General features: G+C 47.4%; 1 protein-coding gene across 1 annotated transcript; it reads right to left on the bottom strand.

The window, feature by feature from the left end:
• Positions 1–40706: 40706 nt before the first annotated feature.
• On the bottom strand, positions 40707–70167 carry LOC310923469 (uncharacterized protein; the record flags this gene model as incomplete). Its single annotated transcript, XM_083885461.1, has 7 exons — positions 40707–40748; positions 63602–63719; positions 64373–64482; positions 68424–68849; positions 69095–69262; positions 69700–69737; positions 70089–70167. The coding sequence occupies 7 exons, from the start codon at positions 70165–70167 to the stop codon at positions 40707–40709; spliced, it is 981 nt and encodes a 326-aa protein (XP_083741587.1).
• Positions 70168–71511: the final 1344 nt, after the last annotated feature.

The raw sequence follows: 71511 nt of genomic DNA, 5'->3' as shown, positions 1-71511 counted from the left end.
TCAGACACTACTTGTTTGTAATCCTTTCTGTGTGAGAGAGACCAGAAGCTGTCTTATGTAACTTATTTCTTACATTTAATCAAAATCTTTCTTTCATTTATGAAGCTGGATAGAGAGAAATGTGTAAAGATTTATATAAAGATTTAATATTTTAATAAAATTCTGTCATGCTTAGTTGAACCAGTGGAAGAATCACAAGGAAATAGCAGCCTAATTTGTTATAAGAGCTATATTTTCATCTGAGTTTTTTTAAAGAGTGTTACTATATAATTCTGGCTTTAGCAAGGTCTATACATCACCATGTTGTGCCTGTAAACAGGATATGAAGTGGTTGTGCTTCATTAGATGAAGACAGTAATTCACTGGGCACTCAGACCTGCACTGAGCTCTCTTTTGGGATGCAGCCTGGGTGCTGCTGATGTTCCAGTCAGGGGAAGCAGAAGGCGTTTGGTACACAGACAAGTGTATGCTGCCATGTGGCACGTGTGCAGTGCTCTTCCTAAAAAAAAAAAAAAAAAAAAAAAAAAAAAAAAAAAAAAAGAAGAAAATTGAGCTGTTATATATGCTAATTTGTTTAAGTGTATGTGGCTTCTCTTCACATACTGCATTCTATGGTATTTTTAATTTTCATCATGATCTTTGTAAGCTACATGCTCAGCAGATGCTCCATCCTCCTGAAAAGTATAAACTTCAGTGGTTAATTAGCTGTTAAAGGTTTATTTCTGAGAACTTCTGTAATATGCTGGAGTCTTGCAAAATATATATACACTTTTTTAAAAAAAGAGAATCACTTCCCATTTAAAACCATTTTAACTTCTCAAGCTCTCTATTTTAGTGTAACTTTGCTTCAGGCTGGACATGGCTGATAGGGGATACAACTTTGGCTGGCAGGGGTCTGAACACTCAGTTTTTACTGAAGTAACCTTTCTAATCTGAGGCACCTTAAAAAAAATGATGTTCTCCTTATTTAATCCTGTTTCCAGGAGTTGTCTTCTTTCAACCTGCAATCTCTTCCCTTTGTGTTTCTTAGGGGAAGAAGAGGGAAGTGGCTTGTGGTTTTCTTTTTAGTGGGAGTACTAAATTGAGGGATACCATTCCTAAACCATCACAGGTGAGTGTAAAAAACCCACACAATGTTCCCTGTACTCTTATAACTTTAAAGTCTTATTTAATACACAGAAAAACCATGCACTAAGACTTCATAAAGATAGAATGGAGTCTTATGTTTTGACATAGAAGGATTTCTTTTCAAAATGAGAATGCTGTAGTACTTAATTTTAAAACTCTCCAGGCTAGTGAAATAGTTATTTTTGGAAATCAAAAGCACGCATTATAATTACCATATTTCTATGCTTAAAAGAGTTGAGATGCTTTTTTAACAGGTTTTTTTTCCCCTGAATAAAAACCCACCAGGTATTTCTTCTGGCAGGACTGATTCTCCTTTTAGGAAGAACCTGAAATAATGACATAATGAAAAACACGCAGTGTGTATTTGTTTTGGTTCTTATATGTGTATACTATGCCTGTTGTGGAAGTTTTCATACCCTTTCCTAATCCAAAACTTAATTTTATTCTACATCCATCTCTCTTTTTTATTTTTGTTGCAAAATGTTTACCTTCTTTGTTGTTTGTTTTAGGGTGAATCACATGATGTGTTTTTAATGTTACTCCTATGCTGCATTCCTCAGTTAACTGAGCTCCTAGGTTGAGTTTACATGCCTGGCACATGATCTTTTCTATTTTAAGTCAAGAGGGAAAAAAATAGTGTTATTATCATCTTCTTTATTAAAGTTATAGACATTTCTTGTTTTGCATTAAAAAAAGTCCACAGTTTATTAACTTTTTGATTACATCAGTGTGAAAAACTTGAAAACAACTTTAAGTGGAGGGAGATGTTGCCATCTTGCCTAGGGTGTACCCTGTTACTGTTCTGTTCTTTATGTAACAGACCTCAGCAGTGATTGTTTGGTGAGACTGTAAGCAAAGGTCACTGTGTGGGTCAGTAGCCATCATTTCATTGGATCTTACTCCCTGCTGTTAAACTGCAGTTCACGCATGGCTTTTTTTTTTTTTTTTTTAATGTGAATTTATGAATTTTTCTAAAAGAGAATGTGTAAATTTGCACACAACCTATAATTTCACCCTGTATAAATTATCAACCTTAGATTAAAGGTCTTCTCTTTATTTCTGTCAGATGTAGAGGATTAATGATAGCCATTCAAAAAATGTTATTGAGCAGAAATCTGCTGGTTTATATTGAACACTTGAATACCTTGCATCTTCAAATTTCAAGAATATTGCTAACTTTATTTAAATACCATTCATTATTAGTGTGTACAGGTTTTAACCTCTACCTGAAAAAAGGCCTTTCTCTTGAAAAGTCTCCAGAGCACGTTCTGAACAGTACACAAGTGTGACTAGACTCCCTTGAAGTCAAAAGCAATACTTTTAATTGACATAAATGGGACCAGATTGACAAATGTATGTACGAGGATTGTTTCTCCCACCAGTGAACTGAAAGCCCTTCAGGGGGTGAGGGCCAGTCTCTGTTTCACCAATTTTCTGGCTGTATAACTTCATTGATTTCCACTGCACAGCCATGACATGTGAAATGGAGTGGACAATCAGGCCCTAGGGATGGTGGCTGCACAGTCAGCTCTGCCTCCTGCTTTGGGGCAAGAAGCATAAAAGGAACTCCGTGCTCTCTTCACAAACACCTCTGCAGGCTGGGCACCTCTGTCTCCTCTCCTCCTGTGTGCAAAGTATAGGCAGCTGGTATTCACTTCGAAAAGGGTTACAGGAGAGATTCTGGGGCAGAGAGATACCAGGGCACCTGGTACAGAAATCCAACAAAAATATGAGGCTGGGCTGGATCTAGTCAGTAGTATTAGCATTCCTGTGCTCAAGAAACCCATCTTGCTTCTGTAATTGGAAAAATCCAGTATCCTTTACTAAAACTTCACTCAGCTAGGAGTGTATCATCTCACAGAGGGTGTTCTGTGCATCCTACCTTATGTTCATAGATGCATCCCACCTTATGTTCATAGATGCATCCCACCTTATGTTCATAGTAATGATGAAAAAATGTCTTTACTAACGTAGCTTAGGAGGTACCAATCAAGTAAATTTGCAAATGTTTGTCTTTGTAACTAAGTTAAATCAGCATAAAATAATGTCTTTTGAAAACATTTTGTTCTAGAAAAGAGCCATCTATATTTTCACTGCCCATTTAATTTTCTACATGATGTATTTAATCAACATGCTCTATAATATAGGCAGAAAATTTTTGCCAAGAAAAAAATTAGTTTTACTGATGACAGCAACAAGGAATGATGGGTACATCCTCAATATATCTTGAAATACATGGTAGCTTGTAGCAGGAAATCATACTTGAAAAATTCAAATTCGCTTGAATAGCACAGTAGCATCACATGGGTTGAAGTCTATGTCATATCTTCTATAAAAAGATACTGAAATCCAGGAAAGATTTCTAGGTTGAAAGAGGAAGTCCCTTCTGCAGATGTATGCCAGAATGATTACTAACTGCAGTCTTCCTGGTTCTCCTCTTTGGCAAGAGGTGAAAGGGGGCTTATTGTTTATGGAGTTAGAATACACTTGTAGATCTAATCCAGCCATAGCTTGCTTAGGGATGACAAGCAAACAGCAGATCTGTGCCATGCTTGTCTGGCTGGCTGCAGCCATGGGAAGTTACCACTGTAAATAACTCTGTGTCACAGGCTGGGGTGCCTTTCCCTCTGGTATTAAAAACGCCTTAGGGCTGGTGGAGCAAGCAGAGATCAGCTGTGTGTGACAATGCTCTCTCCTTCCTCCTCCAGGGAGGAGGGCTGTCCCTGCTCCCATTGGGATGTGCTGGTGCCACGCAAGGCTTCCTTATGTGCTACAAACCCCCAGCCAGAGCAGCTGTCAGCCTGGTGGCAGTGCCAAAATGCCTCTGAAGGAACCGAGCTGGGGTGAGCATTTGTTCTGCAGCCTGTGCTGACAGATTTGAGTCACTGCTGTTAAGCTGCAACTGTTGTGGAACATTTTGTAACGGTGTAAATAACTTGTCATGTTTTGCAGCTGTAGGATGCACTTAGCAAGGTCTTGGGGTACCCTACAAGTAAGTTGAATGTTGGAAGGTGCAGTGTTGTTTCCAACTGTAAATACTCTCAGGGTTTGGAGACAAGTGATTTTTCTATAGGTATTCATTTAGTTCAGAATGAGACCTTTCCTTGTCCCTCCTATAAAGTATAGCCTTCCTAGAACATATTAATCTTCTGTTTAGAGATATATACTTTTCCCCCCGAATGGACTATTTATACCCATATGGAAAGTGAAGAAATGAGTGCATTTGCTCTCCGTGTGCTGTCGTGATAGCAGCAGGTGTGCTAATACACCTTTAACTTTTCCACATGTTAGTATTTCTCATCTCATGGCATCCCTGTGCTCCCACGGGTACTGGCTGAATAACAGGGGAAATTGCTAAAAGGAAATCTTGATTTATAGCAGCTGGATGCAGCATCTCAAGCCAGCTCCTAAACATCCAAATCTTCATAAGTGGGAGAGAAAAATCTGTTTCCTGAGCTGAGGATGCTAAGGTGTTTCTGCTTGTTTGCACATTTAGTTCTGTGAAAGAAGACAAATGGAGAGGCCTGGAAATTAAAAGGAGTGTGAAGGAAGTCTGAGCTGATTCAGCATGTACTGGGTTCAGCTGAGAGTGGAAACTTTGGCCGATTTTCTTCATGGCAGTCCACACAGTGCTGTATTTTAGGCTGGTGACCAAACCAATGTTGGTAACAAATCACTGTTTTTGCTATTGATGAACAGTCCTTGCACAGCATCAAGGCTTTCTCTCTTTCTCACTTTGCCACCTCAGTGAGAACTCTGGGCGTGGGCAAGATGCTAGGAGGGGATGGAGCTGGGACAGCTGACCCCAGCTGACCAAATGGATGTCTCATGGCATATGATGTTATGCTTAGCAATAAAATGTGTGAGTTTGGGTGAGGGGTGTAGGAAGAGGGGGAGAGTTTTTTCCAGGATAGCTGTTTCTGGGGCATCACTCTGGCTGGGCATGAATCCACTAGTGAGAAGTTGCTTTTCTTCCTTTCTTTTTCATCACTTATTCAACTGTCTGTATCTTGACCCTTTATGTACTTTTTGCCCTTCCAATTCTCTCCCCCTTTTCTCTTGGGGGTTAAGTGATTTACCTGGCAGCTGTGGTCAACCTACCACAAGCACTGTGATTTGAGAATGAGACTATTGAGGGCTCTTTTACATTTAGTGGTCAGTATCACTTTATGAATCCTTCATTTTTCTTTCTTGTAACTGTATTATTAGCTGTAGTATTACACACTCAGCTTATATTTTTGACTGTTAAGATCAAGCTTAGTTAGCTCTTGACCTCATACAGACCTAAGTAAGATCTAGTATATGTTGACAGCACACTGCTGTCATATGCTTGCTCATTTGAATGAGATTCTGCAGAAAATCTGGGTGAAGAGGTTGAGGTATTTTCCCAAGAGGACACCTTTATCCCCAGGGGGAGAGGGTTACAGTCATGCCATGAATCAGTTCTGTTTCTGGTCCAGTAAATGACAAATCATGGTTTGCTCAGTGGTGTGGCTTTAGCAGGAAGGTGAATTATGTCACACTAGACACTCTGTGTATGCCAGGGATGTACTTTCAGCAGGGAAATTTGTATATTTCAGCCTCCTCAGGCTGAAGAGACAACATTGTTCAGTGCTTTCCCAAAAAAGTGATTTAGCCACTGGGCTATTGGATAAAAGAAGTACTCCAGCCACTGGGAAACAGAAGCATTTGTGTCTGAAAAGTTTTAAAATGCTTAATTCTTGAAGTGTGCATGAAACATCCATTGTGCATGCCTCTCAGATTAAATCCTTCTAGAAAGAAGGAAATGCGAAGAGCATTTAGTCCTGCATGACCACTGGAATGGTGTTGCTCCAAAGTCCAGCCCATATTCCTGTTTCTCAGCTGACAAGGATTAAGCCCAGGATGATATGTATTAATTTACATGGCAACAAAATTTACAGAGTTCTTCTAATAGATTTCTGTAAAGTGTGGGATTAATTCACCTAATGAGTTACTATTACTTGATTCACCTATTTGTTAGAAACTTATTACAGAAGTAAGGATCCAGCTCCCCAGTTCCAGACCACTGGCTTAGGAAATTGGACAGAACATAACCAGTAAGGTCAAGGATGTTGGTTTATATATGAGGGTGAAAAATGAAAGAATAAACTGGTGGAGAGAGCTTTGTGCAAAAAATTTGTCTTAAATTGAACTAGAAAATGGGAAACACCTGTCAACCTTTCACAGATACATACTTGTGTTTTTTGCTTGTAGTTCTCTAGCTGGGGAAATGTGAACCAGTCCTTATTTTGTCTTGCATTTTTGTAACCAAATGAATGTTTATGTCCTTATATTTTTAAAAGGAAGGTATTTTTAAACATGTCAGGTTATTTTATTGAAAAATGTACATCTCAAATTGTGATTTTTAAATTTCCATTTTTATGAAATTTGGCTGTAGTGGAATAGTTTTCTATTTGGCATAAATAATTTTGGGAACAGGCTTGCTTCCTGGACTCTTTGCAATAATAAGGGTTTGAAATTCTGTTTTTGTCTAGAAGAAATGACTGCTGTTAGTGATGTTGTTCTTTAAGTCAATACTCTTTCCCCCACCATCAGTAGATAATTTATTTATTAGCAAATAAATCTGTTTGCTGCTTCCTTCACACAGCTGTTAAAAAAAAAAAAAAAAAAAAAAAAAAAAAAAAAGCGCCAATTTTTGTTATATCTTTTTCAGCTTACCGAATTGGTATCTTGTGTGTCTCATAACTTCAATGTACAAGGTACAATTCTACTGTAGTCCTTGTAACCAAGTATATCATAATTGAATATTGTGTCATATATTTAAATTTATTGCAGAAAAAGAAAACTCTCAACAAACTTCCACATGCAAAGATAAATATGTATATGTACAATTAGCCAGCGCTCCTGTTTGTGCTTATGTGTGGAAACCTAGGCATATTTTATATTGCTAGTTTTTAAAATGGCTTTTGTATGTGATTCAGACAAGGCAATTTTGCATATTAGATAGCTTTTAACTTTGCTTACTAAATAATTTGTTCTTGCTTCCGTAAGCATGCTCAAATGCGTTTTTTTGTATTGCTGTCACCAGGGATAAATGTACATGTATGGAAGAGAAGGAACATTTGTTCTCAAGATTGCATTTGCTAGGAGTGAGCTGGATGTATTCAATTTTATCTTTGTGTTGATGGTGGCTAAAAATGTGAGGTATGTTTCTTCACTGACAAGTTTAAGAGAAACAAAAGGAGATTCAAATATCCATGGTGAATTTTCCTTTGAGTCTCTGATGATAAACATCAAATAATGGTTACTAAACTGGTTATTCCATACCATTGCCAACAACTGGCAAAGTTGGCTTGTTTTTGATGGCAGTTTGGGTTGCAATGATCTTACCCTTTCCCCCTGCCCTCAAACCCTCCTTTTTGGCTTAAGTTTTTGGTTTTGTTTTTTTTTTTTCTCCAGTGTTTCCTCTATCCCATTGCCGTTTCAGGAACTTAAAATAAGCCAAAATATTTACTTTTGTCTTTAATTACCATTAACTATAACTAATAATAACTAATAATAACTAATTACCAGTAGTTACACATGTCTTTGAAATGTGTAACTAATGGTAATTAATACATAATTTTCTCAATTAGAAATCTTGCTAGCCTGTTTATGTGATAACTGGGAAATACTGATGAATGAAAAATTTAAAAGTTCATAGAAATAGTTGCTTTTTCCTAATACTGAATAGGAATTCTATTATGCAAAAGAGCATGTTCTTCCATTCCTAAATGCTTTTACAGATTATACAGTGCTTCTTCTTTACCTTTCACAACTTCACTACCTTTTGAAACAGGCTTTAAAGAATTGTATTTCTGTTTCCTCAATAAAACAGGAATTATCATATTAGTGACAGAAACGGGTGTCAGCGTTTTAACCAGTTATCACACCAAACAAGTTATCTGAATTCTTGAAGACGCTTTTGTATACCTATTTTATTTTGACAAATGTAAAAATGAAGAAGACTTAATGGGTGAAAGAGGGTCATTCCAAGTTCATAATGGGCCAGGCAGGGATTAGTCTGTTCATACCTAATAAAAATAGTCTTTTTGTTTTAGAAAAAATATTTAGGAATCTGGATATGAATGCAAATGCACATGGATTGTTGAACCAGATGCTTTCTCTGCAGCACATTGGTCTCCTTCATGTGGAAGCCCTGGATGACAAAAGGAGGGATAAATGTTTTAAGAGCAATGGCTGAAAGACTTGGAACCAAGCTGATGGAGCAAAAAGCAAAATTTGTCTTCAGCTCTCCCAAGGAGACTGGAAGAGAAGTGGTGATGGAAGATACAGTTGATGTATCTAGGGAAGAGGAGGAGATGCAGTGAAAGGATTGGCAAAAGGCCTGAAACGTTACTGCATTGCTCAAGATGCAGTGACATATTTAAGATGCGTTTCTAGCAAAAAGAAAAATGAAAAACTGTAGGCCACTCATCTAAATGTGGAAAGGAAACAGTCTAGAAAAGAAAGAAGAAATTCAGATGGGACTCTGCAAGGTTTGGACAAGCTTTGGATGCAAGGCATAACTGATGGAAGCTGCTAATGGCAATGGTGGCGTGAGGATGGCTTGCAAAAAATTATGGGCAAGTGGCTGAGGTGAGTTGCATCAACAGATCAATTCTGCTGAAGTCAGACCTTGCTATCTCTAGAACACTTTTGTGTCAAACTTTGAATGGTGGTTACTGGGGTGAAGGGAAAGCAACGAGCTGGATGAACATTTGCTTCTCCAGAGGGAAAGACTCTGAAATGTTATGGGTTTAGTTATATTCTAGGAATTAATTCTTGTTATTCTGTTCACTTGCCTTGTTTACTCTTTTTTTCATTAAAAATGGAAATATTTGACTGTTTTACCTAAAGTTGAAGATGGGCAGAAGTGATTGCTGTGAGTGCAATTAGCATAATTTCCCCAGTTCTCTGCATAGGTCTTCAAGCAAGCATTTACCTAGGATGTCCCTTAAATTTGAATGCAGCTGTGTTCTTGTCAGCTGAATCATGGCAGGAAGGGTTCATTGAAAAGTGATCTGGATGTTTGATTGGCTGAAGGAGTGACATATTGATTCCCAGAGATAGCAAGTATAAATAATGCATATAAATGCACCAAATCCAATGCTAAATTGGGGCTCTGTTTCTGCTTTTGATGTTGAAGGAAGGAGAGGCAATGTGGATTTCAAAGGCATGCATATTTCCATGCACATTTCTAAATACAAGATTAGCTGGGACTCTTACATGTTAATATTCTGTTTTAGGGAAAGGTATCAGTAGTTAAACATGGAATGAAAGACTATTTCCTTTTTTTCTTTTATTAGTCTTGGCAAATATATTCATAAGCCTTTCTGCCTAGAGACAACAGACTGAGACACTCTTTCAAAAGCAGGTATCTAAAGAACCACGTGCTCCCAGTATCTACAGCCCTTACCCTCATATGCAAGCAAATACTGCCCGTGGTAACAAAGCTGTCATGCTAGCTCACAATTTAGGAGATGTTTTATGCATTGCTGCACTCAGAGAAGCCCCTTTCAGTAGAGTGGATTATAAAACCAGTTGCTGAGGAACATTGCTTGTGACACGTTTTAGGTGATGGCATTTTGACTGTTGTTTTAACATACATAACTTTGCCTTTAGCGATGAGTAACTGTTCTAGTTCTGCTGTCATCTCAGTTTTATTAAGCCTTAACCCAAAGAGCCAGAGGGATGGAGCTTTTTTATTTATGTTTTTCTGTTTATGTTTATTATCGCCCTCTGGTTATTGGCTAAGTGGATTTAAATCTGTCATGTTTAAGGTTTTACCTTTAAATTTGTTTTTTTACCTTTTTAATCCTGAAGTATTACTCATGTAGCTCTTACTATTGTTTGGTCTTGAGGAACTCTACTCATTTTTTTTTAGAAAGGCTTTAGAAATTCTTGAAATTTGGCTGACAAAAGTAGTATTTCTCAGAAAGACTGCTGAAGTTGTCAGTTTGGTTCTCTTAAGGTTGTGAATCATTTAGCAGCAGTGTCTACAGATCTGTCAAATCTCATGCTTTATACATAGCATTCATTCATTTGGTCCCTGTCTATGGCTCATGTATTTTCAACAGTTCTACAGCTTCTCTTCTACTCTTTGAGCACTGATAATAAGGCAATTGCTGACCATACAGAGTGTCAGAGGAAAATTTGGATTCTGCAGAAGCAATGACAAAAATATTGCCTTCCTTCAAGCTGATGGTGCCACCTATAGTGGGGAAAAGTGATTGTCTTTCTCTTATTGTTTGACTAATCTTCCCTAGGGCTGGTGGAGTTATTACTTTTTTCACAACAGAGAGGATCACACGCAAGGTACAGACAGACAAATGCATATACATGTAGCCCAAGACTACTCTTGAGCATCACTGAACTGACTTTATGACAGACTTTCTTTCCACCCTGTCTGTTCTCTCACCGTGTTGTGCCTTGTTACTTGGAACCTCAAGAACCTTAGCAATTAGTGCAACCTATACCTGTGCTCCTCTCTGAAGGCTTTCTGGGTAGAGATTTACATGGCTGTCTTCACTCTCTCTAACTCTACTCAGCTGGAGAGTTGCTTGGCACAAATGGTTCAGTTCTCTGCCACTGTTATTTTGAGATAAAGTGTAATATGTTGCTCTGTGTATATGGTGCTTTGTAGCCAGAAAAATATCATGCCATTCCTAATTCCCTAAGATGGCATGTTGTTCTTTGGGATTTCTTGGCTGGAAATAAGTACACATTCATATATTTACAGTTAACAGTGATACTGTTGTGTCTCAGATACATGAGATGTGTTGAACACACATAATATGTGGACTAGAAATATCCTAGTGGAAAGACAAAATACACCCAAGAAATTCCAAATATGTGTCAAACTCTTCTGAAGTGTGACAGAAAGCTTTAAGAATGCTGAATAAATCAGTAAGAAATAGGGGACAAAGGCAACTCAGTCCATAACTTGCATTTTTTATTGGGTAGGTAGAAGAGGAATAAATAATCGTATCAGTTTTGGATGAACAGGACAGGAATTAACAGAACATTAACTAAGTTAAGAGAATGTTAAATAACTTAACTCTGTCTGTTGATACTACAGAAAATTTAAGGTGAGTGTTGGAGTGTTATTATGTGTTAGGGTTTGGGCTTGGTTGTTTCCTTTTTGGAGAAGAGAGGATTTGTCTTTAGTGGTTTTAATTTCATTTTCCCAGATCAATAGCTGGAATTCAGGATTTGGTGCAGTGAGTAAAGGCTAAAATACAGGTTATCTTGAGACATCTTAGAGCACTAATATAATTTCTGTTGCTTTTTCATGGCTAATGACATCTTTATTCTTTCTGCAACACATTCTTTGAGCTACCTCCTTGCTTTCCTGAGTAGCTCATTATCAGGTGGCATGCAAAAGTAAGAAGCTGTGTAAAAAGGAGTCAGAATGACATTTTGAATAATTTGGGTCATTGCTGGATGGAAAGGTATCTGATGTTTTACATCTGAGTCATTGATATAGTAGAGTTTGTCAGGTGTTTTTTTAATCTTATAGTAGTGTTTTTTAACTGTTATCTGGATTAATATTGCATGCAACAAAAGTTGTCATGGTATCAGAATTCCATCATCATGTTAACAAATCAACATAATGAGATTTGGTTTTTGTTCTTAAAACTTTGAATTTGGTCACAGTTGTGATACAACTTTCCCAAACATTAAAACATTATTCAACTCCATCATTTACCAACAGTCCTGGCTCACTGCTGAGGTTCCAGGTGACTGGAAGCTGCCAATGTGACACCCATTCACAAGAAGGGTGGGAAGGAGGATCCCAGTAATTATAGCCCAGTCAGCCTGACCTCAGTACCCGGTGAAGGTAATGGAGCAGTTTATATTGAGTGTCATCACACAGCACCTCCAGGATGGCCAGGGTGTCAGAGCCAGCCAGCACGGGTTTAGGAGGGGTGGGTCGTGTTTGACCAACCTGGTCTCCTTTGATGACCAGGTGACCTGCCTGGTGGATGCAGGAAGGGCTCTGGATGTCTGTCTGGACTTCAGCAAGGCCTTTGGCACTGTCTCCCACAGCACACTCCAGGATAAGCTGGCAGCCCGGGGCTTGGACAGGAGCCCTCTTTGCTGGGTTAGGAACTGGCTGCATGGCCAGGCCCAGAGAGTGGTGGGGAATGGTGCTGCATCCAGCTGGGGACAGTCACCAGGGGTGTTCCTCAGGGGTCTGTGCTGGGGCCAGCTCTGTTCAGTATTTGTATTGACAACATGGATGAGGGTATTGAGTCTTTCATTAGTAAATTTGTAGATGACACTAAGCTGGGAACATTTGTTGATCTGTTGGCAGGTGGGAGGGCTCTGCAGAGAGACCTGGAATGGTTGGATGGGTGGGCAGAGTGCAACAAGATGGAGTTTAATGAGTCCAAGTGCCAAGTCCTGCACTTTGGCCACAATAACCCCTGCAGTGCTCTAGGCTGGGGATGGTGTGGCTGGACAGTGCCCAGGCAGAAAGGGACCTGGGGGTTCTGCTCAGCAGCGGTTGAACATGAGCCTGCAGTGTGCCCAGGTGGCCAAGAGGGCCAATGGCCCCTGGCCTGGATCAGGAATGGTGTGGCCAGCAGGAGCAGGGAGCTCATTCTTCCCCTGGACTCAGCACTGGTGAGGCCACACCTTGAGTGCTGTGTCCAGTTCTGGCCCCTCAGTTTAGGAAGGACCTTGAGACGCTTGAACGTGTCCAGAGGAGGCAACGAGGCTGGTGAGGGGCTTGGAAAACAAGCCAGAGGAAGAACGACTGAGGGAGCTGGGGCTGTTTAGCCTGGAGAAAAGGAGACTCAGAGGTGACCTTATCACTCTCTCCAACTTCCTGAAGGGGGGTTGCAGACAGCTGGGGGTTGGTCTCTTTGTCCAGGCAGCAACTGACAGAAGGACAGGACACAGTCTTCAGCTGTGACAAGGGAAATATAGGTTGGATAGTAGGAAGAAGTTTTTCACAGGAAGAGTGATTAAATACTGGAATAGTCTGCCTGGGGAGGTGGTGGAGTCACCATCCCTGGATGTGTTTAAGAAGAGACTGGATGTGGCACTCGATGCCATGATCCAGTTGAGGTGTCAGGGCTGGGTTGGACTCGATGATCTTGAAGGTCTTTTCCAACCTACACATTCTGTGATTCTGTGATGGGACCCTGACTGGGGTTACTGGGAGCTACCAGAGCCATCCTGAGAATCAACTGGGAATACACTGGGAGCAACTGGGAATGACAGGATGCATACTGGTGACAACTGGGAGGTTCTGGCAGGGACTGGGATAAAACTGGGGGCAACTGAACCATGCTGAGGGAACTGGGAGTGCCTGGCAATGACTACAAGGGCAACTGGGATATACTGGGAGTGCCTGAGACCATGCAGGTGGTGACTGGGACCACACTGGGAGCCACTGGGAATGTGCTGGTGGGAACTGGGACCAATTGTGAGTGACTGGGGCCCTGCTGGGAGAGACTGGCATCATACTGGGAGTGATGGGGGTTTTCTAGGGGTAACTGGGAGAAGTGGGAACACAGCAGACAAAAGAAGGAGGAACTGGGAGCAACTGGGACCCTGCTGGGGGCAAATTGTACCGTACTGGGGAATAATTGGGAATGACTTGGCTCATACTGGGAGTGCCAAGGAAACTGGAACCACACGGGGGTGTGTGGTTACTAATAAACCTCCCTCCCCCGCAAAAAAAGCAACCCAACACAAACAAACAAACAAACCCAAAAAAACCCCAAAACAAAACCAAAACCAAAACCAACCAAACAAAACCACCTCCCGGGGACCCCCCCCTGTCCCCCCAAGGGCCATCTGCGCCTCGCCTTTGGAGCCCTGCCAGCTCCAAACATCCCCCCAAAAACCCCAAGCCCAGGGAGCCCAAACCCGGGATATTTGGGGCGAGCTCCCCCTCCCCGGGCACCTGCGGGATGGGGCCGATGGTCCCGGGGCTGCTGCGGCTTCAGGGAGCGCTGGAGCCGCCCGCTCCCTCCTCTGCTCTTCTTCCTCCCGCTTCCCGCGGCCGCTCTGCCTCTTCCTCCCTCCCTCCTCCTCCTGCCCCGTTCCCGAACCCCTCGCAGCTCGCGGGACGAGCGGGGATGGAGCCGGGAAAGGTCGGAAGGCAGAGAGGGCCCAGGGGGAGGCCAGGACTGGCAGTGACTGGGCTGTGCTGGGAGCACCTCATCACCCCCGTCAGGTGACATTTTATAGGGGACCCCCGTTCCAAGCCCCTCTGGGGGATGTTTTGCCCCCCCCGCCCCCCGGGGTGGATTTTTGGGATTCTCTCTGCCATGGCCGCTTTAAGAGGCGCCTGTTTTGGGTTCCCAGGAAAACTCCCGTTCAAAGGGCAACACCACTCCCGGTGATTCCGGCAGCGGAGCCCCGGGGGGGGCTGGGGGTCCCAGGGGGGATTTGGGGGTCCCGGGAGGGTTTGGGGGTCCCAGGGAGGATTTGGGGGTCCCGGGAGGGTTTGGGGGTCCCAGAGGGGATTTGGGGGTCCCGGGAGGGTTTGGGGGTCCCAGGGGGGATTTGGGGGTCCCAGGGGGGATTTGGGGGTCCCGGGAGGGTTTGGGGGTCCCAGGGAGGATTTGGGGGTCCCGGGAGGGTTTGGGGGTCCCGGGTGATGCCAATGATGGTGATGGGGATGGATTCTCTGTTGGACAGGAGGTCACAGCTGGAAACCACCTGCACCGTGTGGAGACCTGGGAACGAGGAGAGAAGGGACCCATGGAGTCGTGTCCCAGCCCTGTTGGAAAGCAGATAGAAATCTCCCAGGACCCCGGGCACACAGGCTTAGAGGCAGAAAAGAATGCAGGGGCTGCTTTGAAACCCTCGGGGAAACTGAGATCCATAAAGTCACACAGACATGAAGTGAGAATGTGAGTTTTAGTTTTAGGCGAGTAAAGATATGCCTTAAGTGCCTTAAGCAAATAAGAGACCGTATTAATTGATAGAAAAGCCCTAAAGTCCAGTTTCAGGTTCAGCAGCATTACCTTGTACAAAGTTAACTGAGTCCTAGATATAATATAAACATACCAGAGCATTGCTGACATTGCCAGACAGAATAGACAGGCTGTAGGCACAGGCCTTGTGTAAGAAATGATTCCCATTGTCACACAACTGTGTTAGACCACGAGAGGTGCAAAAAGACAGGAACAGCATCGTGTTTGTGGCTGGTTGGATGATTTAGGAATAGAATTCATTGTATCGGGGCTGCTGCTGCTGCTTCTGCTTGGGCCATGGGGACTCTGTGCTGGAAGGCATTTTGCATGATGGCCCGGACTGTAACAGCCTGACCTTGGTGAGGCTGATCCAGCCATGGCATAAACTACTTTTCCAAGCAGCAGCACCTCTCTTGTTCCTGGGCTGGCCGCTCCAACTTGCCAGCTGTCCATCAGCAATGTGCCCGCTGCTCCTGCCTGCTGCCAGTCCTTCCCTGGCAGTGACAGCAGGAGCTGCTCCTGCCGCCGGCAGCTCCTGTGCCTGGAGTCCCTTCCCGTGCTGGCAGCACCAGCTGCCTCTTGCCTTCAGCCCAATGCCTGCCTGCACCTCGGCCTGCCTTTGCCAGCTCTCTTTTCCCAAGCCTTTGACTGCCAGGCTTCTGCCCCAGCCCAGGGACATTTGTTATTCCCATCACCTGCTGCTTTGACACCAGGAACCATTCTGGTGTGACCTAAGAGGTGAATCATGAAGATTGTGGTGCTTTCTTGTCCACAATGTCCTGTTAAGACCCAGAACACACTGTTCTTACAGCTGGGATTGTGGCTGTTCCTACACCATTTATTCCACACTGCAGGACTAAAGGAAATCTCTCCTTTTCCTTCCTAAGTTGAAGCTACAGCTTAGTGCAAGTGTGTGTTAAAAGAGAGTGAATGCCATAATCCTCCTTTTCTTTTTTCAGTCACTAGTGGATAGCTCCCTGAAGGATACAGAACAACTCAACAATGTTGTGCATACAATGAAGAAAAGACAACACAAAATTCCCTCTGGATGATGAGGTTAGAAAACCTGTTTTAATCTGTGTTTCTGTTTTAAGTCTGTTTTAATGTGTGTTTCTCACCACATCTACTTAAACTAACAAGAAATTAGGCTGATTTTCTCCACACTGAGGCAGTTTTGCAATGAAGCAGCAGCGTGTCATGATGCTAAATAAGAACCTGGCATTACCTCTAATGGTCACTGCTGCAAAGTGTATCAGTGCACAGCAAGGCAGACTGGGTTATCACAGTTATTCCTCCCCTCCTGCACATCCCATTGTCTCCTCTGCAGAAGACACAGGCTATGAAAACAAGGCAAGGTTGCTCCCTCTTTTTCTTCTCCCACAGGACTTGTCAGACACCATGTTTTTTCAAAGGACTGCAGGTGCCTCTCCCCAGCTTGCTTCTTTCTCATTCTCCAAAAGAAGAGAGCTGAAGGAGTTGGAGGCATGTGAGTGCCTGATCTCTCTTTCCCTCTACAGGCTCTGCCTCCCCAAGCCCTGGTTCCCTGCTGTGCTTTGGCATGAGAGCCATTCCAGCCCCAAACACAAGGGCAGTGGAGTTCAGCTGCAAAGCCTCTCTCTGCACTGGGATTGCTTTGAGCCTGCAGCCTCCATGGGCAAGGGCTTTGTGGGAGCAGGGCCAGCACAGCCTGTGCCCTGCACACAGAGCCAGGAAAAGGAGCAGATCCTGCTGCCTTCTGCTGCTGCTGATCCCAGCAGCAACTCCCCTGGCAGTTCCTGCAGGGAACTCCACCCCAAGGGCTTCCATCCCTGTCGTGCCTGGGAGAACTTGTTGCTTCCCAGTTCTCCCCCATCCCTGTGGATTGTGGAGCATGTCAGCACAAGCGTCCCTGGCCCTTCCTCCCTGCCCAGCCTGCAGCAGTCCCAGTCCCTGTTGCCTCCCCCTTGCTGCAGCTCCTTGGCCAAAGTGCTGCCAAAGGCAGCGGAGCTGGCTCAGGATCCCTGTTGGCTCCTGGGCTCCAGGATGACCTTCAGAGGGACACTTGGAGCGCACTAGCGTCCACCGAGGGTCACCCAGCTGGAAAGCAGCTTGGCAGAAAAGGGACTGGGGGTCCTGGTGGACACCAAGTCAGAGCTGAGCCAGCAACAAGTCCTTGCTGTGAAGAACCTTCCTGGACTGCCTCAGACAAAGTATTGCCAACAGGCTGAGTGATGATGATTCCCTCCTACACAGCACTGGTGAGGCCACACCTGAGTACTGTGTCCAGTTCTGGGCTCCCCAGTACCAGAGACACTGTGACATTCTGGAGGAGGGTCCAGTAAAGGGCCATGAAGATAATGAAGGGGTGGGAACTTCTCTCCTATGAGGAGAGGCTTAGAGCTGTTTAGCCTGGAGAAGAGGTGGTGCTGTGGAAAGTCTTACTAAAGTATTTACCTATCTGAAGGGAGGGTGTGAAGAAAACAAAGACTCTTTAGTCAGTGCCCAGTGACAGGACCAGAGGCAAATGGGCATAAACTAAACATAGGAGGCTCCATCTGAACATCAGGAACTGCTCTCTTTTTCTGTGAGGATTGCCATGCATTTTTACAGAGTCTATCCTTAGAGATACTCAAAAGCCACCTGAACATGGTCCTGAGCAACTGGCTCTAGGTGGCCCTGCTTGATCAGGATCATTGGACTAGGTGACCTCCAGATACTGCTTCCAACCTTGGCTTAAAATTACTTCAAATGAATGTATATACATTGCAATTAGAATATTGTAATGCAGAACTGATCCTGAAGAAGTTTTTCATTGCATTTGTTTCTGATGAAGGCTGTTGCTTATCTCTGTTTTTCTGAGCGGGTGAGTCACAGCACCATGAAAAAAATTACTGCTACTATTCAAAAAAGTTTATTTTGTTGGTTTATGTGTAGGTTAAATGTACATGTCTTCTCCTTTTATTTTAGGGTTATTTTCCAGCCCAATTATCAGCATATTCAGGAAAGATTGAAATGCTTTGTACCTACAGCAAGTAACTTGATGATTATCAAACTATTATGTGTTTGAAAATGAGATTTTTACTTCATTCTGATTACTGTATTTGAAGTTCTTGATATGCTTTTCTGTATTTTTTCCTGTCCTGATTCACCGTATGAGGGATTCTGTGTCCTGTTGATTGTGGAGCTCGGCAGGCCATTGCCCTGTGAGAAGGGTGTGTTCAGACTATTGCCAACATCCTCTTGGCTGATTCCTCATGCTTCATTTACAAATATATACAGCGTACATTCAGGCACCTTTTTTTATTGAGCTTATTTGTGACTTTTTACCCACAGTCAACTGGGGTAGTAGCACCAGTGGGATCATGGGATTCCTACTAGTATAGGTGTCCTAGAAAATTCTCAGTGGCCAAATAAGCTAACCAGTTTTCAGTGTGAACAAGATACAGTGGATGAAATGTAAAGAAAGAAAACTGAGGATACAGTCTTGGGGTCCGTCTGTGTGAGACTGTGTAACTAATTGATATAGAAGGGCATGCTAACATGGGGTGGGTAGGGAGGAGCAGAGTATGATGAATACTGTGTGGAAGTCACAAAAAATACAAAGGTTTTGTATTAAAGAGCAGTTGCTAATGAAATGAACTAATATGAAGGAGAAGCAGCGGAATGTTTGGATTTGAATGAAGATGTGGTGGTAATAATGGAGAGATGAGTAGCAAAGGACAGTGGCAAGATAAGGCACAGGTACGAATGAATACTTTGCCACATGTTAAAATCCGACTATAAAGGAGTGAGTTTACTTTGTCTGACAAAGTAAACTTTATGGAATAAAGGGAATCTTAGAAATCCTGCAGCTTCTCACAAGTGGTGTACTGTCTGCCTCACCTCTGAAGCATTCTCATGGTCAGAAAAAGATGAGAAAAATAATATTCCAGTATATATTTTGAAATCCTGTTGGACTGTTGCACAAGGAAATGACAAAACATTTCAGTATATGAGATATCAATAGAGCACTAGAGTGGATTTTTTTCCCCTGTGATTCACAAAATTGCCTTACTTGTATAGTTAGATTTCTTAACATGTTAGCAGCTGCAACAGCCAAAAGGTGACAGGCCTTGGAAAACTGTTAATGGTGTTTGAAGACCCATAGATACCAAAATACCAAGTCAGTGCTTTTTTCAAGCATTGCGTTTTTAAAGTTGTTTTGACCACAAAGAATTAGTGTGTATAATGAGCTTTAATGAAAGCTGGCAATGGCTCTTTGTTCTTAGTTTTTTCTTTAAAGGTAGTTTCAGTGATGTAGTGTGCCATTGGACTTGCTCGTCTTGTGATGGAATTGAAATGTGTTCCTTTTGTTTGGAGTTTTAGGAGTTAATTGTGTCTTTGTGAGAGTTTTCCCAGAGTTGTAGCCAGCTTCCTGCATTTTCCTAGAGCTGAGTCTGCTCCCTTTCATGATGACATTTCCCTTCAAGGACTGCATCAGTGGTACTGAGTCTGTTGAAAGGGCCTTGGGCTATATACAGAGATAATTTTACCTTACATTTGCTATCTTTTGGCTACTGATGTTCTAAAATAGCAGTTTTGAACTGCTCTTGATTTTCCTTTCTTAAGTAAAATTCTCAAGTGGGTATAGGATCCTTTGTCTTTTTTTTTTTAAATTACCCTGCCTATGTCACCACATCTGCAAACTTTGGGTGATGTCTCATTATAGCTACATTTCTATAACTGATGTTTCTGCAAGAATTGAATTCTATTCTGTTTCTTTGAGAAAGGTGGTTTTCTCTCTTCTGCCAGATTAAAAAGAAATTTTTGAAATGTAATTGAATACTTATTGGACTTTATTTATCTTTGCAACACTGGGAATTCAGAGACAATCCACAAATCTGTCTCAAAAAGCAGGAGACAGTAGTATGTACCATTTCACTGTATAGGTTGAGTCCCATAAGAAAACACAATAGTATATAATGTATATTTCCATTTGCATTTATTTTAGACAAAAGGACAAAAGAGTGAGTATCTGAAGAAAATTCCAAGGGAAGTGATATATTAGTATCAACTACCAATAATGAGAAAGTAAATATAATTCAGCAACAGCTTTATTAATATTCTAGAGTAGCTTTTTATAAAGTCTGTTATTGGGTTTTTTACGAGTACCCTTCTAAACAGAAGTAATGTCACTTTAAAACAAAATAATGTTTGCACCTGCTGTCATGACATAAACACTGTGGGAGCTTAGTATTACCATTTTGTGTTTCAACTATTGAAGTTTGTTCTTCTGCTTTGCAAAATATTAGCAAATCCATCAAATGCTCTTTTCTTCTTAACAAAAAACTGTTCCTGTCCTGAATCTGTCTGACTTCTTTGGTTGAGATTTTCACTGGAATTTTGGATGTGTTCTACAGTTGTATCAGAATGGTTCTCCAGTTCTGTCAAAGTAGTATGATCCTTCATCTTGCTGGAATCAGTGCTTTCAGAGATTGTATTTCCTGTAGGCTTTTGTGGGAAGGAACATGAACTGTATGGTGTACTTTCATTGAAGACACCTTGTGGGATTGTGAACGAATATGTATCCTCATCATCACTCTGATCCAGTTGGAAGTGATCATCTGTTGTGAATTCTGAAGAATTACAAAGATGAAGCAGATCTGCCGTAGGATTACAAGTCTGCATTTCATCAGGCAGACTGCAGCTGCTGGTATCTGTCAGGGTCCGCAAACATATGCGGGGAACCTGATGGTTCGTTTTGGAGATCTCAAAGCGCAAAAGACACAACAGGGGACAAACCAGTTTGCTTAAACAAAAAATGCACTTTTATTTAGTGCCCACAATGCGATAGTAGGGAGAGAAAATAGAGAATAGTGAGAAAGATAGAGAAAGAGGGGAAGGGGGATTATAGCTACCACGTGGAGAGTCGGAGGTCCTCAAGACGTAGAGATGCCCATAGACGCGATCTTCTCCAGTGGGGTGTACACAAAGGGTGCACGGGATCCGCAGAGTCTTTATAGGCTGGTCAGGAAGAGGACCAAGGCGAGTGGAACGGAGCCGAAGAGGGCACTGGGCCAGTGCAGGCACCTGCGTCAAAGTTGGGTGCTCAGGAGCAAGCGGCAAGCTGTACCCTTCTAGCACGGTCAGTATAGTCAGCTCAGTCCACTGTAACGAGCTACTATTGTTCTTGCATTCCGTTCTCGTGGAGATGCATATCAGTCCTCGGCAGGCGCCCCACCTCAGCCAGGCCAGGGGCTCTCCCCAGTCTCTTCGGAGGTCTTGGTCTTCAACCATCGGAGACAGTTGTGAGGCATAACACATCCACAGACAGACTCTGACACTCCCCTACCCCAAAATGGCCGACGCCACATGGCTCGGTCATCTTCCCTGTCATCCTTTCCCGCTTTTCTTCCTCAAACCCCTCCTCCTCAGATGGCTCCTCCCAGTGGGAGGAGACTCCCAGACTGGACTCCGCCTCTCGACCCTCCTCCAAAATGCTCCTCCCCTGACTCCACCCTAGATCCCGCCCACCAGGAAGTGGCCTCGTGGGAAAATGACACGCCCCTTTCTCACAGAAAGTCCAGCCCACCCACTTCCGGTTCCCACGGGGGGAATCCGGAAGGGGAAGATAGGGATCTAGATGGGGGGAGGTTTCTACCCTATGCTGCCAACCCAGTTGTTTACAAAAGAGGAAGAGGTGGTCAAGAAAGGCCACATTGGCAACAGATTCCACAAAGTGCCGTGAAGGAGCTGATGAAGGCCCTGAAGGAATACGGGCGCTCCAGTCCGTATTTCCTCGGTCTGTTAAACGGCCAGCTGACGGGAAGTGTAGTAGTCCCGCACGACCTGAAGTACCTTTTCAGGTGTCTTCATTCCAAAACTGAATATCAGTTATGGGAAGCCACCTGGAAAGTGCTGCTTCTGGACGCCCTTCCCAGTCTTTTAGACGCTCCAGACACTTCTGTGGACAATGAGGGCAATGAAATAACCATTAAGCACCTCATGGGAGAGGGACTGTGGGACTCACCCCAGAAACAAGCTGAAGGAATTCCAACCGAAGTGTTAGGGGTTGCGGCGAAAATGGCTGAAAAAGCCTTCGTAACAATGAGACCATCGATCACTCTAACCTCTTATTTAGATGTCTTTCAGGGGCCGAATGAGAATTACTTAGTCTTTGTTGAAAGGCTAACGGCTGCGATTGAGCAGCAAGAGGAGGATGAAGTGGCGAGAGGCCGGTTGCTTCTCTCCTTGGCGTTCAAGCACGCAAATGACGTGTGCAAGCGGGCCATCCTCACGCTGCCACGTGGGCAAAAGCCAAGTATACAAGACTATGTCAAGGTGGTCACCGAGGTGGTGCCTCTGATGACCCCAGGGAGGCCAGAACGGAAAGACAAAAGACTGACTGCTGCAGCTGCTGAGACCGCGGACCCTACTCCACAACCATCTTCCTTCCCTCAAAAACGAAACCTTAACAGAAAGCCATCGAAAATTGGTGATAAGCCGTGCGCCTTGTGTGGGCGTCAGGGACATTGGTGGCAAAGGTGCCCCTGGGGGAGTGAATTTAAACAGTTCAAACAACAGAAATTAAAGAGTGAAAAAAACTAGGTCGAGAGCGCCGAGCTGTCCGGCGTGACGAAAAAGAGGGGACAGCTCGAGCCAGTGGGGGGGGGATTGAAAGCCAGATAACAGACGAGTTTGAGAGAACTCAACAAATACCTAATGTGACTTGTTCTTCGTCTCCAGAGTCCCTTTCCGAAGGTGGACAAAGGTTGACTCCGGATGAAAACTTCCCGGATGTGACACAAAGATCTCCCTTTGAGAGACCCCAGATCCAAGACAGTTCAAATAACCATCAATTGTTTCCCTTGCCAGAGACGACCGTGAGGACGACGTCGGAATGTCCACCGTTTCGCCTCCGGACAACCAATGCACTCTGGATCAAGGACTTGGACTGGCACACCGCAACGGTTTCAAGAAAAGGAGGTACCTGGTGCACAATTGGCACACGATGGGTAGTCGTGGGGGACTGCAAGTACACCCCGCCAGAGGTAGAGATTGCGCCACAAACCACTCCATCTGACCCTGAGTGGTTTGTCCTCTGGCTGCGCTGCACGAGCCCGCCCGTCTATATTCCCAAAGGGCAAGTAATAGCTCAAGCTATTCCTACCCTCCCGGAAAGAGAGTGCCCAGAAGGGAATTGTCAAATTTGCCACCCTCAGGTAAATCCGGTTGTACACGTATCAAGTAAAAGACCTGAGGAGTCTTGTCAACTGAAGGTGGGCAAGGAGACCAAATACATCACAGGTCTCCTTGATACGGGGGCGGACGTGACGATAGTGCCAGAACATTTGTGGCCGTCACATTGGCCTCTACAGACTGTGGATGGACAAATCGAAGGTGTAGGAGGCGCCCAATTGGCAAGAAAATCAAAAAGCATGGTACAAATTATGGGGCCCGGAGGGAAATTGGTGAATGTAAAACCCTTCGTTTTAGACTATAAGACACCCCTGTGGGGAAGGGACGTCATGGCCCAGTGGGGAGTCACAATTGGCCTGCCAGACTCTCCAAAAAATTTTCGGGCGGCGGTCGCTGCAGAGTGCCCCACCTAGAAGCTTAATTGGAAGACAGATTTGCCTGTCTGGGTGGAGCAGTGGCCGCTCTCAAAAGAAAAATTGAAGGCACTCGAAGAGCTCGTGGAGGAGCAGCTCCGAAAAGGGCACATCGTGGAGTCCATGTCTCCATGGAACTCCCCGGTGTTTGTCATTCAGAAAAGTGATAAGACCAAGTGGAGGCTCCTCCAAGACCTCAGACAGATCAACGTTATTGAAGATATGGGAGCCCTTCAACCAGGGATGCCTTCCCCTACCATGTTGCCCAAAAATTGGAATTTGGCCATCATTGACATTAAAGACTGTTTCTTCAATATTCCTCTGCACCCCGATGATGCCCCCCGGTTTGCTTTTACGGTTCCGAATATCAACCGAGAGGCCCCGAGAAAAAGATATCACTGGAAGATGTTGCCGCAAGAGATGAAAAACTCCCCGGTCATCTGCCAGTGGTATGTTTCTTCTCTTCTGTCCCCCGTTCGTGCAGCCGCACACCAGGCCATCATCCACCACTACATGGATGATGTACTCGTGTGCGCCCCCAGCGACGACCTGCTCACACAAGCGCTTGACCTGACAGTCAATGCACTGGTTGCTGCAGGGTTCGAGCTGCAAGAGCAAAAAATTCAACGAATGCCACCATGGAGGTACTTGGGACTGCAAATAAATAAGCGGACCATTGTGCCGCAGCGATTGGAAATAAAAACTAATGTGGAAACCCTTGCAGATGCCCATCAACTGTGTGGGGCATTGAATTGGGTGAGACCCTGGCTGGGTCTAACAACAGAGGACCTAGCGCCCCTCTTTAATTTGTTAAAGGGGGGAGAAGGGCTTAGTTCCCCCAGGAGTCTTACCCCCGAGGCGAAAAAATCGTTGGAAAGGATTCAACACCTAATGTCTACGCGACAGGCAAGCCGCTGCGACCCTGACTTGCCCTTCAGATTCATCATTTTAGGAAGCCTGCCTCATCTGCATGGTGTCATATTTCAATGGGACACACAGGTAACATCACTGTCACGTAAGGACCGAGGCAAAAGAGACCCCCTCTTGATTATAGAGTGGGTGTTTCTGAGCCATCATAGGTCCAAGAGAATGACCAGGCCACAAGAACTGATGGCGGATCTGATCCGAAAAGCTCGGATTCGGATCAGAGATCTGGCGGGATGCGATTTTGACTGCATACACATACCCATTCGGTTACAATCGGGCCAAATTACAAAAGTAATGTTGGAGCACCTGCTTCAAGAAAATGAAGCACTGCAATTTGCTCTGGATGGCTACACAGGTCAAATTTCCGTGTTGCGGCCTGCCCACAAAATTTTCAATGCGGAAGCTCAATTCCAATTGGCTCTAAAGAGTGTTCAGAGCAAGAAGCCTCTTGAAGCCTTGACCATCTTCACGGACGCATCTGGAGGATCTCACAAGTCAGTGATGACTTGGAAGGACCCTCAGACTCAGCGGTGGGAGTCTGATGTGGCTGAGGTGGAGGGATCCCCTCAGATAGCTGAGTTAGATGCAGTCGTCAGGGCTTTTGAGAGATTCCCTGAGCCTCTCAACACTGTTACCGATTCGGCATACGTTGCTGGGGTAGTATCCAGAGCAGAAAATGCCATCTTGCAGGAGGTGACCAACTTTACTTTGTTTCAGTTGCTCTCAAGACTTGTTAAGTTAATCTCCCACCGAGAGCAACCGTTTTCTGTGATGCATGTTAGATCGCACACAGACCTGCCCGGATTCATTGCGGAGGGAAACAGAAGAGCGGATGCTCTTGCTGCCCCTGTTGCAGTGACTCCGTTGCCTGACCTATATCAGCAGGCAAAAATAAGTCATCAGTTGTTCCATCAAAACGCGCCAGGTTTGGTCAGGCAATTCCATCTAAGCCGAGACCAAGCCAAGGCCATTGTGGCAACGTGTCCCAACTGCCAGCGGCATGCTGTTCCAACGATGCATGCTGGGGTGAACCCCCGAGGGCTGAGCAGTAATGAAGTATGGCAAATGGATGTCACCCACATCCAAGAGTTTGGCAGATTGAGGTATGTTCATGTTTCCGTAGACACCTTTTCAGGGATAGTCTTCGCCTCTGCCCACACAGGGGAAAAGGCCGTGGATGTCATAAAACACCTGCTCCAAGCCTTCTCCTTTATGGGCATCCCTAAATTGCTAAAAACAGATAACGGCCCAAGCTACACTTCCAAGGAACTTGCAGCTTTCCTACAGCAATGGGGAGTAGAACATCGAACAGGCATTCCTTACTCCCCGACAGGCCAAGCTATTGTGGAGAGAACCCACCAAAATTTGAAAAGGGTTCTCACGCATCAGGGCCAAATTCAAAAATTGGACTCACCTCAAATTAAGATTGCCAGGGCCTTATTCACGCTAAATTTCTTAAATTGTTCATTTGACAATTTAAACCCACCCATAATCAGACATTTCGTGGGTGACCCTAAATTGAAATTCGAGAAAAAACCGCCTGTGCTTGTCCGGGATCCTAATACCTTGGAAATGCAGGGACCACTAGAATTAATCACTTGGGGGCGCGGTTACGCCTGTGTTGCGGCGCCTGAAGGACCAAAGTGGGTGCCAGCCAAGTGGGTGCGCCCCTACGTTCCCAAAGTATTGAAAAAGGGAAACAAATTGGCTGGGGAGGTGTCGTGGAGGCGAAGAAAAAGGTCACACGGCTTTCAAGTTGAGGAAGAACCTCTGTCCTGCCTTTCAATTCCTGACTGGCTTTTTAATTAGTATTCTGTTTCGTTATCACAGGAACCTGGCCCATGGAAAAGTAACCAGAACCGCAGCAGAGAAGTCCCTTTGGATCACCGCCGTTGTCATCCTTGGATTCCTAGTCTCTGCCTCTTCCGGTTGGATTGTCCCACAGCCGAAAGCCAATGTATGGAGGACCCTCGCGATGGCGATGGGACAAGATCATATCTGCTTGTCCCAAGGTTCAGCACAAGACCCGATTGCATCCTGCCTGGTGGGGATTCCTTTTAAGGCAGAAGAGTTTCCCCCCTCTCTCCTGTCCTTAGTGAACGAATTCAATGCACAAATGCCAAAAACACCACAGCGTCGCCCTGCCTGGTGGAAAGACCCACTCTTCCTGGGAAACCAGTCGCCGGAGACGCATAGGCGTCAAAAGCGAGTGGTTCTCCCTGTTGGTAATCCACTAATCGTGTGGAAAGATTGGGTCTCCTCATCCTCTACATCTGCCCTTTCCCGTGCCCCTTCTGAACCGCAGGAGTTAGAGCTCCTGGGCTCTTCCCCTGCTCCCTACTGTGTTCATTTCAGGTTCACACCACCAAAGGGTCGGGAGAAGACTTACATCAACCTATTGCAGATCAAGGATGCATACATGGCAAAGCAATGGTGCCAGAACATCGCGCATGTGGATACGGCTAGCACCACCAGGAATTTTCCCCTAGCCCTTCCCACCGGCACATTTCTTATCTGCGGCGACCGTGCATATACAGGCATCCCCTCTCGCCTGATAGGAGGACCATGTACACTCGGCAGGCTTGGCTTGTTTACCCCAAATAAAACCCAAATTACTAATTGGATTGTACGAAATTCTTCCCTCCACGCACCAGTCCAAAAGAGAAGCTTAGATGAGCTCGACCCGGACTGTGAATCGGAGATCATCCACTGGTCCAGGGCCAAAGCCACAGCAATCACAGTTTTCCTGCCCTGGGTCTCGGTGGCCAAAGCGATGGGTGAATTAGGCAGATTGGAATGTTGGGTAGCAAAACAGGCCAATTTGACTTCAGCCGCCCTGTCTAACCTCCTAGCAGACGAAGAAGTAACCAGGCAGGCCACCTTGCAAAATCGGGCCGCCATCGATTATCTTCTCCTCCTCCATCATCACACCTGTGAGGAGTTCGAGGGCCTCTGTTGTTTTAATTTATCATCTAAGGCCGAGGACGTGAGACAATCCATTCGGAAAATAAGAGACATGGTGCATGAAATTAAAAAGGAATCCAAGGACTTCTGGGACTCTTTGTTTGGTAACTGGAATCTTACGGGGTGGTTGAATCCTTTTGTAAAATCTGTTGTCATTTTTCTATTCATTTTAATTATGATAGGAATCTCCTGCGGGATAGTCCGGAAGTTCACGGCACGGATGATCACTAATGCCACCTCTGTTTTGTCTGTCAATAACGTGTGGGCTCCTCCTCCAACACCGGAGGAAATTGAGATGCAAGAGTTTACCTCTCCAGCCGAAGCTATTGATGCCTGGGACCCAGAAAACGTCGTTCCGGAGCATCGATGGCCCGAGAATCTCGAAGGACGAGAAGCTCGCTTGAGGTGGCTGGCTGAACACTATCCGGACTCAGAATATCTGCCACCTCCGCCTTTTCTTTATTAAATAAAAAAGGGGGAGATGTGGTGGTGAACTTTGGACTCTTGGACTTTAAGTTAAATTGATTGAATATATTTGTACCTTTGTTCCCTTTCTTCCCGCCAAAAGCCCGTTGCTATGGCGATTCCCATCCCATAATAGTTGTTTACCCCTTAAGTTGAGATGTCCATCATTTGAGTTATATAACCCACGTTCATGTCATTTATTTCTACTCCACCCCTGGTTCCAGAAGTTTCCAAGGTTCCTGGCTCATGGTTGGTTTGAAGTTAATGCATGCGTTACCCCATCTTCTGCCCATTGGTTGTTATCCCTGAGGCCACTCCCCATGCTCCCTGATTGGTTGTCTGTATACCCTCCCATTTTGGGTTTTTAAGCCGGTGCACAGCCTGCTCTGGGTCTCTCCCGGGACCGGAGCAGAGGAATAAACTTCTTCTGTCTGCCAACCCGTGAGAGTCCTCTCTCGTTCTTCTCTTCGTCCGTGTGGCTCTGGGAGCGGTTGCCAGGAAGAGTAACCCCTAACTGCGGGAGGTGAGGGGTTGCCACGAACCGGCAGTTTTGGGAGAGCTGCTGCAGTGGGTCGCTGCCCCTCAACAGAGAGGAGAAACCCCGCACTTTATATTTGCAGGAATCTTTCCGTGCAGCAGAGAAAGCCTTCTGGAAGATCAAAATACATGTAAAAGAGACTTTGGCTATAGATCACTGCGGGGGACCTGCAGCACTTGAAATTTCTGCCCTGAATTATATAGCTTGCCACAAGGAGCTGTATGATGTTTGTTGCAGTGTCCAGGTAAGTCAAGGGCAGTGGTGGGAAAGTGATGTGGTGATCTCTTTCAGGAGCTAGTAAATTCAGAATATGTAAACTGAAGGAGAAAAAAGTTACTGTATAGACTTTGTCTTGTAGCAGTTTACTTTCCAGAACAACATTGCTAGGACTAGTGTATGTGTGACTTAGTAAAAGCTCGTTTGTTTGTAGCAGCACATTCTTTCTGAAGTTATTGTTTTCTGGAATAATCTAGGGCAACTGTCGTCCCTGAATTTCTTGCCTTCAAGTGTTTGAGTCTTTGCAGCACCTTCTCACGCTGCTTCATGTAAACAATAAGTATTCTTAGAATTTATCTCTATGTTTTGCATTCTTGTTCTCTGAGAGAGAACTTGACTGATGGTCATATTGACCAATGGAGTCAGGAGGTTGTAACCTCCTTGGGCCAATCTTGGCCCTCTGTACAAAATGTATATAAGCCTTTAGGAGTCAGATAATAAAGAGCTTTTCCATGTTTCACCAAGCTGCTGCCTGCTGTCCTCTGTCAAGGTCCACTCCCACGTCACAACGTGTTGCCCCTCTAAAAGGCTGGGGTCACATCTGGTGACCCCGAACGTGTGGGAACAGGGGTCTCCCATCACAAGTGGTGACCCCTCCGTGTCTGGACTGCAGCCGAGTCACATCTGGTGACCCCGGACGTGTGGGAAGAGGGCCTCCAGTGCATCTGGTGACCCCTCTGTATCTGGACTGCAGCCGAGTCACATCTGGTGACCCCGGACGTGTGGGAAGAGGGTCTCCAGTGCATCTGGTGACCCCTCCGTGTCTGGACTGCAGCTGGGTCACATCTGCTGACCCTCTGTGTCTGAACAGCACATCTGGACACTGTCCGTGTCTGAACGGATTCCTGACGTGGGAGAACAGGTCACACCAGTGACCTCCGACTGCGAGAGAACTGCACGTCGGTGGACCTGTCTGCCCAGTGAGAGACTGTACCTGCTCTGCCTGAGGTATCGTGGTAAGAGATAATGATCTCTAAACCCTCCTCAGATGAGGAAACCCTCATGTTGGACCTTTGCCTTGAGGTCCTGCGGAGACAAGAAGTCTCCTTTCCTGGAGATGCTCTCCAGAAATTGTTCTATTATGCTAGAACTCATGGGTTTTTTTGCAGCCTTGAAGAAGTTTTTTCTACAGCAGAGTGGAAGTCTTTGGGCGACTATCTGCTCCAGGTTTTCTTTGCAAATCGCAATGTGAAACTTTTGAAATTGATAGCCACCTGGAGCAGGCTGGAGAAAGTGCTGCCTAAAGTACAGCCTTCCAGCCCTGAGGACAGCTCCAGCCCCATCAGGCTGGGTGCCAGGGAAGACGGTGGAATCGTTCCGCCTGTCCCGGCTCCACGGAGACGGGCAGGACAGCCGACTCCGCTTCCTCGGAAACGCAGCAGCATGGCGGGAAGCCTGCCTGCACTCAGCACAGCTGCTGAGGCGGGCACGGGGTCTTCTGCAGAGCAGAACCCTTTCCCACCCACGTCTCATCGGCGCTGGAGTGTGGAAAAACTCGGGGCTTCTGAGAGCCCCTCGGGATCAGCCCCCCCTCCCAGCCCCGAGCCACCGCTGAAAAAGCGGCGACAGAGGCGAAAAATCGCCTCCCCCACTTCCCTCCCCCCCCATGTTTTCCCGGCCTTGGAAGCGCCGGGAGCACTCTCGGTTCGGGGGGGCGGGGTGTTTTTTGTGGACTGTCCGCACTGTGGGGCATCGGTGGAATGTTCCGTGCGGCGGGGCGGCGCGGGATCGCGCCATCCCGGGGCGCCGGGCAGGGCGGCCGTTCCCCCCCGTGGCGGGGACTTGCACGGGGCACACAGGTCCGTGCAATCTGGCGACAGGCCAAGTGCCCCGCCGGAGCGGGGGTGGGGCCCTGCCCAGCCTGTGAGGGGCGGGGCGGCCCCGAGAAGCGGCGGGGCCGGCCCGGGGCGGCCGGTGCAGCCTGTCCAGCCCCCGCGGGACAGGGCGGTCCCAAGGAGTGAAGGGACCAGCCCAGGGCCACCCCGCACGGACCCGGGGCGGGAGAAAACCCCCCCGCACAGGCCGGTGCCAGCCCTGAGAAAGGGCGGGCCGGCCCGGCGCCGCGCGGCGCAGCCGGGCGGCATCGGAGCCACAGCCGCGGCTCCGCTCGGGAAAGCAGGGCCGGGACAGCCTCCCGGCCCCCCCGCTTCTCCCCGTGCCGATCGGGGCACTCCCCCCGCGCCCGTGGGGGCAGCGCTTGGCAGGCGGGACACGCCCCTCCCAGTGCTGCGATCTCCCCCCGCGCCGAGCAGGAGCAGCGCGGCGGAGGCAGCTGCAGCCGATCTGTCAATTTTAAAGGGACAGCGCAATCACAAGCGGGTGTTTCCCCGCTACAAGGGGTCCCGGGGTGCGGGATCTCCCCCAGTCTCGGGTGATGTCCCAACCGAGGCTGATGCTGTGGGCACTTGCTGTGGGTCAGCACAGCGCCCCCTGCAGGGCAGGGATGGATTCCCCAGCTCTGCAGGTGCGGTGAGACAAGCTCTCACCCCTCTCCCTGTGAAGCACACAGGACAGGATTCAGAGGCCCATGATGCCTCATCTAATGCTCAGGCCAGCAAGACTAATGCTAGGGCCAGCAAGAAACAAAGAAAGAGAGTGCAAAAAAGAGAAATCACTCCCTTGTTTCTTTGTGGAAGGTGTGGACGGCCAAATCACATGGCAGATGTTTGCAAGGCAAGCCATGTGAAAGGCCAGCCTCTGTCAAAAGGGCAGTGGGGTGCAAAGAGGAAGCGTGCTCGGACAGAAGAGTCTTCCCAGTCCCCACAGCCGATGGAGGTTTGTGGGGAAAGTCCAATCCCATACCCACCTCTCCCTGTCAGTGTCCTTGAAGGGACCAAAATTGTTTAATTTGTGTTTGAGTTTTCTGTTCACAGGACAAAGAGTCGGTGGTGAGAAGGCAGTTGCTCTGAAGTTACTGAGCTGCCTGGATTTCACTGGACTGTTGCTCTGATCAAAGATTGTCCTGGAACAATTTGGAACGGACATTGCAATTTTTTCCTTTGCTGGCAGCTGGAATGGACTGTCTTTCAAGATCCATTCATCACCCTTCGTGACTTGTTTGGGAGCTGATGGACCAGGATCATCTGGAAATTTCAACCAGTCCTGGGATGTTCCTGTGTTCTGCATCGAAACAGAACTCTGGGGACTGGAGGTTTTTATAACACCTCCAAAAAGCCAATCCTCAAATGTGAATCTGAATGATTGTTTTCTGTGATTCATTTGTATCCTGCAGGTATCACTGGCTGATGAATGTCCAATTCCTTGCACGTTCTGGAATGGGTCATTTTTGCCCCATCTGCCAAAAGGCGGCAAAATATTGTTTGAAAAAATAAACAAACAATCAATTTTTTTTGTTTGTTTGAGCTAATTATTGCTCGATTTTAGCCGCAAAAATGGCAATCAATCATTTTTGTATGAGCTCATTGCTCGATTGATAATGCAGGCAACAATGCTTGTGAATTTGATGGGTGCAGATTTTTGTAAAATTCATACTCTCAGTATTTTGGGAGGAATTTGAATGGAGCTTTGCAAGCAGTGTTTTTCTGCCAAATGCTCTGGAGCCATGAGCTGTTGCGAGTGGCAAGAATCCTTTGGATTTCTTTTTGCGGCCCAAAAATACTCAGAAATTTAGTGCAAGGGCCCACTGTCTTTACAGACGATTTGGGAGGATGAAGTAGGCCAGTGTTGCTTGGAAGGATGATTTTGAGGGCAAGTTTTGGAAGCCCCTGAGGATGGGCAGCCCATTTGGTATTGGGGCTGCTGTCATGGCATTTCCACAGTTTTCCCAGAAACTTTTTCATTTAGTCACGGATTCAAATTCTGTGGTCGACATGGCACACAGATGGGTTGTTCAATTTAAAGGGAGTCAGCAATGTTGTTTGTTCCATTTGCTGAAGAACCTTTTGTTGTGCCACAGAGGCCTGGTTCTTCAAAAACAAAAACGGGGAACGCAGGGTAAAACCCCGCAAATTCAATTGGCAAAGGCTTTGCATGCCATGGAGCACCTTACAGGTGCCACAGAATTTCACTAACCCTGCAATGTGAAAAGCAAGAAACCGTGACCAAATGAAGGTCAACAGAGGAGGAACCACTGGTCCTCCCATGGGAACAGAAATTGAACTGTAGTTCATTTTCTTTTTTCCTTTTTTCTTTTTTTAAAGGCAAAAAGGGTGAGATGTCGTCCCTGAATTTCTTGCCTTCAAGTGTTTGAGTCTTTGCAGCACCTTCTCACGCTGCTTCATGTAAACAATAAGTATTCTTAGAATTTATCTCTATGTTTTGCATTCTTGTTCTCTGAGAGAGAACTTGACTGATGGTCATATTGACCAATGGAGTCAGGAGGTTGTAACCTCCTTGGGCCAATCTTGGCCCTCTGTACAAAATGTATATAAGCCTTTAGGAGTCAGATAATAAAGAGCTTTTCCATGTTTCACCAAGCTGCTGCCTGCTGTCCTCTGTCAAGGTCCACTCCCACGTCACAACGTGTTGCCCCTCTAAAGCCGTGGGGTAACAGGCAACATGAGCTTTTTGTACCGATTTTTAAATGTAGAAAGCTGAGAGGCATACTTAGGGGTGATTTCTATACTTGCTTGTGAATAAAATTGTTAGCGAGTGCAAATTACCCCTGTATTTTTATTTTCAGGAAGTTATTTGCTGCATGAACGTGAACCCAAAGCTTCCATGTCCAGAAAACGTTGATTTCAATGTGATCAGCTGTTTCATTTGAGCGTTGTGCTGTTTGGCTTTTCAAATGCAGACACTCTGTCCTCCTCTGGATGTTGCCTTCGGTGTTGATGGAGAACTTTTCAATAGGAGAATGTAAGAAATCTTTATATTCAGTCAGACTCTTACCATTAAATGTTGTGTAGCCTACTTGTTTCCTAATTAATATAAAAATTTAAGATTTCTAAACATTAATTTGGGCAAAAACCCCTGGCCTGTAGTGAATTTGGTATATCTTTAAGGTTTAGGATAGTGTATAAATGCCAGCATGTACACAAGTGTTAACAATTTTTTTAGTGAACAGCAGAGCAATTTTCTGGATAAACTTCAGTCTCAAGAGCATATTTAATTTATCATTTAAGAAGATAATGATCATCAGATTTCCCTGTTTAGTCTCTATCTGCCTTTTTAAAGATGTTTGCATCTTTGTTCCTCCTTACTGGCCTGTTCTGTAAAAGTCATATTTACTGAGATCTGGCAGTTGATGTTACTGGGATCAACATGTTTGCCGCAACCCCCAGGCTGCAGCTGCTGTATAACATACAAGTATTAATATGGTCCCACCTCTTCTGGTTAAGAGCTGAGCAAAACCAAATCTGCCTTTTAAAAATGTGAATTTTGTTTTAAAAAAATTCACACCATGGCATAGGTTTGGTTTGGGTTTTTTTGTTTTTTTTTCTGTTGGATCAAGCTGCTTTTTTAGCAGGCAGAGAACAGGGTGCTTCCATATTGTCTAGAAAATTCATGGGATTGATAAGTCATAAAAAATGGCTCTCAAAAGCAAAAAACCTTACATCACTAAGGAGGTTTCCAGTAATACAATTTAGAATAGAATGGGACCCAGGTGGTGAAGAGCTTGAGAAGTCAAGGAGAGAAAGAGAGAAGATGAAAGTAGACTCTTGATAGGAGAGTGCAAAGTCATACAGGACTACTCAAAGATCCTATTCAAATATGGGAAAGTTAGCTTTTGACACTCAAAGCTATTGGCCTGATTAAAAAGCACCAACACTGTGGTATAGTCTTGGGATGCCTTCTCCACCTATTTGGTGTGTATGGCCTTAAAAAAACACATCTAATATGTTTTTGTGTGCTGCTGTGGGAGACACATACTCCCATCTTTCTGTCTATCTATCTAGATAAATGTGGCATATGTGTATGTTTACATGTATAGCATGTATATATGGCACACAGAGATGGAGCAAAACTTGTAGAAATTAAAATATCTCTGTTTATTGTGTGATAGCATTCTATAAAGGGCCAGGTAAACATCATTGTACCCTATGCCTTGCTTCATGCCTCAGGGTACAACATTGTTTTATATAACTTGCTATTGTAATACATTACTAAAGTATAGATGCACGGCTTTTAACTTTTTTTTAAAATTGCTATTTGGTATTTGTTCTGAGTTTGAATCCATAAAGCCAGATGTGTTATTTAGCCAATATTCCAGACTTAGAAAGTCTGGAATTAATTTTTCATAGCTAAAATGTCACCGTTTCATTATCAATATATGAGGATCTTGCTAATCAAGTTGCCTCATGTCTCATAAGATACTAGGAAGTAACTTTATAGTTGAGTACTTCTGCAATGTCCTTTATAGGGAGCTTGTTTTAGCAAGGTATTACAGGAAGAGGGGATGACTCTGTCTGCCAAATTGCTGCTCAGAAGGTGTAATCTGTCAGTGGACAGAGAGGCCCTGGTTTGTGTGAGGCTTATGCAAAAAGTAAGGTCTAGTGGCCTTCTGAAGTGTGAGATGGCTTTATTAGAATGTCTGTCAGTATAAGTAAATAGTATGTTCTGCTAAGTCTGTCTTCCAAGTCCATTTCTTTTACAGGATCACATAAAGAATACGTATTTTTGTGATGTGAAAAGACACTAGCACTGTAGCTGCTTTTTATCAGCACTGATGATTTGAAACGTACTTGTCTTTTGGCACTTGTATGCAGACATATGTTGTACTGTTTGTTTCAACAGGTACTATCGTAGTTGTGACTCAGATTTCACAGCTCCCTTTGTGGCCTATCACGTCTGGCCTGCTCTGATGGAAAATGGTACTGTACTTGTGAAGGGAGAAGTAGTCACTAGAAAAATGGTTCAGGTATGTATTTTGTTAAAGGAATACGTTAAGGGAAGTCAGTGGATTTCAACACTGTTTTTAAAATTTAAAAATATAAGTTTTTAACTGTTCCCTATATGGGTGGAGTAGTATATCAAATATCAATTAGGTTTTAGTGCCTTATCCTGTACATAGGATGAATAGTTCCATTTTCCCTAGTGTATTAATTATGCAGATGTATGGTTGTTGTCAGAGCCTGTTCTAAGGAGAAAGCTTACTGTGTTTCCTCTCTTTCCTCAAACTTTGTCTCCAGCATGGCAAGTCTGCTTGCAGAGTCTGTCTTTATTAAGCCTTCTCTCTCAGAAGAGGTTTTTCAAACTCTTCTCTTGTAGTGTTATCGCAGAAGCAAACTTAGAAGCAGAAGCTGCAGCTGTGGCCGTCGTCTTGTGCCTGGTCAAGTAAGCCTCAGCTGAATGTTTGTAGTGTTAACAGCATCAAGTATTTTTACGAGGAATATAGGCAACCTGTTCAAAATGCTGGTATGCCACATATTCATTTCAACACTGGGAATAAATGCCTTTGCTCGATGGTCTTGAATGAGGTGATGTCGTCCCTGAATTTCTTGGTTTCAAGTGTTTGAGTCTTTGCGGCGGCTTCTCGCGCTGCTTCATGTAGACAATAAGTGTTCTTGGAAATTGTCTCTGTGTTTTGCATTCTTGTTCTCTGGGAGAGAACTTGACTGGTGGTCATATTGACCAGTGGAGTCAGGAGGTTGTGGCCTCCTTGGGCCGATCTTGGCCCTCTGTACAGGATGTATATGGGCCTTTAGGAGTCGGATAATAAAGAGCTTTCCATGTTTCACCAAGCTGCTGCCTGCTGTCCTCTGTCAAGGTCCACTCCCCCATCACAAGTGGTGACCCCTCCGTGTCTGGACTGCAGCCGAGTCGCAAGGTGAAGCTGAACTTACAGGTAGTTATTGCCTGGTATAATGATCAGTAGAGATACTGTATGAGAAGCAGATCATAGTTAAATTCTCAAAAGTATCAACTGTGTATCTTGGAATGGTTTCTGCCTACTCCCCTTGTTTTAGTGCCCTTCTGAATAAATAATTGGATCATCTAGAAGTATTTCAGTCATTTTGGAGTACATATACAACACATAGGTCCTACCTCCTAGAATTAGTAACCTAAATTTACTCCTAATTTTCTAAATGCATCAAAGGAGTGGAAAATAAGTGTAGGGTGAGCAGGAAGGGAAGGTGGTACAACTAAGCTATATGAAACTTTAGCAAGTTCTGCATATGGTATGGTTACACAACATTTTTAATTATTTCTGTAAAAAATGTGTATATTTTTCTAGTTCTTTTCCCATCTTATTAAATGGAGATAGGTGCCCTCAACTTAAAATGGGAATATTGGAAATGTGAGAGGCTTTGGGTAGGGCCCAATTTTTTGTGTGTGTGCAGGCTGTGAAAAAAACCCTAGAAAGTTGTTGAACTTTGTAACAGTAGAGCTGCACTGATAGATACATGCAGATTTTCTGAATGTTGATGGGTCCCCAGATGGCTTTCTTGGGTACAGTTCTTTAGCACACCTGATTTTCCTTTTCTCTTCATGTTGCAGATGACTCGAAGCCGCAGTCTTCCAACAGTGCGGTTCAAACCTTTGTGTAAGTTGGTAACTTGGTTCCTAGGGACTCATGATATTCACATTAAGCCCTTGAATGATTGAACAAAGGAACAAAATAACATGTTGAACGTCCTTGATTCTAAAATACTTGCCCAAGTCTTAGTTTTAAATTGGGTAGCCCTTTTTTATATGTAGAAAAAGGCTAAGATTTCTGACCTGGAGAAGGATTTGTTTTTTCACTCTACTTGGACCACTGTCATGGTTTCTCTCTGGTGGTTGTCTTCACTGTGGCCAGTGCTGTAGTAGTAAAACTTGCTTCCTTCCCTACACAAGAGACAGTTTGCTGCTGCACAGCTGCTGGCTTCCTGCCTTTCAAATTCCAAGGAGATGGCTAAGTGGTGACAGTGAAGTGAGGGATTTCAGGCAGTACGAATATGTGCCTATCTTGAAGCCAACCCAATTTAGAGCTTTAGAAAATATAGTTGCACTGAAATGTATCTTTTTCTTCCATAGGCCGCTAACATGTTCCTACGGTGCAGTGCCTCTGGATTCAACAACTTTGCTGGTGCCTTTTCTCCTCAGAAATACCTCAAATCTCTCAATAATGTGCATGACAATTGTCAAACAGAGTTTGTGTTCAGTGTGTTTTTTAGAATTATAGAAGGCTTATTTATAATTTTAGAAACTGAACTATTTTGATATAAAGAAAAGAAAAAAGTTCATGCAGTACAGGATCATTTGGCAAAATTTGCAAAGCTCTCAGGAACCCATGATGTAATCTTGCAGGTGGAGATAGAATTACTGCATCTAGAACGTTTGCCTTCCACAGATTCCAAATGATGCAATTTATCTTGATAGGATGCTTAATAGAACCTTAATGGTGAATGTTGCAGAATGTTGAGGTTAGCTGTTACTTGAAAGCAATGTAATTAACTGGTGCTTATTTACGATTTTAGAAAATAGCTATAATCATAGGATGTGCCAGTCTCACACAGCAGCCTTTTAAATATATCCTTGTGATCAACTGAATTTTCTAACTACAGTGTAGAAGTTGCACAGAACAGTCATAAACTGCCAATACTACAGCAATCCTCTGGGCTTTATTGACATTTATGTATGAATGGACACGTATCCTTTAGCAAGGCAGTAATAGTCCCTGTTTAAATACATTCTTACTTAGAAATTATTGTAATAAAAAATTGTAGTTTGAGATTAGAAGTATTTTGAAAGTGTGCCAGGGAGTATTTGTAGGATTAAAAGATTTGATTGAGGCCTCTTTGGTGTCACACTTAATAGGCTTTCATACCATATTGATAGATCAGTAACTGTTGTAAATACAGTTGAAAAAATCCTGTCTAGTTAGTGTGGGCATTTATTGCACTTTAAGTGTAAAAATTTGAGACACCTGAAGAGATTTAACAGTGATAAGATGTGGTATGACGTGCCATCCCACTCATACCAGTTGGCTCTCCAAGCCAGAAAGAGACGGCCAGAGCCTGGAGAGGGTGTGCAGGTCAGTGGAGAACACCTGAAGGAACAGCACCAAAGAATTCCAGCCACTCCAGGCAGAAAATCAGCTTCACCAGGAGCCCAGCTTAAATCCTCTATTCCAAAAATATCAGGTAGGATGGGAAGGAAGTAAACAGGAGAAACTAGAGACATGTGGAAGCCTGTAGAGAGCCTGACTGAAGAATGGCTGCGTTCCAAAGGACATATACTATGCGGCTAGTAAAAGTTTAAAAGGTCAAAGTGTCATTGAGGCAGATCTGGTTCAGTTAACAAAATGCAGAAGCTTCTGAGGAATGTAGAGTAAGCCATAAAGATAAGGATAACACTAACAGTGGGATTAGTACTTAGCAACGTGTGCATCATTGGCTGAGAGCCAATAAGGAGCTATATTTTTGCAATATGTATGAACTAGTTATGAAGTGTATAAAAGTGTAACTCAATTGAAATAAAACGAGACTTGCTGACCATGAAAGCATGAGGCATGTCTACCACGGCTCAATAAATCCCTTACAATTGGCGCCCGAATAGCCAAATCCCCTTTCCCTCTTAAAAGAGCTGTGTTGGGTTCGGGTCACTACGATGGCGGATTTCGGCGCTGCGCCTTGCTTCATCGGAAGAAGTCGTCAGGCCACTTCGCCCAGAGGAATACACCGGTATTCTCTGCCGATACGCGCTGCCGAAGCCTGAGGGTTGCAACGGTACCGAGTAAGCATGGACAGGCAAGCGGCGTATGAACTTTTTACTACTTTTCTTAGGAAGCGGGATATTAAGGGTGTAGATTTAGATAAAGATCTGCCAGCGCTTTTGGCGCGTGCGCTCTCGTATGGGTTCTTTTCAGACCCTCATAGTGTTCATGATTTAGCTGAGTGGCGCAGATACGGAGATCGTTTGTGGGATTTAGTGTTAGATGATGATAAGCCAGCAAAAAAGATGAGTAAATTTTGGAAAGTAGTGCAGAATGCGCTACTTATGGTTCAGGCGGAAAAACGAGCGGCGGAAAGCGCTCGGTTAGCGCAGGCGCGAAACCGGGACTACGATCCTTCCGCACCTAATCCCCCTATGTTCGCGTCGGTAGAAATCCCAGAGGCCCCCCCGCCAGCTCCCCCTTTTCCTGCCGCTCCCCCGCCAGCTCCCCCTTTTCCTGATAATCGTGCCGCTTCTCCGTCAGCCCCCCCCTTTTCTTATAATCCTGCCGTTCCCGCGCCGGTCCCACCGTCAGCCTTGTCTGGCTTGCCGCCGGTACTCCCATCTGCCGTTCCGGTTCCGCTCGGACCACCCCCCCCTCCCAGTAATGCCACGGAGCCGTTCCCCGGTGTCCTTTCGGATATCGCGGAGGCTATGGCAAAAAAGAGAAGGGAGGCATGGGCAGCGTTGGCTAAGCAAGGCATAAATGACGGCGACTTAGATCTGGCAGCGGCGGCCCAGGAACAAGTTCCGGCAATGTCGCTGGCGTTCCCTGTTATTTTTCATCAGCGGCAAGGGGCGCCCCCGAGAGCGGACGTAACACAGTTAGATTGGAAACTGCTAGCACAGCTACGCGCCACCGTAGCTCAGTTTGGGGTCACCAGCGAGCCCGCAAAACAGATGTTAGATTATCTTTTTAATTCCACAGTCTTGTTGCCCGGAGATATTAAAGGCATAGCTCGGTTAATATATACCCCCCACCAGAAAATACTTTTTGAGGCGCGCTGGAAAGAGGAAGCAGCCGCTTCTGTTGCTTTGCCGCGCCCTGCGGGAGATCCTCTTCAAGGAATTACATTAGATGAGCTCATGGGCGATGGTAACCACATTCCTTTAGAACAGCAGGCTGCGTTAGGACCGGAAAAGCTTAGAGAGGCTATGACGGTTGCAAAAAGAGCTATGGATAAAGTTCGAGATCCCGGAGGTCTCCCCATCTATATGGGAATTAAACAAGGTCGTGAGGAACCCCTTGGTGCATTTGTAGATAAGATTATGACTGCTTTATCCAAAGCAGGCGTTGCTGATCACATGCGTGATGCAATCCTGAAACAATGTGTTATTCAGAACGGAAATTCATCCACCCGGTCTCTTATCTCGACTGCACCAGGAGATTGGACTGTTCGTGACTTGTTAGACAAGGCTGCAGCACTCCCGGCTGGCAGTCAAGTTTTTATGATACAGGCATTAGAAAAAATAGGGGAAAAGATGAGTGAAGGTCTGAATAATCAGGCACAGGCTCAGCAACAGGTATTAGCTGCCCTTGCACCCCTTCAGGCCCCGGCAGTACAGCGCCGTCCAGCTCCCACAGGAGCTCGGATGAAGTGTTTTCGATGTGGACGCACCGAACACATACGTCGTGAGTGCACCGCGACACAAGGCGACAATGGACTGGTATCTTCTTAACTCTTCAGAACTTGCGGAAGCCCTGCTTAATGCCCCTAGCCACATCACCTCAGCACCGCTGGCCCCGAAGCATTTGCAATGGTTAGGACAATGGCAGTGGATTGTTAAACCCCTTCGGGAGGATAAGCCTATCCCGAATGCGCTTACTGTTTTCACTGATGCTGGACGACGATCACGAAAGGCAGCTGTCACATGGAAAATCCAAGAACAGTGGCATCATCACATTATTCAGGCCACTCCACAAGACAACCTGCAAACCTTGGAATTAGTGGCGGTCATTTGGGCCTTTCAAACTTTTGCACAGCCCGTAAATGTTATCTCAGATTCAATGTATACTGTTGGAGTTGCGTCAAGAATAGAAGATGCGAGCATCAAGGAGGTCAACAACCCACGGCTAGGAAAACTCTTCATGCAGCTACAGAGAACACTACAAAATCGACAGCACCCATACTCCATATTACACATCCGAAGCCATAAACTGGAAGAAGGTTTAGGAGAAGGCAATGCCAGGGCAGATAAACTAGTAGCAATACAACAACCAGCTCCTCTCCCACGCACGACGGCAGCACGAGAAAGTCACAGCATTTTTCATCAGAATGCCAAAGGACTTGCTCGCGAGTTTAAAATTTCACTTAACGAAGCTCGAGCAATAGTAAAAGCATGTCCCACTTGTAGTTTCCACAATGGAGGCCAAGGAATTGGCCTAGGAGTCAATCCCTGAGGTTTGGAGTCTAATCAATTATGGCAGATGGATGTAACTCATTTTGCAGCATTTGGGAAACTGAAGTATATTCATGTTACAATTGATACCTATAGTCATTACATTTGGGCAACCGCACAGGCAGGAGAACAAGCAAAGCACGTTGAGAGACACCTGCATAGCTGTATTGCAGTTATGAGTGTTCCTAAGGAAATCAAAACAGACAATGGGCCTGCCTATGCCAGTCAGAGATTTGCAAAATTAGTTAGTTTTTGGAACATTAAACATGTTAGAGGAATCCCTAATGTCCCTACAGGTCAGGCAGTAGTAGAACGAGCCAATAGCACCCTGAAGCGGTACTTAGAAAAATATACCAATCTACACATTCCAGCAGAAAGATTGCTTAGGGCTTTGTTTGTATTAAATCATCTTTGCCTGTTTGCTGACAGGGATGTGCCCCCTGTCATGATGCATTTTCAGAAGGACCCCACGCCCGTCCCTCCTGTATATGTTACATATAGAGACCCTAAAACTGGTGTGTGGCAAAGCCCTGCTCAGGTTCTTTACTGGGGAAGAGGTTATGTATGTGTTTCCACCCCTACAGGCTCTCAATGGATTCCTGCTAAATGGACGCGTCCTGCAAATCCACAAGAGCAGTCCGGAGGAAAGAAGGCGACACAGGCTTCAGACAACACTTGCACCATTGCTGCTAACAATACAGAAGCAGTTTGGGATCTCCTTCCACATCGAATCTGAGGAGGACGTGCAGCTCCACGTCATTCCCCTGTTGCATGAACTTAAAAAATAACTCTAAGTCCATCCATGCCAAGATAAAACAATTGCAGCAACATACAGCACTGTTACGCAGGGATGATACATTTTTTGGACTTAATCTTGGGGACTGGGGACTTACAGGATGGCTTAAGGGTTTGGTTCAATTTATACTTGTAGGAATAGTTATTCTGTTTATGTTATTGTTACTTTTGCCTTGTATTTTGCAATGTTTGCAGCGCATGTTAATGTCAGCATTTACATCAAAAAATGTTGCCTTACTTGCTGTAAAAGAAAACGGGGGAGATGTAGAGAGCCTGACTGAAGAATGGCTGCGTTCCAAAGGACATATACTATGCGGCTAGTAAAAGTTTAAAAAGTCAAAGTGTCATTGAAGCAGATCTGGTTTAGTTAACAAAATGCAGAAGCTTCCTGAGGAATGTAGAGTAAGCCATAAAGATAAGGATAACACTAACAGTGGGATTAGTACTTAGCAACGTGTGCGTCATTGGCTGAGAGCCAATAAGGAGCTATATTTTTGCAATATGTATGAACTAGTTATGAAGTGTATAAAAGTGTAAGACAAATTGAAATAAAAGGAGATATGCTGACCATGATAGCATGAGGCATGTCTACCACGGCTCAATAAATCCCTTACACATTCCCTGTCCCCGAGTCCCGCCCGGCTCTGGCAGCAGGAGCCGCAGCGCAGCGGGCGCCGGCCCGGCCCAGCCGGGGCTCCCGGGCAGGAGCAGCAGCAGCGCCGGCCCCTTCCCACCTGCTCCTGCCTCGCCTTCCAAGGCCTTTGTCCACCTCAAGTCGGCACTAGAGCAACAATCACCCACCAACAGCCCTGATTGCTCAGGGCCCGCCTGTGCTGCCCTGGCCCAGCCTGCAGAGAAAGAAAGGATCGGCTTCCAGCGCTGTTTTCAGCCCTGTTTTCCTCCCCCTGAGGTGACAGCAGGAGGTGCTGCTGCCTTTGCCTTGGCAATTGTAGATCATGGCTGCTCTTGCCCCTCTTCTGGTGGCCACTTGAATTTTATCCGTAAAATTGCAATTGCCCTTTTTGATCAGTGCCACCCAGAGGTGCTTTTATGATAGGAAACTCTGGCATCATGAGTAGCAGATCTCCAAATGTTCACAAGTCCCTGAGCACAAAGCTGAGGAGAATTAAAGCCACACAGGCCACATTTGCAGCACTCAGACACAGCCCTGTTGCTGCTGCTGCTGCTGAAATAGAATCAACTGGCAGAGGCCATCACAGAAATTGCCTCTGCAATGTCAAATAAAATGAAAATAATCCACCAGGAGAAAGAGAAACCAGAACTCCTCGACTCCCTTCATTGCTTCCTCCGAGCAGCAGCAGCAGCAAGTGGAGATGGGCAGAGGTATTTGCAGCTGCTGCTGATCCCAGCTGGAGCCCAGCCTGCTGCCCAGGGCCAGCGGGAACCTGAGCCCAGCCCGGGCAGCTCCCGCAGTGTCGGGAGCTCAGCGCAGGCGGGGCCAGGCCCAGAGCCCCGGGCACGGCCGCCCATTGCGGGGCAGCGGCGCAGGCGGAATGTCCTGCGGCCCAAACCTCCTGCTCCTGCCACACAGCAGCGCCCATCCTTCTCCCCCTGCTCCTCCTCTCCCAGCACGCCACCAATTCCAGCTCCCAGGAGCCTTCCCAAGACAGGATTAGACTCTATCAAAAGCAGTTTAAAAGAGATTACAAACTGCACTGTGTAAAAATAATTTGCAAAAGCCAAGATATAAATGTGAAAGCCAAGAACTAGACAGTTATTTCTAACAGGTCTCCTGGCCTAACAGAACACCAGGACTGTGCTAAATGAGCAGATTGAAGGAATTACAAGGATGCACGCTAGGAGTACTGAGGACACATGAAAGGCTGTCTTCGTTTGAAAGACAGGGATCTGCTGGGGAGGGGCAGGGCCTCCCTAGAAATGGAGAATTCAACCCCCCTCCCTCCAAATATTATAATTTAGAAAAGGAAAGGGGCTTTCAGGCAGAGGGATGAGGTTCAGAAGAACAGTTCTTTACTAGTATATATAACAAGGCCAACAAACAACAACTGCAGCATTAATAGCAAACACAACCAGGAACTTTGGGAGGCATTGTTTCACAAAGCCCGGGGCAGTCCAATCTCTTGGGACCCTGACAGCACCAGGCTGGAAGAGTGAAAAAAATCCCGGGCTGGTGGATGGGATCAGAAGCTGTGCAGTGGCAGCTGGAATGGCAGGGATGTCCCAGCAGGGCAGGGCAGTGTGGGGTCACAGAGCAGCAAAAAGCCTCAAGGCAGCGCCAAAGAAACGGCGGCAGCGGGATGGGGCTGGGCCAGCAGGGCAGGGGGAGACGAGCTCAGAATTCCTGGGCACATGAGCAGGGGTTGGCAGATTTCACAGGACTCGACTCTTGTTTCTTTAACCTGAAAGTTACTAAATGACTTCACTTGCCTTTGCAGGACTTTGAATGTGACTCATCTCTTGGCATTTGCATCCAGCTGTTTCTTGAGAAAAGAGGTGGCCTGAGCAGCAACTAGACTGGAAGTCTGGCAGCAGTGCAGTCTGTCAGCTCAGCCACAAGACCCAGGAGCAGTATGAAGAGGAAATTATTCTGTATTGAGGGCATTTGCTTCAGTGTACAGGTTTGTACTCTGTGTCGAGTACTGTATTTTAAAATGCAAATGTAAACTTTGTGGTTTACATACAAGAGATGAATTCTTTAGAACCATAGATTTAAGATGGAGGCTTGGGGGCCGTAACTGAAGTGGCATAAATAGAAATCAGAGCAGTCCAGGCTGCTCCTGAAGCTGAGCACAAGGAAAGCTCAGCACTGCAGCAGCTCCCCACAGAGGTGGTGCCCTCTCCATGGCTGGGGTTGTTTAGGGCCCTGCTGGATAAAGCCCTGAGCAGCCTGGTCTGATCCCTCAGCTGCCCCTGCCGTGCTCTGGAGGTTGGGCTGCGGCACCTCCTGAGGCCCCTCCTGCCCCAAGTTGTTCTGTGATTGTGTCCCAGAGCCCTGCAGCAGCCAGCCTGGCTCGGGCACCAGCCTGCACTTCCTCACTTTGGAGTTCTGCAGTGGCTTTGACTTGTCTGATTGTCCTTGGGAGATATTCTTCTCTTTAATGCTTCATTGCCATGACTATCTGTGCATGCACTGAAGAGAAAAGAACTCAGTTGCTGGGGAAATGAGCAGCTGCAAGTTGAGGGTGCAAATTTTAGATGGTTGATAACTGGGTCTTGCAGGGCCTTGGGGCTGGCCATGGATTTCCCAGCAAAGGCTGCAAAGACACTGGAACAGACTTGTCTCTGGATTTCTCAGTCCCTGTGGATTGGTTTTCAAAACCTGTGGATGGATTGCTGAAAGTCTCTAGGTGCTTGTTGAACTCCAGGAGTTTGACCAGAGCACACTTTCTTGGTGGATTTTCCAACCTATACTCTGAATTTTGAATTTGAACCATTCAAGACTGTAAAATTAAATTAAGTTGTTTTTTATTTCTTCCCATGTCAGTAAAGTTTTTCACCTTTGAGAACTTTGTCAGTCTTCTACAGGGGCATATGCTTGTCTCTAGTGATTTTGCAGTTTTCTTCTTCAATACCAATTTCATTACATGACTTTTATCAGTGTTTTATCAGTATTAAACATTTGAACAGTGTATTTCTGATGAATATATCACAGCCCATAATCAGCCTCAGAGATTTTCCAGATTATCTGAAGGGGATATAGCTCTTATCAAGGTGTCAAACACCACAGTCACTTAGACCTTGATCTCTCAAAGTCCTCATCAGCATTTTTTAAACAGTATTCTTTTCCATCTCCTTTCATGTAAGAAAGGTCTTATTCCTGCCATCACGGTGTCCCACAATTAAAACCCCACTGCTCTGTTTAGTACCTGTAGGTAGTGGAATTGCACTGTTTCCTTTGAAACCACGGACGTGCTTGGGCTGCAGCCCTTGAAAGAATTCCTGATTGCAACATAATTTTGTGTGTCACAGGAGGTTACTGCTGCTGGGAGGCTCTGTGCTGATCCTTTGGAAAAAAAAACTTCAAGGATAAATTCAATGGAAAGCTCAGACAAGAGAGTCATTGGTAGTTGTACAGATCTTAATTTTGTCAGTTTTCCCTTCCTTTAATTAAAAAAAAAAAAAAAAAAAAAAAAAGTATTTTAAAGTTTAAGTCCGGTTTTTTCAGCAAAAATTTATTTGGAAGTTTAGTGGGCCATTTATTCACCCCAAATCTGGTACCAGTTCTTTTGACTCAATGATGACTCAGAAAATTTGCAGACATTCCTTTTGAACTTTTTCTTATCTCTTATATTATATTTTTCTTATCAGTGGTAGTGCTGACAAAATTTTAAGGCCTATGCTTTGGACAAAAAAACCCCTTTTTATAGATCATCAGATTATTTTCATTGTGGGAAAGAGGTATTAGTTGGAAATAGATTCTCTTAGGGAAAGGAAGATTTTCTATTTTGAGGTGATGTGTTGAAAGAGATTCATGGAAAGATTTGACCCATTTATCTCCAGCTGATTTTAGGGGGAAGATGTGCAGGCTCTGAAGAGCAGCATTTGATGGCCTCAAGTTGGGGAACTCCAAACCCAAGGTGTCTGTTTGGGAAAACGTTGATTTCTGTAGAGCAGGTACTAAAGTTGGGGCCAGAGCTGGGAAGTGTGGCTCCCAGCCCAGAGCCATCATCTCCATAAAACCACTCCTCCAAAGTCCTGGCATATTTTGGGATAGCCTGCAGCTCAACAGTGAAAACCAACATCTTGTATAAAGAACAGAGAGGGAAAAGGGTAAAAAATGTCAGAAGAAAGTAATTTTCATGTCTTGGGAGCAGAGAAATCATTTCAGTGAGCCATCTCTGACAGAGAGTTTTGGAAAACAAACACAGAATATTAAATTCACTGCAGGGAAAAAGCCAACTCCATGCTCAGGCCACGATATTTATCGAAAGCAAGTCTGTGACTGCAGGAACTCTCCTGCACAGAGGAATCCTGCAGGGCCAGCTGCTCTCCGGAAGGAGCCTGTGAGCTCCATCAGCCTTTTTGTCAAGCAGGGGCCAAGTCCCAAGTGTAGCAAGTGATTGAAAGATCCTGCCCAAGCCCTGCCCAGGTGACCCAAGGTGAAGGGGGGGGAGACCCCAGAGCCTTTTGGGGACACCTGGGACACACCTGGGACCCCCGGAAATCCCTTTGGGAGACCCCAGACTCTTTTGGGGACACTTGGGAACCTCCGGACCCATTTGGAGAGTCCCAAGATCTCCCTGGGATCTCCCCAAAACCCTCTTGGAACCCCCAAACTCCTCTAGACCCCCCTTGGGACACCCCCAGACCCATTAAGGAATCTCCTGGGGACCCCAGAGCCATTTGGGGACACTTGAGGACCCCCAAGGCTCACCTGGGATCCTCCCAGAAACATTTGGAACACCCCTGACACCCCAGACCCATTGGGGTCACGTGGGACTGCCCCACACCCATTTGGGGAGTCTTTGGGACCCCAGAGCCATCTGGGGACACTTAGGGACCCCTAAGGCTCACCTGGGATCGTCCCAGACACATTTGGGACACCCCTGACACCCCCAGATCCATTTGGGACTCCCCAGAGGCCCCAGGCCCATTTGAGGACTCCCAAAATCTCTCTGGAACCCTTTGGGACCCTGTCCCAGACCCATGTGGGGACACCTGGGACACATCTGGGAGCCCCCAGACCCATTTGGGGACCCCCAGAGACCCTAGACTTATTTGGGGATGCTCCAGGACCCACCTGGGACACCCCCAGACCCATTTGGGAACCTTCAGGTATCCTGCAAAATCCCCCAGGCCCATTTCGGCACCACCCCCTCCCTTTCACCCCCCACCCAGACCCCGCTGGGTAACTTAGGGGATATTTGGGGTTATTTTGGAGATGTTTTGGAGTAAATTTAAGGATTTTTTGGGTAATTTTGGCAATATTTTGGGACAATTTTGAGGTAATTTTGGCCTGATTCTGAGGTAATTTTGCTGAGATTTTGGGGATAATTTGGGGTTAATCTTGGTGTAATTTTTTTACATATTTTCGGGTAATTTTGGGGATGTTTGGGGAAATTGTGGGGATATTTTCAAGATATTTTGGGGTAATTCTGGTGTAATTTTTGGGGATGTTTTGTGGTAAATTTGGGGTAATTTTGGGGTTTTGAGAGTACAGATTTTTGGGATATTTTGTGGTAATTTTTGTGTAATTTTGTGGATTTTTTGGGGTAATTTGGAGATAGGTGAGAGAAAATTCCCCGGGAATGTTCCCAAAAAATTCCCAAAAATCTGCAGAGAGGGTGCCTAAAATAACCCTGTAATATTAAAAAAAAATCAAAAAAATGTTTGGGGAATGTTTCTCTAATCCTCCAAGATGTTCCCAGAATATTCCCGAAAGTATTCATGGCATGTTTCTAAAATCTCCTGAAACACTGCCAAAATATATTCCAAATACGTGCATGGAGTTTTTCTAAAATTGATTAAAATGTTCCCAAAAATCCCAGAAGTGTTCATGGAGTGTTTCTAAAATGTCCTCAAAATGTTCCCCAAAAATCCCCAATAATGTGCATAGACTGCTTCTGAAATGTCCCTGAAATATTCTCAAAATATTTCCAAAATCCTCTGAAAACATCCTCAAAATATCCCTGCAATATCTCCAAAATGTTACCAAAATATTTCTGCAATGTTCCCAAAATGTACCTGAAAAATGACAACAACTTCATCAAAATCTCCCCCAAACATTCCTAATTCCCCAAAAATTTTTCAGAGAACATTTCAAAATGTCCCCAAAATGTTCCTAAAACATTTCCAGAATCTTCTCAAAATGTCCCCAAAATACCCCCAAGAAAATTCCCAAACTATTCCAAATAATCCCTACACTGTTACCAAAATATCTGAAAAATATCTCCCAAACATTTTTTTAAATATCATTGCTGAGCTGTAATGGCCCATTAACAGAAGAGATCCCCATGGAGGTAATGGGAGGGTGAACAGAGATAAGAATCAATGCCCCACCTGGTTTTAACAGCTGGCTTGTTATCAGAAAGGCACTTGCACCCTCCCTCCTGGAGATAAAACAGATAAAAAACACCTCCCCAGCCAGGTTCCAAAAGATGGAATAGAATAAACTTTTTTGGTTTTTTTGTGAGTTTTTTTTAATAGTTGGGTTTTGTTTGTTTGTTTGTTTCTTTTGGGTTTTTGTGGGTTTTCCTGGGGTTTTTTTGTTTGTTTTTTTGGCTTTTGTTGTGTTTAGTTAGAAAACCCAAGCCACCCTTCATGGCTGACAGAAATTAGACTTTGTCCCCAGGCCCTGCCCACCATGTCCCTCATCCAAGCCCTGGCACTCCTATGGATCAGGAACAGTGTGGCCAGCAGGAGCAGGGCACAGATTCTTCCCTGTGCTGGGCACTGCTTGAGGCAGCACCTCGAGTGCTGTTTCCAGTTCTGGGCCCCCAATTTAGGAACAACATGGAAGGGCTGGAGTGTGTCCAGAGAAGGGAACAAGGCTGGGGAGGGCTCTGGAACACAAGTCCTGTGAGGAGCAGCTGAGGGAGCTGGGCTTGTTTCTCCTGGACAAGAGGAGGCTCAGGGGAGACAAGGCAGTGTCAGGGCACAGCTTGGACTTGATGATGTCCAAGGTGATTTGCAGCCTTGCTGATTGTGTGATTCTCTGAAAGCAGCCTTGCAGCAGTGTCAGGATGAGGCCTGGGCCTCCTCTTCAGAAGGTGCAGCAGCCCAGGTCCCTCAGCTTCTCCTGAGAGCCCCAAAGCCCATCCTGTCAGTCCTGCAGAGCCTCTGTAGCTCCTCCTCATGGCCCACAACAGGAGCCCCACAGCCAGACACAGCAGCCCAGATGTGCCCCCCTGGCCTGGGGTGCCTCTGGCAAGGGAGCAGCCCCAGGCACTGCAGGAGCCTGCAGACAATTCCTGAAGCCCTTGGAGGATGATCCTGCTCCCCAAGGGACGTTCCCATGGTGCCAACTCAGGAACTGCAATGGGGAGTGGGGCCAGAGAGGAAAGGGCAACCAGGGATGGGCTGTTTGCAGGGGAAGGGACAGGGGTGGGCAAGAGGAAGAAATTTGTAGCAGGGAGTGTAAATAAAGCCAAGATGAAGCAAAGGAAATGCTGAGGGCAGTCTGGGAGTGGCTGCCAGGCAGCCCTGGCTCTGACCGACATCTGCAGTGGCACAGGAAACTCAGAGCTGATGGGAACAAACTCTGTGTGTGACTTGAGAGGCCACGCCAAAGCTGAGTGGTTTCCCTGCTGTGGCCCAGCCCTTCCTGGCCCCAGGGGCTGATGGCATTTGTGCTCCCTCAGGTTCATCTCCCCACACCAACAGCATGGGGGTGCTGAGGCCTGCTCTGGGCAGTGCAAACAGGGGCTCCTGAGGCAGTGCTGCCGTGTCTGTGCCTGCAAGGATGCGGCCCCTGTGTGAGCTGGGGGACAGGCCAGGGCTGCCCAGGGGGGATGTTGTTGGCAGGTGCATGAGGACGCTCTGGGACGCTGCCCTGGGGTGTCCAGCGCAGTGGGGATGGATCAGCCCCTGCTCTGCTGCTCCTTCCCGTCTCCCCCAGGGCCCTTGCAGAGCCCCAGCCCTGCTGTTTGCCCCCAGCCTGCCCAGGGCCAGCCTGGGGCTGCTCCCGGGGCTTTTCTGTGCTGAGCATTGGCCTGGGCGTGTTCTGGAGAGAGCCTGGGCAAGGAGCCTGGACCCCATTCTTAGGCTGCAACCCAAGATGGAACCAAAGCAATGTATTCTATTGCCATCTGTGAGAACCAGGTGGGGCAGTGTTCTTTATCTCTTCCGTGGCCCATCCCTCATAACTCCAGGGATTATCTTCTTTTAATGGCCTGCCTGTTAAAACCAGGTGGGGCAGTGTTCTTTATCTCTTCCATCCCCCATCCTCCCTCCAGGGGCTTATCTTGTGTTAATGGGCCATTGATGTTCACTGCATGACTGAGAAAAGTAACATCATCCCATTGGGAGATGCTTCACCCAGAGGGAGGAGCCAAGCATTCCTACCTGGATATAATCTCAGATTCAGCACACCAGAAGCAGTCTGTTTCCACTGGATTCCCAGAGGAGCACCAGACCCATCTGCACCATCACTGGATTTTCAGAGGAAAACTACACTCTTCTACAAAATCTTTACTTCAAGAAAACCACAAGTGTAACTCCAGGAGGACTGCCGCCCCAATTTGATTGGACTGCTACCAACACCCCTAACTAACTGGGCGTCAGGTTGTATTCTGACTCTGTCTGTTGCTTTGGGTTTTTTTTACTACTGCATTTTTAGTTTAATTTTTTATTTTTTACTTTAGGCTGCAAGGAACTGGAAGATGCCCTGGGACAGCCAGGCAGGTGAGAAGGAAGTCAGTGCCCCTTTCCCCCTCTCTCCTGCTCCATCTCCCAGCCCAGCACGGCCCCCGGCTGCAGGACAACCCTGCTGCCAACGCCTTCATGCCAGAGATGGACTGGGGGGATCTCCTTCCCCTTCCCTCTGGCACGGAGGCAAATCCCATCCTCTCCTTGTCCTTCCTCCTCCAGACAAGAAGCTGAGAATGGAGACCAGGGAGGACAAATCCCCACAGCAAACCCTTGTGGAAGAGGCTGTTTTGAGCGGCTCCACAGCACAAGAATCCAACAGGGAGGAAAAGCCCCAGAGATCCTGCAGGAGGAGGAGCTCTAAAGCCATCCCAGGGGGCTCTGAGGAGCAAAGACCCACCCAATTCCAGGAAGGTGGACAGAGCTTCAGCCGGGGCTCTGAGCTGGTCCATGAGCAGCTTCATGATGGGGAGAAGCCCCACAAGTGCTTGGAGTGTGGGAAGAGCTTCAGCCGGAGAGACCACCTGATCAGACACCAGAGGATCCACACTGGGGAGAGGCTCTATGAGTGTCCCCAGTGTGGGAAGAGATTTCAGAGCAGCTCCACTCTCCTCATGCACGAGCAGATTCACACTGAAGAGAGGCCCTTCCACTGTCCCGACTGCAGGAAGGGCTTCAAGCGAAACTCCACCCTCATCAGGCACCGGCACATCCACACTGGGGAGAGGCCCCACAAGTGTGGGGAATGTGGGATGAGCTTCAGCAGAATCTCCCACCTGATCAGCCACCAGAGGATCCACACCAGGGAACAGCCCTACCAGTGTGAGCAGTGTGGGAAGAGCTTCAGCCAACGCTCCAATCTGATCCACCACCAGAACACCCACGCTGAGGAAAGGCCATACAAGTGTGGGGAATGTGGGAAGGGCTTCAACCAGAGGGGCCAGGTGATCATCCACCAAATGAGCCACACTGGGGAGAGGCCCTATGAGTGTTCTGAGTGTGGGAAGAGGTTTCAGACCAGCTCAGATCTCCTCAAGCACCAGCAGATTCACACAGAGGAGAGGCCCTTCCGCTGCCCCGACTGCAGGAAGGGCTTCAAGCAAAACTCCCACCTCGTCACCCACCGGCACATCCACACTGGGGAGAGGCCCCACGAGTGTCCCCAGTGTGGGAAGAGCTTCAGCAGGAGCTCTCACTTGACCCAACACCAACGGATGCACTTGTAAGGGAAGCCCTGAGAGTGTCCTGACTGTGGGAAGAGCATAATTTGAGTCTCCACCCTCATCCCCCATGAGAGGACTCACATTGGGAAGAACCCTGGTGACCCACATTCCCTGTGATCCATGCTGGGAGGAAACCTGTCCCTTTCCCTGCCCCTGGCAATGATGTGAGGTGGGACTTAAGTATGTGAGAGTCTGGCCATGGCCCTGTCATTGTATTTGATCCCATCTCAGGTCATTTCCAAGGACAGGAAAAGAACTCTCTATCTCTCCCAAGGAAAAGGGTGTCCTATCCAGGCAGGAGGAAATACATGGGTGTGAAGAGCCAGTTGATCTTGTTGTAGTTTTCCCTGTATATAGTTTGTCTTATCCCTTCTTTTATCACTGTTGTTTCTTTTCCAGTTTGTTGCTTATCTTGCTGCTGTTCCCAGTAAATTCCTCTTATCCCAGCCTGGGATCTTTGCCTTTTGTACTTTCAGTGGGAGGCTGGAGGGCAGCCAGGGGCGGCACGGTTTTAGCGGGAGCAGGAAATTGGGGAATCCCATTCCTAAAGCCCGGCCCAGGGAAACCGAGCATCACAGCTGGTACCAGCCCTGGCTGCCCTGGCAACAGCCTTGGGAGCGGGTCCCTGGCTGGGGGCTGTGGGAACCTCTTCCCTCTGGGGCCCAGGGACAGGACTGCAGGGAACGGCTGGAGCTGACTCGGGGCAGCTTTGGCTTGGATCTCAGGAAAAGGTTTTTCCCCCAGAGGCTGCTGGGGCACTGAACAGGCTGCACTGTTGCCCCTCACTGTGAAATCCTCTTCACTGATCAACAGAACCTTTAGCAGGGAGCTCAGTAAAAGACAGCACAATAATCTAGTACAGGAGCCTCGCAGAGCTCCTTGAAAAATCCCTTAAATTCACAATAGATATTGCTTGCAGACTGGCTTCAGGAGCCTCAAACTCTGTATTAAACACAAAATCTGCAAAAAATCACCCAGATAGGGTCTCAAACCTAAGGAGATTCTTGGAATTTCTGGGGGAAAACCTGAGAAAAAGGGCTGGGAATGATAACTAAAAAAAATCTGTGGAAAATCTGGCTGAAAATGGCCAAAATCTGCCCTAAAATCACATGGAAAGTGGCCGCAAGTCCCCCAAAATCTGCACTAAAACATCCAAAATCTGCACTACAATACCCAAAATCTGCACTTAAACACCCAAAAATGTCCCCAAACTCTGGGAGATTCCTGGGATTTCTGGGAGAAAAGCTGGAAAATATGTTGGTATACACAGAGAAAGAAGTCCGAGGAAAATCGGAGCTACGATTGCCAAAATCCACTCTAATTCGTGTCACAGAGCCACAGAGCAGCTGTGATGTCACAAAGAGGCTGTGTGAAAGCACAGAGTGGGTTGTGTGAGGTCACAGATTGGGCTATGAAATCACAGAGTTTGTTGTGTGAGGTCATTGAGCAGCTACAGCATCACACACAGGAGTGTGTGACATTGCAGAGCAAGATGTGACATTTTGCTGTGGCTTTATGACATCATAGAGAGGGCTGTGAGGTCATATAGTGTGCTGTGACATTACAGGGTGGCTGTGTGACATCACTGAGTGAGGTGTGTGACATCACTGAATGGGTTGTGACATCACAGAGGTAGCTGTGACTTCATAGAAGGTGAGTCTGTGACATCAGAAAGTGGGTTGTGATAACATAAACTAGTAACTCTAGAAACTAAAGAAACAGGAAATGTCCCAATGAAAAATTAACAAATAGGAAAAAAAAGTCTGAGATTGTAAAGAGCTGCATTCTGAAAGTTCTGGAGCAGGAAAGGAGTAGTTTATTGCTTCTGCAAAGATCAAGGCATCATTTTCCTCAGGCGATCTTTGAGCTCCTGGTTCCTCAGGCTGTAGATGAGGGGGTTCAGGGCTGGAGGCACCACCGAGTACAGAACTGAAACTGCCAGATCAAGGGGTGGGGAGGAGATGGAGGAAGGCTTCAGGTAGGCAAACAGGGCAGTGCTCACAAACAGGGAGACCACAGCCAGGTGAGGGAGGCAGGTGGAAAAGGCTTTGTGTCGTCCCTGCTCAGAGGGGATCCTCAGCACAGCCCTGAAGATCTGCACATAGGAGAAAACAATGAACACAAAACAACCAAATACCAAACAGACACTAACAGCAAGAAGTCCAAGTTCCCTGAGGTTGGAGAGTGAGCAGGAGAGCTTGAGGATCTGGGGGATTTAACAGAAGAACTGGCCCAGGGCATTGCCATGGCACAGGGGCACGGAAAATGTATTGGCTGTGTGCAGCAGTGAATAGAGAAAGGCACTGGCCCAGGCAGCTGCTGCCATGTGGGCACAAGCTCTGCTGCCCAGGAGGGTCCCGTAGTGCAGGGGTTTGCAGATGGACACGTAGCGGTCAGAGCACATGATGGTCAGCAGGAAATACTCTGTTATAGTGAATAAAACAAACAAACAAAAAAAATACTTGAGCAGCACATGCAGTGTAGGAGATGGTCCTGATGTCCCAGAGGGAATTGTGCCGCGTGTCTGCCAATGCCAGCAGGAGGAAGAGGCTGATGGAGCTGCTGTTGGACATTTGCTATGGCTGGACATGGGAACCTGTCAATGGCTAAGGGACAGTGACAAGTCAGGACAGGCTGCTTTGAGCCCAGCCTAGGCCATTTCCTGTAGACTGTCCTGCAGGTGTTGGTGTTTTTGGTGCTGACCCTGACTGCTGACAAAACAGCAACACATTCACTTCAGAGCTGCACTGGGTTGATGCACAAGATGGCGGATGGGGCTGAGGCAGCCACACACAAGATGGCGGATGGGGCTGAGGCAGACACACACACGATGGCGGATGGGGCTGAGGCAGACACACACAAGATGGCGGGTGGGGCTGAGGCAGACACACACACAAGATGGCGGATGTGGCTGAGGCAGACACACACAAGATGGCGGATGGGGTTGAGGCAGACACACACAATGGCGGATGGGGCTGAGGCAGACACACACAAGATGGCGGATGGGGCTGAGGCGGGGCCTCCCAGCACGGTCTGCGGCCCCTGCCTGCCCAGCTCCAGCCCCGGAGCCGCGCAGGGCAGGGAGAGTCCTTCCCTTCAGCCCTTCGTTGAACAGGACATTAACAGACACCCGGGAAATGGGCACGGTGTGGCACATTTGCTCTGTGCACACAAACATAGACCAGCCAGTTTGGAATGTCAGCTGGCAGTATTTTGATGTCAAGGCAATTCAAATAGCAGAAAATAGATGAAATCTCCAAAGACTGAACATTTTTAAATAAAGGCTTTTATTGTTTCTTCAAAAGAGGGCCAAAAGCATTTCCTGTGCAGATGGACTCTGTTTAGCATCAAGAAGCATCACAAGTGGTTTGGTCCAGGCAGGAGTCACAGTGACTGTGAGGGGATGAAAACGGAGATGGATCTGCTGGAGGCGGATGGTGCAGTGGCTGCTCACCCGCAATGTGTATCCCTCAAGGGACCTATTTCTTTAGAACACCATGAAGACTACAGAGAACTGAAATACAAACCAAAACTGCAGCAGGAAGCCCAGGGCACTTTAGGTTGTTCTCCATGAGACTCTTCAAGCTGAGCACGGCCATTCTGTTCAGCAGACGCACAGGCAGGGGCTCCTTGGAGCGCTGCTCTGGCACCCGTTCTTTGGAGTAGGGGATTGCAGGGGAAAACAAGAGAAGCCCATCCACTACTGAAGAGGAGCAGTCACTGACAGGAACCAGTGGGTTAAGAAATGTGAGGGGAAAAAAGGCAGAAATTGTGAGGTGACAAGTGTGAGAAATGGGAGTGGAAAAAGGAGAGGAAGGTGAGAGGAGGAAAAGGCAGGAAATACAGTGGGAAAATTCTAAGAAACGTGAGTGGAAAAGGGTGAGAAACAACAGGGAAAAAATGGAGGGAAATGTGAGGGGAAGAGAGTGAGAAAATTTAGTGGCAAAGAGAGAGAAACAGGCAGGAAATGTGAGGGGAACATTGTGAGAATTCTGAGGGGAAAAGAGTGAGAACCAGATGGCAGAGAAAGGCAGAAAACAAGAGGGGGGGGGAAAAGGGTGGGAAATCTGATGGGAAAAGTTTCAGAAAACAGGAGTGAAAAAAGGCCACAAATGCAAGAGGAAAAGTATAAAGAACATGAGGGGGAAAGAATGATAAAAGTGAGGGGGAAAGTGTGAGAGATGTCAGAGGAAAATTTTAGAATCATGAGGACAAAAGTGAGAAACACGAGGAGAAAACTTGAAGAAAAATGACTGAGAAAAGGAGAGAAACGTGAGGGGAGAAAAGGGAAGGATAAGTGAGGGAAAAATTGTGAGAAACATGAGGAAAGAAACAAAAGCAGGAAACAGTGGGAAGGTGGGGAAATGTGAGAGGTAAAGTGTGAGGAAAAGGAGCTGAAAAGGGTGGGGAAAATGAGTAAAATTTGGGAGGGAAACATGAGAGGAAAACTGTGAGACTCGAGAGGGGGAAGGGGTGGGAATGTGAGAGGGAAAAGAGCAGGAAATGTGAAGAAAGAAAAGGAGAGAAGGCAGTATTGGCATAGGAGCTGAAATAATTCCTAAGACATTCCCCCATGCATTTGCCCATTGATTGCACAAGCCCAGGGCTCCTCTGTATGTCCGTCTCCACCTGTGCCTTGATTCCTGTTTGGAAGCAGTAGAAGTGGCAGGATGTGCCCAGCAGCAGGAGCTGCTCCAAGCTGGGAAGGTGCCAGGTGGTGCTGATTTCCAGAGGCTTCTGTGTGCCAGGGGAGGCCAAGGCAGGAGTGGGTTGAAAGGTGCTGGTGCTGCTGCTCCTCTGTGCCAGAGAGCCCCGGCTGGGCAGGGCACGGCGCCCACTGCACTGCGGGCTCTTTCTCCTGCCACAGCTGGGCACAGCTGGCAACAAATCCCCATGACTTGTGGGGAAACCAAGGGCTTTGTGGAGGCTGCATTGCTCTGCACACACCCGGGCCAGCTGCAGCACAGAGCTTTGGCCCCCACAAAGGTAACCCCGAGGGAAAGAGCTGGAACAGGTTTAATTTTCACCTTGCAATAGAAGCGACTCAAACGAAAGTCACCAAGCAGGGCCCAATCCCCGGTGCCAGCTCAGTGGGAGAAAGGAGGCATGACTTAATTTCAGTGCTGGGTGCATGGGGAATCACTTTCCTAACATGTGCTCACTCAGAAATCTCACCTACTACTTTGTAACCATGGAAAGAAGACCTACTCATTACTTTGCTGAAACTCACAGGCTAAACATTCTCTCCAATTAGTTGACATATTTAAATCACGTCTCAGAAGTTCCTGACAGGAGAGTAGGGCTCTCTTGAGGGTCTCTGGTGGTCATTTGGGGAACATCCTATTCCTCCAATTCTCCTCTGATGCTCAAGAGCCTCCTACAACCACTTTCTTCCCCTCCCAGTAGTTTTCCAGCTTCCTTCTTAGGAGGACTACTCTATTCTCAAGGCTAAGGTAGCCACTTGCACACATCAGTCACTGTGTTGGGGGAATAGAGGGCTCAACACTGTCTGTTAATGCAAAGGCAATTCATGATTTGTTACAGTTCAACATTTTCTCAACACCTTCCTTCTCTGGGAATTGCTCACAAGCATTTCCTCAATTTACCGTGAAAGTGTTTTTTGCTGACTGAAGCCACCTTGTGTCTTTTCTTCAGCAATTCAAAAAGAAAACACCAATTGCCTCCTGAAACCCTTCTGCTCCCTTCCAAATCAGTTCACTGCTCAAGCTCTGGACACAGGCTCATCCCCATTCCCTCAGTGAGCTATAAGGTAATATTTTGCTGCAGCCAAAAGCTTACTAGAAAAAAAGAAGGAAAGTTTTTTATGGTAGGTGTTGTTATTTAGGGTTTGGGTTTGTTCTAGTTAATTTGTTGGGTGTTGCTGTGAGCTGAGAGAGGGGCCAGGTTGAAGATCAGACCAAAAGGGAAGTAGGATAAGAGGGGAGGGGACAGAAAAGGAGGCAGTGGGGAGAGAATATAAGTTCCCAGTACCCAGCCAAAGGGAAAGGGGACACGGTTCACCCTGGGCTGGGCAAGGCAATAAAAAGCAGCATTCTGTGTGAGTGTGTGTTGTGTGTGTGTTTGGCTCTTGGGAGAGCAAGATACACACCCAGCTCAGGTGAATCCTTACTAAGAAACAGTTCTTTTGCTTTGATGACTTTGTCCCCATTTAATTTCATCCAAGAGTTGGCTCTTTTCTAACACCTCTCTCCCAGCAGCTCAGGGCTGTGCTGCACAGCGCTTGCTGTGTGCCAGAGAGCACAAAGCAGGCTGGGCTGGTGCCCCTGAATATTTCTGCAGAGCACTCTGCATTTCACCCCTTTGCTGTGGCTGAGTGCAGAGCTCCAGGAGTGCAGGCGCTTCCTGGCAGAGCTGTGTGAGGCCCTTTTGTGCTGCAGATGTGACCTGCCAAGCTGTCCCTGCCTCCCGCTGGCCTCGGTTCCCCCGGGAGGAAGAAGCGCCGTGCCTGAAGGACGCTGCCCTGTGCTGGAGCCTGCGGAGCAGCCCGGCTCCCTCCCTGTGCCCAGAGTGCTGCACACACTGCTCACCTTTGCCAGGAGTGCCAGGGCAGCCGGCACAAGAGTAGGAATCCTCAGGCAGGCCTGCAGCCCTGGGCTGTGCTGTGCCTGTCTCTCCTCCTGTGCAGACTGCGGGCGGCCAATGCCACCAGTCTGTGCTGTGCCCGGCACGGCTGCGCTTCCCCTCGGGAGCAGCCGGCTGCCAGCTGGGCTCTGAGAACGCAGCATTCGCCCGGGGCCACCAAGAGGCCCCCAGGGCCGGGCTGCTGCCTCTTGCAGCTCCAAGGGCCTCCTTCCAGCCTGCCCCTGCCCAGGCTCAGGCTGCTCCGGGCTCTGCCAGGGCTCTGCTGGGGCTCCAGCCTGGCCAAGGCAGGGCCTGCTCTCACCTGGCGCCCGCTGACAGCTCTGCACCAGCTCTGCGCCTTTCCCAGCAGCCTCCCTGACCTTGCTGCTTTCTCACTGGGGCAAAACTCTCCTCCACACACAGAGACTGCACTTAGGGATACAAATCCAAGTGGCAGGAACTCAAATGCTCTCCAGTCAGAGCTCAAGGCCTGCAGATGCACAGGGTGTTTGGGCTGCCCCACTCGTCCTTTGGTTCTGCCTGCAAATGCCACTGCCCTTTCTGCCTCAAACACAAGTGCCACAGCTGGGTAAAACCCAGCCAGTGGGCCACATTCCAAAGGCCCTGTGGTCTGGAGAGGATGACTGAAGAAGAGCCTTCCCCACTTTCCAACCGTACCAAAGAAGCCCTCAATGTCATTTTCCACCTCTAAGTTCAGAAGGAAATGTTGAGCTTTCTGAGAGGCTCCGAAGGAGGGGAATCTTTAAAAGGAGTTGAGATTTCACAAACTTTATTTGTTTAAAATTTTATTTGTTCAGAAACATTATTTGTTCTTAAACTTGCAATTTGTTTACAATTACAATTTGTTTACAATTTGTTTATTCTATGCTAATATCCTACACTACAATCGTACACTTGACTCCGAATTACAATTCCTAACGATAATCCTACTCTATAATTCTCTGAACTGGTGATGGGCCAATCTGTTCTAATGTCGATGTCTCATTCTTCTCTCTTCCTTCCACTCCTTCACCATCATGATTAGTGGCACCAGGCTGGATGTCGGCTTGGCCAGAGATACAAATGGATGCTGCACAAAGGAAAAAAAAAACAATAATAAGCCAATACTTTCCAAGCTAAGAGCCTCAAAGGCAGGGGATATTTTTGAAATGAAAAGGGGATTGAGTCAGAGTAGGTCTAAGGACCAACAGTGGGGCAGCAGTGGCACAGCTTGCTGCAAGAGCTGCTAAGTGCCCCAGCCCTGGAAAGATTTCAGGTCTGAGCATCCTGATCTCTTTCAAGATGCCCCTGCTCACTGCAGGGCACTTGGACCAGATGAGCTTTCCAGGTCCCTGCCAGCCCAGCCCAGTCTAGGACTCCTGGCTGTTTGCATTTGAACAGCACCAAGAGTGGAGGTGAGGAGGAGGGGGCTCATCTGATGCCTTGCACTTGAGTGGAGGAGGAGCCCATCCCTGGGACACTGTTTCCCTGCAGCCCCTTGGCATTTTACCTGCAGCAGCTCCTGGGCAGACCAGCGCCGCGCCTCGTCTGTCTGCAGGCAGCAGCTCAGGAAGTCCCGCAGCAAAGGGGAGAGGAGCTTGGGCTGCTGCAGCTCTGGGGTCCCTTTGGTGGCTATCAGGAGCTGAGCCTGGAGAAAAAGGAAACACCAGTCTCTCAGCTGCTTCTTTCACCTCTGGAACTGCTCTCCCAGATCCCATTGTTCAAGCTGCACTCTGCAGTGGCAGTTTCTGCCGTGGCACAGAGGCAGAGAGGACTTTCCTGGACCAACAAAAACCCAAAGCCCGATGCAGCCACAGCTTTTCCAACATGCAGCAGATCTTGCCTTGGCAGCTGATTTCATTGACTGACCTTGTTAGTGGAAACTACATCAGCAAAAGCCCCTTTGCTTCTCTGAGGATGCACCTGACCAGCTTGGCAGGCTATTTGGAAGAGGGACTTTGCTCTATTAACTCACTCTACTAGTTCCAAGGATTATTACATGCAAAGCATCTCTGCAGTGCTTGTTGGTCCCTAAAGCACAGCTGCCATCAAACAAAAGTCATCAAGCTTTTTGTTTGTTTCTTCTCTCCAAACCACTCTTTTAGAAACTTGGTTGGGTTTGGGCTTCTTCCCTTCATTTCAGGAAAGAGAACAGTAGTTCTAAGATGGTTGTTTCCTGTTGGTAGGGCCATCTATGTGGCCAAAAGAGCTGGAACGACTTCTATGCCAAAGCCAAATGTTGGCTGAGAAGGGAGATTGTTTGTGTGGGGTAAGGCTTGAGCTCCCCCAGTGATGGAACCAAAACTCCAGCAGATGCTGATGTGCTGCAGGGACATTTTCAGAAAGGGACCGTGGTGGAAGTAGTTCCAGCAGATGGCAATGGGATTTTGTCCAATGGCCCACAGAAGGTGGGCTGGGGGAGAAAGACAGCGGGATCAGAGAGTATTTACACCTTACCGAGCGAGGAGTTTCATTATAATAAGGAGGTTCTCCTTCCACCATTTCAATGGCCACAATCCCAAAGGCCCAGATGTCAATTTTGGGGCCATATGGGTGACCTTTCACCAGCTCAGGTGCTCTCCACCAGTAAGTGCCGACCTCTGAGCTGCGTCTACTCTGCTCAGGGGTGAGTAGAGCAGACAAGCCAAAATCAGCTGGGGAGAAAGCAAAAGACTGTTTTGATTTGAATCCTGTGCAATTAGGAAAGCAAGCAAAAGAATTGCCCAGTAGAAGTTGGAGAATGTGCCGTTGAATCTCCTGCAACAGTCCCCGCTCTGTTTCCTCAGGACTTTAGCCAAGGAAATATGGCATTGGCTACTTCCAAAATCCCCACATTTTTTACACTGCCTCCAGCAGTGGCTTTTGTTGCCCTGAAGCTTTAGACTTGTAGCTCCCTCTCTCTGGAAGGGACACACACAGAGCAATGCCACTCTGGACTGCTTGTTCCCTGCCATAGGTCTGTGCACGTTGCAACCATGTGGTCAGCTCACAGCAGGGCTCCCTGCACTGCCACCAGCACCATTTTTGGGGAGCTGGCAGTCAGTCCAAAGCAGCCCCACACCCCCCCTATCCCTGGAATGCTGCACCTGACCAAGAATATACTGACCCAGCTTGACAGAGCCATCGGTCCTGAGGAGGATGTTGGGGCTCTTCAAGTCTCGGTGCATCACGTGGTGGGAGTGGAGGTAATTCAGTCCTTGGAGGCACTGAGAGAGAAACCAGAAACAGGAGGGCAAAAATCAGGGATGGGATTTCATCACACAAGAAAGGAAACAGCTCTCCAAGATTCCCTCTCCAGGGGAATGAGGAGGAATGGCAGAACACAGTGCCATTGAGAGGAAGAGCTTGCTGCTCCAACACTGGCAGAGCAGCACCCTTCTAAAGAAAGGCATGTCAGCTTGTCAAAGAGCAACAGCAACTGCTGGTGTAGTCTCTGCCCTGCAAACCAGCCAGGATGATGCTGCTGCAGTGGAGGTGCTCACAAGTCAAGAGCATTTTGGCTGCACTGCTAACCTTTTCAGCTGAGCACTGAGAGAAATGAGTCTCTCTTTTTTCTTTGCTGTTCCTTTCAAATGCTGCCACCACCACCTTTGCTTTTACAGGCAAGGAAATGCAGTGCAGGCCAAAGTTTAGAGAGGTAAGATGGAGAAGAGGAAATCCAAGAGCCAGAGTGAGAATGCAACAGCAGGAGAGAAGAGGACAAGAACAGAGTGCAGTGAGTGCAGGGGCACTGGCAGGCAGTTCACGTGGGATGCTCTTGCTTGCCCAGAGCATTCCAGCGACACAGAAACAAAGCCTGGCCCATGGAATGGCTCCTGTTCTGAGCCCCTTTCCCAGACAGTCCTGCCCCAGCCCTGGGAAGCACAGCTGGGATCCCTGACTGACCTCCCGACTGATGATTGCGATCTCGTCTTCTGTCATCTCGAACGCCTTGACAGCGTCAAACAGAGTGCCTCCATCCATGAACTCCATCACCAGCCAGAGTTCCGCATGTACAAGGTAGCTGAAAGAAGGGAACAAGGCCATGCAGTGAACATGCATGTGTTGGTTTCTTTGCTTGATTCTTGTTTCTGGATCCCTTTGTGACAAGGACAGAATGAAAGGAATAGACATTCCCTCCAGGCTGTGCATTGTTTGCAGTCTGTGCACATTCAAGGAGAACAGCACATCTGTGAAAAAGGAGATGTTTTAGATGGCCAGCAGGCAAAAAGTGCAGTTTAGTAACAGCCAAGATGAAAAACCTGTCCCACGGGGTATTTCTGGAAATAAGCACCTAGTGTTCCTGGCATGGACAGCCATGGAAAAGAGGGGCAACAATCCAAGGGAAATCCTCTCTAGGGTGCTTCATCAGCATTAAAGAAACCTTAAAAATCAATCCTGAGACAACACGGAGCCAGTGAGCTTACAGGGTATTGACTTAGTATGGTAGGGTTGATGCAGGTTTTTGAACAATTTTTCAACTATGTGTTTGAAAGCCAGGGAAGACTCATGCAGACAAAATACACTCTCTTCCCATCCATTGGAGATGAGTAGAGAAATAATAATTACCCAATAATTACCAGCTCTCTTTTCTGCCAGTGTCCAAAGTGGGTTTTTAACCTTGCATGCTTTTAGTATGGAAACAAACCTTCATGGGATGAGACCATGATCACTCACCTGTCTAAATAATTTACAATATGGGGACTCGTGCTCATCTTCATGATTTTGATTTCAGTTAAAAGGTCTTCTATCATGAGTCCTTGGAGATCAATTTTTTTGATGGCCACCTAGAATGACATGGAAAATCAGCAACTTTAGTAGTTGGTGGCATGAGACCACAGCACACATGAGATGAGTGATTTAGCAATGACACAGGTGAGCCTTGCCAAAGTGCCTTGGGATTAGACAAAGGAGTCATTAGGAACTGACATTCCAACAGCTCATTTCTCTGCTCCTTTGGAGGCCACTTACAGGACACGTGGCCACTGACATTTTGCCTTGTCCACTTGTTAGCAATCATGTCTCAACTATCACCCCCAAAGCTCTGAGCACACTCTCTGTTTCTCTGTCTGCACTTCAGAAGAAGTAAAGCGTGCCTTGGTACTCTGTGGATACATCTTGGGCTACAGGCAGGGCTTGGGGCTTTTAGGGAGGCCTTGCAGATCTCTCCCTACGTGCAGTTCCCACGTGCAGCACTGCAGGTGGCTGAGGAACTGCCAGGAACATTCAGATGGATTTGCTGGCAGCCAGAAATGAGAATTCAGCACTCTGAAGCCGTCGGCCCAGAGAGCAGTGAGATGCTATAAGGCAGCACCACCTTTGTTGGAGCAATTGAGAGCCAGGGAGAGCGTCCTTCTCTGAAAGGAACCGCTGCCCTCCTTGCCTTCCTCCTGGCAGCTGAGCAGGACAAAGACTGTTCCAAATGCACTTGGCAGGCTGGCACCAGTCTGTGCTTCTTGTGCCTTTGCAGCACAGCTCTAGCCACAGCTGCAGCCCCAGCTGACACAAGAGAGGAAAGCCCTGGAGAGCAGCAGGATCTGCAGGGGCTGTTGACACTTACCTCTCCTCCTGTGGCAGCGTCGACCGCTCTGCAAACATCTCCAAAGCCCCTAGAAACAAAAGAGCAGCAAAGAAAGGAGAAGCCATTTAGATCTTGGAGTGAAAGCCAGCCCAGACAGGAGATGTCTGCTGGAAATGCCTCAAACCTGCAGCATGCAGGAGGGCTCTGCCAGAAGGGAGATGATGCATTTTCCTCTGCAGTGCATGGGCACTGGGCCTGTTCCTGAAGCATTGGGCTTTAGTGCCTCAGCTCAAAAGGCCAGGTGATTATTTCATCTCGAGTTTCAGTTTCTAAACTGGGCATTTTTTCTCCTGAGCACAGACTATTTCCTTCAGCAAACACTTGGGAAGAAATGTTCCTGAGAACCGTTATCTCACTGCTATGGTTGGGGGTAGGTTTTTGTTTCTGGCAATGAAATACAAGTGTCTTTGACAATGCCTCCTGACCACACTTACAAATTCTGGCTGGTACTGAGACATGGGGCAGACTAACCCAGTGTCTGAAGATGTTTGCAGCTTGCCTGACTTCACACTTGGTAGATATTCCAGCAGCAAATCACCTGCCCCATGACTGTGGAGAAGAAACTGTGGTTGGACTCACCCTCTGCCAACACTTTCCAGTTCAATGTATTTCCTGCGGGGATTTTCCATGTTCACCATTTTCCCTGAGGGAAACAAAATGCAAGATGCTCACTTGAAAGCAGAGATCCCACTATCCAAGAGATACAAAAGGCAGCCCCACTGGGGCTGTGCACTCTGGGCTTCTGAGTCCTTTGTGCTCAGCTGGGTAACACCAACAAGCACAACAAGACAGGCAGCTCTGCAGTACAAGCAGGCCAGCACAGAGCCTGCTTTTCCACAGGCCTTTGAAGAGATCTCTTGACAGAAAACAAAGCAGAGGGAGATGCATTCCCAGGAGAGGAGGGCACCTTCTCCACCTTGCAGCAGCTGGCCAAGAGAATGCCTTTCCCTTTGTAAAGCAAAGCAGCTGATGCTGTAAGCAATGCCAAGGGGGCCTCCAGCAGCAGCAGGAGCCTGAGCCGTGATGAGCAGGCTGAGCTGGAAGACGCCCTTGGCCGTGGCCCAGGTGGAGAAGCACAGTGCTCCTCCTCCCCCTGAGAGCAGGGATCAGTCCCTGCCATTGCACTGGCCCTCTCAGCCCCGCACACGTGCCCATCTTCCCGCAGCGGGCAAGGGCAGCAAGGACAGCAGTGCTCCCTCCTCAGGGGCCGGCGGGACACGGACAGCTGCCCAGAGGAGATGCTGCCCCTGGCTGAGCCCAGCCCAGGCCATGCAGGAGCCGGCCCAGAGCAGGGGCTGCTGCCTCGGGGCAGCTCCGCGCTGCAGTGGCCGGGCGGCAGCGGGACTCTCCCAGCTCAGCAAGGCTCCAGCCTCTGCACTCACACCGGCCCTCAGGGCCAGGGCAGCCACCACAACAAAGCTGCCAAAGCCCCAGCACCAGCCCTGACCAGCCATGGCAACAAGGCACGGCCGCACCCAGCCCCTTCCAAGCCGGGGACCCCATTCAGGACACAGCAGGATTGGCTCTGAGCTCAGACACACCCAGGTGCACATCAATGCCCTTTTTGTGCCAACAGGGGATGGGAGACACAGAGTCACCTGGGCTCTGTTCTCAGCCCCCCCCAGGTCTTATCTGAGAGCACAGCACTGGCAGCTCTTCTGGGCAAGAAGCAGATTCAATGACTTGTGCTGCAGAATCACAGAGGACTTGATGTGTGTTCCTCGAGACTGATCTGAGCAGGGCTTGGGTCAATGGGCAGCATTCTAACAGTCATGGGAATGACTGGGAATCAGGGATGGAAAAGTGCCATGGATCTGAGGAATACACAGCAGAGGGGCTGGAGGCTTGCTCCTGAGAAATGCCTACAGTGCACTTTGATCTGATCAAGCCCCAGGGATGTATTACTTGGACACATCTTTCTAAGAACATAACCAGGATTTTAAATACAGATTGTGATAAAATTATCTGTCCTTTCAACGGGGGCTCTAAAAGAACACATCTGGCTCTTGGTGTCACCTGATGTTCTTTCAAAGGAGTTCTCACTGACAAATATAAAATATTATCAAAAAAAAAAAAAAAAAAACAACCCTGTAAATGTAGTAGTGGTAAAAAGAACAGTCATAAAAATGACACCAGAAAGACACATGGGGCAGAAGAGCTCCTTCAGGATGGAGAAAAAAAGTCTTCCCAAAAAAATCCAGAAAAACCCCAAACTAAAACCAAAACCACAACCAAGAGACAAAACACCTAAACCAATCAATTTCTTTGAAGTTTTTTTTCTCTGGTGATGGGTGAGAAGTCAGGAGTCTAAGGAGAATTTAGGAAGCTAACCATTCTATCCAGTTTGGCCACTAGCACAGAGGACTTGCCCACATCATTTTCTAGGTCACAGCCTTCTGCTGATGCAAGAACAAGCCCTGCTTCTGCCTTCAGCAGACAGGGAAGCTCAGGCAAAGCCCAGTACATCCAAGCTGCCCTCAGAGGCAGCAGCAACACCCAGAGCACTCTCTTGCTGCCTTGGAGCACAGCATTTCCTGTGGGGAGCCCTAAATGCCCCTGGGACACCCCAGTGAGGAGGATCATTTGGTGCAGCTGTGCTGACACGTGCACACAGTGCACTGTCCCTCAGAGAAGAAAGACACCAGACGTACTCAGGAGCTCCAGGGAGTCATCCTCCACCTCCTGTTGCTGAGCAGCAGCTCTGTCACTGCTGGAGAGGAACCAACTGCCCGGGCTCCACTTCTGAGCTGGGGCAGCAAAGGCTCCTTCAGGTGACACTGCTGCTGCTGCTGCTGCTGCTGCTGCTGCAGGTTCAACAGAAGAGCCTGTGGAGATCTGAGACAACAAAGGAGTTTGTGTCAGAAAAGTGGCTGGCAGAGATTAGCCCCAGATCCCATTTCAAATGCAAGGCCTTAGGGAGGTGCTGTCAGCCACATGCAGGGCTCTGCCATGGGTTTTTTCTGATGTTCACTTCTCTAACTGGATGGGTCAATCCCAAAGGCTGGTTTTACTCAAGTTCATGGCCAGATTCATTTTCCATTTCCTCCAAAATCCATTTGCATGGATTTTCTGAAGGATGACTGCCAAAATGACCATTCCATTTCCCTGAAAGAACTTTTTCCCCCCTTCCAAGGGCTGCAGACACACTTGCAGCTCCTTGTTCAGATGTTCTACCTCCTCCCATGGAGTCCTCTTTTTCTCCCCCATCTTCAGAAAGTGTCCAAGGGGCAGCGCTTCTGCCTGGGACAGTTTCTGGTCCTCGCAGGAATCTTGGGTCTCCTCGCTGCCAGTCGTTTCGTCCTCCAGCCCCTCGTCCGTTGTCCTGATCCTAGCCTGGGTTTCCTGCAGCTCTTCCTGAAGCTCCTCACTAAAGTTCTGAGAAGAACAAGGAGAAGCTTTCATGAGTGGAGTTGCTGCCACTCCTCTACTCACCTGGTTTTTTAGATTGCGCCTCAGCCAATAGATGTTCCAGTGGTCTTGAAGTCGCCTGATCTGTTCCGTGTCTCTCCTCTTCACTCCCATGATGTCACTGGGGAACACAGACAGCTCTGCTTGTGCCTCTACCTCCATGTTCTGTAGACACAAAGGCAGAGCAAGTGACTGTGAGATGCTGCCCCTGTCAGAATCCCAGCAAGCTGGGGCCTAAACAGGACAGCTCAAAGCCCATTTTCCAGGGGTTACTGGCTGAGGGGAATGGCTGGGTCCTGGCAGGACTCCAGCACTCAGCATCCTCAGCCAGCAACAGCAAGAGCTGGCTGCTCAGAAACTTGCAGCTCTGCGTTGCACTAAAGACAGCACCCTCCAGGACTGGCACTTACTGTCCGGGAAAGTTGTGGCTGTGGTGTGACCACAGCTGGAGCCTGGTGGTCATTTGGCTCCATTTGTGGTGTCACCACAGCTGGAGCCTGGTGGTCATTGGGCTCCTCTCTGGCCTCTTCTACAGGAGCACAGGGAGCCAGAGGAGAATCTTCTCTTGGTTCTGTGCTCTGTGGACAAACAGGAGTGTGAGACGCAGGCCATTACCTGTCATTTATAACCTTCTTTCTGTTCAGCTCTAGAGCCAGCTCTACTAAGCACAAATCATCATCTTTTAGAGCAATGGGATTCTAAGTTGCTCAGACTAAATTCAAATGGGCTGACTCAAGTGGACTGAAAATTGCTCTGAATTAGATAATTCCCCCTGGCTACTCTGGGCAGGCAACATTCTCTCTGCAAAACTGGGCTTTTAGTTCATTTAAAGCTCTGCAATGGAAAATTAGGAAATAGTCAGTGATGCCTTTGCTCTTGCTGCTGCAGACATGGAAATGGATTTTCTTGCAGCCTACTCAGCTGGCCCTCTACTCTCTACTGCCCCAGGCCAAGCTCACAGCTTGCTGCACAATTCTTAAACACCAGGAACATCAAATGTTCCTTTCCCACTCACCTGCGGATCGGCCCCTCTGAATACCCGGCTCAGGTGACCTGCAGTGGGCAAGGGAAAATGAACCAGATTCTTTGAGGAAACTGGAAACAACCAGAACATTTTTAGAAGGTCTCCCAGTCCCCCATTTTCCAAGTTGTGCTGCTTGACCCAGCAAAGGGAGGAAAGGACAGACTCTGCTGCCACAGACTGTCCCATGGAGGGAACACAACCCCTGCAGGTTCCCTTGCAAATGCTGCCCCACAGCCCTGGCCACAGACACCCCCTTTGGAGCTGAACGTGTTGGCAGGAGGAGCTTTACCCAAGTGGCATCCAAGTGGTCTTTCTGTTTCGAAAGAGCAGGAAGGCACAAAAGCCAGGTTAGGTGACACCCAGGGAAAACCTCTACTTACCTGCCAGGTTGGACATGAAATAGGTTGAATAACCTATTCCATAAGCAGCGAAAACTGCAGCAGCAAGTTGCCCAATCATTGTGGGAACTGCTGCGCAATTTTCAAACTGCTGAAAAACAAGAAAAAAACAAGTCTCTTGTCAATGAGCCTCTGCTCGCTGACAAAAGCCTCGAGCGCAGGAGCGAACTCCTACACAGAGCGAACTCGAGAGCCGCTCTGACACCCCTGAGGCCTCCCGGTCTCCAAGGCAACCTTGTGATGTCACCACGAGCACGTGGCAACCGTGCCCTGACATCACAAAGCAAAGGCTCTGTGCTGGTCTGTGAATTGGTGCAGGTGGATGGAGTGACGTTTGTGTAGGCCCAGGCTGCATTTTTCCCTCTGTCCCCCCTGGGCTGCCTTTTTCAGCTCTTGTTTTTCCCCCTGTGCCCCCTGTGTCCCCTGTGTCTGTGCTGGGTCCCAGCTGGCGGCCGGGCCGGGCGGAGCAGCAGTTCCAGCCCCGGGTGTCCCTGGAGCGCTGGGAGCTGCCGGTGGCCCCAGGCACTGTCCCCTGAGGAGCTGCTGAAGGACAGGGAGACACAGGGGGCTGAGGGGGCTGAGGAGGCGCTGACGCTGCAGGGACGGTGCCCTTGAGCTGCTGGGGGCACTGAGGGCTCTGGGGGAGCAGAGGGCCACGGGGGTACTCGGGGCACAGGGAAGTGGCACAGGCTGAGGGCGCTGGCGGCTCCAAGGCCCCGGGATGGCTCCGAAGGGATGGAGTAGGCTGAGAGGACTGTGAGGGGCTGAAGAAACTGAAGGGGGCCGGGGCTTTGCCCAGGGCACGCTTGGGGCTCAGGGGATGGAGGGGCCAGCAGGGAGCACACAGGGCTCCGGGCCTGCAGCTCTGCCAGCCCTTGGAACCAATTGCAGAGGCTCCACTTTGGCCACAGCTGCCCTGCAGACCTTGAGCACAGGCGGGCACTGACAGGAGGCAGCAGGGAGAAGCTGAAGGCCACCAGCTCCAGCAGTGCCCAGGGAGCTGCTGCTGCCAGCCCAGAGCCCGGGTGAGGCCGCAGGGCCGCTCAGGCAGCCTGGGGCTGAGGGGGGCCTGGCCTTTGGCCCTGGCCTTTGGACAAACTTGTTCTTTCTCACCCTCCTGGGGAGGCGCTGCCATTTGCCCTGCCCTGACTGAAGGGCAGCTGCTGCCAAGGGAAACGGCCCCATCCTGACTCAGTGTTCCCTTTGCTCCCCACGGGTCCCGTCTGCTGTCCCTGTCCAGGAGAGCTGCTCTGCACGGGAGGAAGAGACCCAGGGAGAGCCCGGGGACTTGGGCAGCTGCAATTCCTGCTGATGGACTTGGAGTTAGAGATGGTCACAGTGGCACTGAGAGTTAGAAGTCGATGGTTATTTCTATAGCCTGATGTAGACTGGTATTTGTACAGGT

This window comes from Zosterops lateralis (assembly GCF_965231275.1).
Source record: "Zosterops lateralis genome assembly, contig: HAP1_HAP1_SCAFFOLD_58, whole genome shotgun sequence".
Lineage (NCBI taxonomy): Eukaryota > Metazoa > Chordata > Aves > Passeriformes > Zosteropidae > Zosterops > Zosterops lateralis.
Note: the sequence above shows the minus strand (reverse complement) of the source record. Positions and strands in the feature narration are given on the sequence as shown.